The 71,854-nt window shown below is 41.6% G+C and overlaps 7 protein-coding genes and 1 pseudogene across 7 annotated transcripts in view; 7 read left to right on the top strand and 1 right to left on the bottom strand.

Moving 5' to 3' along the window:
- The window catches only part of LOC140594040 (olfactory receptor 9S13-like), a 963-nt gene extending 854 nt beyond the window's left edge, over window positions 1-109 (top strand). Inside the window, exon 1 of the mRNA XM_072722407.1 lies at window positions 1-109. This exon is cut by the window's left edge and continues 854 nt beyond it. Within this exon, the coding sequence (XP_072578508.1) occupies window positions 1-109 (109 nt within the window).
- Window positions 110-14,356: 14,247 nt separating this feature from the next.
- LOC140593801 (olfactory receptor 9S13-like) lies at window positions 14,357-15,318 on the top strand (annotated as a pseudogene).
- Window positions 15,319-21,114: 5,796 nt separating this feature from the next.
- LOC140594039 (olfactory receptor 9S13-like) lies at window positions 21,115-22,077 on the top strand. The gene has a single exon (XM_072722406.1). The coding sequence runs from the start codon at window positions 21,115-21,117 to the stop codon at window positions 22,075-22,077; it is 963 nt and encodes a 320-aa protein (XP_072578507.1).
- Window positions 22,078-33,471: 11,394 nt separating this feature from the next.
- Window positions 33,472-34,434, top strand: LOC140594038 (olfactory receptor 9S13-like). The gene has a single exon (XM_072722405.1). The coding sequence runs from the start codon at window positions 33,472-33,474 to the stop codon at window positions 34,432-34,434; it is 963 nt and encodes a 320-aa protein (XP_072578506.1).
- A 13,400-nt stretch (window positions 34,435-47,834) lies between these two features.
- On the top strand, window positions 47,835-48,797 carry LOC140594037 (olfactory receptor 9S13-like). The gene has a single exon (XM_072722404.1). It carries the CDS (start codon window positions 47,835-47,837, stop codon window positions 48,795-48,797), a length of 963 nt encoding a protein of 320 aa, XP_072578505.1.
- A 12,595-nt stretch (window positions 48,798-61,392) lies between these two features.
- Window positions 61,393-62,343, top strand: LOC140594036 (olfactory receptor 9S13-like). The gene has a single exon (XM_072722403.1). It carries the CDS (start codon window positions 61,393-61,395, stop codon window positions 62,341-62,343), a length of 951 nt encoding a protein of 316 aa, XP_072578504.1.
- A 6,080-nt stretch (window positions 62,344-68,423) lies between these two features.
- LOC140593809 (protein-L-isoaspartate O-methyltransferase domain-containing protein 1-like) lies at window positions 68,424-70,160 on the bottom strand. Its single transcript, XM_072718995.1, has one exon. It carries the CDS (start codon window positions 69,682-69,684, stop codon window positions 69,142-69,144), a length of 543 nt encoding a protein of 180 aa, XP_072575096.1. The 5' UTR covers window positions 69,685-70,160; the 3' UTR covers window positions 68,424-69,141.
- A 970-nt stretch (window positions 70,161-71,130) lies between these two features.
- Window positions 71,131-71,854, top strand: part of LOC140594035 (olfactory receptor 9S13-like) — a 963-nt gene continuing 239 nt past the window's right edge. Inside the window, exon 1 of the mRNA XM_072722402.1 lies at window positions 71,131-71,854. This exon is cut by the window's right edge and continues 239 nt beyond it. Within this exon, the coding sequence (XP_072578503.1) occupies window positions 71,131-71,854 (724 nt within the window).

The raw sequence follows: 71,854 nt of genomic DNA, 5'->3' as shown, positions 1-71,854 counted from the left end.
GGTCATCCCAATGCTCAATCCCCTCATCTACAGTCTGCGAAACAAGGATGTGAAGGAGGCCCTGCGGAGGCTGGGACAGAAACACATGGCCATGTGGAGGATGTGCTGAAGGGAGTCAATGTGTCCTGCAACCTTGATGGAGGATACGGAGATTGCCACAGGTGGGGTGATGGAGTTATTATGTAACAAACATGAACTGCTGTCATAAAAGTATAAGCTTTAGAGATGCGCTGTACCCTGTATCTACAACCAACAATGATTACTGTGCCCTGATAAAAGGATTAAGTGGTAGTTCCTACGTCAAGTGCTCTCTTTTGAATAAAATTGTTAAAAATGAGTCTTCCATATAGGAAAGAAATTAATGGTTGCTGCAGTGGAGGGGATGGGGAATGGGGTAACCGGATGACGGGCATTAAGGTGGGCACATGATGTCTATGATTCTCTTCTGCTCACACCTGAGGCCCAGAGAGACTTCTGGTCTTTGGAGCCTGGCCGTGTAGGGGCGGGTGGGTTCAGACAGAGCTTGATGACAGTGGTACCCAGGGGAACTGGGAGTCCCAGGGCACTCCAGAGGCCAGAAGACAAACAAGCTCACCTAATTGGCCATTCAAGCCTCCAAATCCCAGCAGTTCAGGAGGAGAGACCTTCCGAGCCCCATGACCCTAAGCTGCACGCCCTTGCACTACTGCCTGGATGAAGCAACAAGATGTGGCAGCTGAAGTGAGCTGAGGCCATTTCCTCCTCTGCTTCTACCAGAAACCAGGAGCTCCTGAAGCTTGAACATGGAGCACCCATCCTCACAGTTTCTGTGACCCCAAGACCCTCGCCTGCCCCTCCCAACACTCTCTGCATTGCATGGGAACCCAAAGCTAAGAAGGAGGGGTGACAGTTCTACAAGCCGACCTCATCATCATCTGCATAGACATGGGCTGTGTGACCTTCAGCAGTCATGACCCTCACCTGGAGGAGGTAAGGGTCAAGGCAGCCATCCCTCAGGGGTCCAGGGTATGAAGGACACCAAGTGTGTAAGGGAGGCATCAGAGCTATGGTAGGCAGGAAGCACTCAGCAGGGCTTGCCTCAGCAGCTGAAGGGGTGACCCCACTCCTGCCCTGGCCAGCACTATTTGGGCTCAGGGTCATTCCATCTGAAGGAACAGCTTTTCATTATAATCAGAGGATCACAGCACCAGGCTCCCTCGTGACCTGAAATGTATTTCTCAGGCTCAAATCAGCAGCTCACCAGAGAAGTGAGAACACACTTCTAAGGGACATGGCCACAGGGTGAGGGATGCAGAAATAGTGTAGTTCAAGGCCAGCCCTGGGGAGCTCATGGCTCTGCAGGAAGGCAGACATGACAACAAACATGTGCAATATGATGGGACACAGGCAGTGAGGGGGGGTGTGACCAGGTTACCTATGGCACAAACAGGAAACAGTCACTTCAGAGAGGTGACGGAGAGCCCGTGGGGAGACAGGACACATTTCAAATGTGTCCAGCACGTTTGGCTCCTCTCCTCTGCACATCACTTCTACCTGTCTCTCGCCTGTATTTCTACAGGGTTGTCTTATTCTTGCGGGTCAAGGATTATGTGTATATTGTGCAGACAAGTCCGTTTCCCTTCCCGTATTGCAGTGTGCCTTCCCAAGCTGTGCTCTGCCTTGGCACACTCTGCAGACTCACTTGATTTTCATGTAGCTCCATCCACAAGGTATTTCCTCCGTGCTTTACTCCTTTTTGCTCCCTGCACAGGACATTTGGGATGCACTTTCCTGCTTGAGGACCTGGAGGGTCTTCTCTATTCTCATCACTATTTTGCTTTGAAATCTAACTCGGCATTCAGCCTGGACTGTTTTGTGTGTCTAGTATGAGGTAAGAGCCAAATCTCAGTGGTTAGCCTATGACTCTTAATTGACCCAGATTTTTTACTTTTCCATAGACTACCCACCTGTTTGGTAAATGGGGTGTCTAGACAAGCACTGAGTTGACTTCCAGGCTCTCTGTTGTGTTCCATACTCAGATGGCCTATCCTCTGTCGCTATCATTGGTTCATCACACCTACTGTGCGTTGCTGATAGTGCAAATCCCCCTCGCTGTTTCTCAAAACTGTCTTGGAAACACTAGTGTTGCAAAATTCAACATGGTTTTAGGATCACCTCTTCAGATTCCACAATAAAAAATCACAGTGACTCACTTCACTGTGGGGAGAACTGGCATCTTTGTAATATTGAGTGTTCCAGTTTGGGGATCTGGAATCCCATCATGTTACTTAAGTCTACTTTGGTTTCTCTCTACAGTTTAGTATTTTAGTAATCTCTGCATTGCCAGGATACAGACACTTCGTGTTGGGCATACCATGACTTCTATATGGGACTTAATCAGATTTTGTTTGCTAAATATGCTTATATACTTGTGATTGAGATAGTGTAATTGTAAAAAATTTCCTATAATATCCTTGTTAGAGTTTGGCATTAATATTACATGGGCCTCATAAAATAACATGGAAATTTTCCTTCTATTGTTTTGAAGATTTCGTGTAAGATTCAGTTTTGGTAGACTTGGTCATAGTTAGTAAAGGTATTCACTTTCCACGGCAAAGCCATCTAGGCCTGGAACCTGTTCCATGGAAAGATTTTAAAATACATATCACATTTCTCAGTAATTACGAAACCTACAGATTTCAACCTCGTTCATTATTGGGACATTTGGATTGGGTGAAATCTTTCTAGTAGTTTTCAAATTCCACAACTTTTTAAGTTTATGAAAACACTCTGTCACAATCCACTCCGATTCAAGGGTCTCAGGGATAACCTCCTTTCCTTCCCGACCTCAGTAATTTCTGCCTTTTCTCCTTCGTCCCTCAAAAGTCTGGTTATTCGATCAGTCATCCCAAATTATCACCTTTTGTTATAACATCTCTCTGGTGTATGTCTGTTTTGTATTTAATAAATTTTCTTCTTTACTTTCTTCCCTTCCAATTTTTTGGGATTCATGCACTAATTTTTTATAATACTTTCAGACGAATACTATTTCCTGTTTTTCTACTTTTCTTACATATGGACTTAAGCCTATAAATTTGCCTTTAAACACAGACGATAATGCATCCAAACTGCCACTTTTGTTACTCGTCGTATGCAATTTCTATATTTCAAACCCTTGTTCTTCTCAGTCTTTAAAAATAATTGCAACCATCCTAACAAACAAAGTGGAATCTCATAGTGGTTTTGTTCCACAGTTCCCTCTTGACTAACGACATTGAATAATGTCTCTTGAACTTATTTACACCCAGGGCTTACTTAGAAGTATTTTTAAAATTAAAAATACACAAGGATTTTTAAATGATCTATTTGTGATTTACTTTTGGCTTGGTTTCATATAAATTGCACACAAATATATTTTTTACACCTTCAGTCCTTTGAAATTTGTTGAAAGCTGCAATGAATCCAGAATATAACCAATGTGTCAATATGTTCTTTATACTCTTGAAAATAATGTACATCCTCTGACTGATTGATAAAGAGGTGATATATACGTGCATTGCAGTATTACTCAGCCATAAAAACCCATGAAGCCTTGCCATTTACAATAACATGGGTGGATATAGAGGGTCCTATGCTAAGTGAATGAAGTCAGAGAAAAACAATTATCATATGATCTCACTCATGTGTGGAATTTCAGAAACAAAACAAATGAACATAGGGGAAGAAAGGAAACAAGCAAACCAGAAAACACTCTGAACTACAGAGAACACACTGAGGGTAAGAGAGGCAGGGGACGGGGATGGAGGGCTCGAGTTGATGGGGATGAAGGAGCGCACCTGTCATGATGAGCACCAGGTGCTGTATAGAAGAGCTGAATCACTATACTGTACACCTGAAAAAATATTATACTCTCTTAACTATACTAGACTTTAAACAAAACCTTTAGGAAAAAGAAAACAAAGAATATACATCCTGCTGTTGGATGCCGTGCTCCATTAGGTTATGGTCACTATGCTACAGCCTAAACGTTCCGTATCCAGGTTGGCACCTTGTGTGATTGTTCTATCAGTTCCAAGGGAGGGGGTTAAAATCTCTCACATAGTTGTGGATTTGTACTTTTCTCCCGTAAGGGCCCAGTTTTGCTTTGCATATCCTGAGTCTCTTCTGGCAGGTGCTAACACAGTTAACACGGTTGCCCGTCATAGGGGAACCAAATGTTTCTCATCAATGTGAAGTGTCCTCTTCTCAGCTGGTTTTTCCACTTTGAAGTTGGCTATCGGGCTAGTATAGCAACTGTGGTGGCGTGTGGTTTTGCTAAAATATTATTTTGCTGTGTATGTTCCCATCACGTTCATTTTCAACATTTTATGTTTCCTTTTTATATCTCTTAAGATTGCATATTATTTTTAATAATACATTTATTTTTATTGGTGTTCAATTTGCCAACCTACACAATAACACCCAGTGCTCATCCCGCCAAGTGCCCCCCTCAGTGCCCGTCACCCATGCACTCCCACCCTCCGCCCTCCTCCCCTTCCACCACCTCTAGTTCGTTTTACAGAGTTAGGAGTCTTTCATGTTCTGTCTCCCTTTCTGATATTTCCTACCCATTTCTTCTCCCTTCCCTTCTATTCCCTTTCACTATTATTTGTATTCCCCAAATGAATGAGAACACATAATGTTTGTCCTTCTCCGATTGCATATTTTTCAGTTTTGTTTCTTCAACCTGGCTACTAGCGCACAACTTTTCATTGGAAATTTCACTTAATCATGTTGTACACGAGACAGTTTAGTCCTTCACATGATACAGATAAATTTAGGCTTTATGTATACCATGTTCTTTAGTGCTCTTTATTTCTTTCTCCTTTTTTTAACATTCATTGAAAAGTATTATTCCACCTTTATGATATTAGCTCTAAGTTTTACTTCCATTTGCTCTTTTTTTCTTTTGTTAGGGGTGGCAAACAGATTACAACTTACATTATTGACCTAATACAACCTACGTTAGTATAGTTACTGACTCCCTGAACAATGAGGAAACCCTTTCAACTCTACGTATTTACTCCCAATTACCTGTCTTTGGTGTGGTGTACTTTACTTTCTGCATTTTCAACCTGATGAGCACTGCATAAAATCTGTATTTATTTAGGGGTATCCATATTGGGGCCCTTTTTTATAATCTTCATTCTTTCTGCCATCTCTGAGCTCCCCTCACCCCCAAGGTCAGTTTCCTGCTACCTAAAGGTCACGTCTACTTTTCCTCCAGTGTGAGAAAAATTCTCTTCACTTAGTTTTATTTTATTTATGTTTAGATGCATGCCTCTCTTTATTATGGCTGTTCTCAAACACACGGACATGAAACTAAAGCAGTAATGGATGACCTATCGCACCCACCAACTTCAATATTATCAACCTAGAGCCCATCGTAACTAATCCTTTTAAACAGTGAAGACGGTAAAGAAAGACAACTCTGATGTTTCTATTATCCTTTAAACAATTAATAATGAATTCTTAATATTATAGAATTGCCATTTAGTGTTTCAATTGTCCTGATTGACTCATTTATCCTTTCTGGTGTGTTTTGGAACAGGATTCATAACATCCTTACTCCATGTTCTCATGATGCCCCTAAAGCCACTCATTCCCTGGCTTCCTGTCCCTCTATTTTCATTTCAATATTATTACTCACCTTCTTTATTCAACAACTAGATGGTTTATCCTGCAAAGCTTCTCACACACGACAGATTTTGCTGACCTTGTCCCTGTAGGGTTGATTAGCATATTCTGTTGGTCCTTATACTTCCAGTAACTGGTAGGTCCTAGAGGCTCAGTCGGACTCATGATTGATTTTTCTGGCAGGAATATTTCATAAGTGTTGCGTGTACTTCCACTGAGAGGTCCACCTGGCTGCATCTCTTGTCCTGGAGTAACAGTAGCCATAAGTAATCTTAACTAAACTCGTTGTTTCATTATGGGTTTATCAGATGATAATACTCAAATTCTGTACTTCAATTTTCATTTATTAGTTGCAATATTCTGTAAAGGAAAAATCCCTCTAAACATTGATTTCCTCAGTATGAGGGTCACTGTGTGGCTTCCCTCTGCACCATACTCCAAAGAAGCCAATGAAGGGGGTTTTATTTTCAGTATTAGAAACTCATGAGTTTTTATCCATTTGATATGCTTCAATTAAATTCTCTCAGTTATAATGCTGATAAGATTTGCTTCGACGTGGATGGAACTGGAGGGTATTATTCTGAGTGAAATAAGTCAATCAGAGAAGGACAAACATTATATGGTCTCATTCATTTGGGTAATATAAAAAATAGTGAAAGGGAATAAAGAGTAAAGGAGAAAAAATGAGTGGGAAATATCAGAGAAGGGAGACAGAACATGAGAGACTCCTAACTCTGGGGAACGAACTAGGGGTGGTAGAAAGGGAGGTGGGTGGGGGGGTTGGGTGACTGCGTGACGGGCACTGAGGGGAGCACTTGATGGGAGGAGCCCTGGGTGTCCTTCTATATGTTGGCAAATTGAAGACCAATAAAAAATAAACAACACAAAAATTAAAAAATAAAATGCTGGTAAGTTGTTCTTATTTCACCTTAATTGTTTGTATTTTTAAATTTTTAAATTAGGGAATATAAAAAATCATGAAAGGGAATAAAGGGGAAAGGAGAAAAAATAAGTGGGAAATATCAGAAAGGGAAACAGAACATGAAAGACTCCTAACTCTGTAAAACGAACTAGGGGTGGTGGAAGGGGAGGAGGGCGGGGGGCGGGGGTGAGTGGGTGGTGGGCACTCGGGACACTTGACGGGATGAGCACTGGGTGTTATTCTGTATGTTGCCAAATTGAACACCAATAAAAAATAAATTTATTTTAAAAAATAAATAAATAAAATTTTAAATTGAGGAACAAAGCTCACATGACATTTTTACCAGTTCAAAGTGTACAAATAAGCATGGTCCTTAATTTTTTATTGTATCCACAGCGTTCATCTCTCTGGTTCCAGAAGAGTTTCATCATATTGGTCTTCAATTTCTCCCATCTAATTTTTAGAGTTTGAGGTGTACCTGTGTAAACCCTATTCCCATCAGCACTCTCCCTTCCCTCTCCCAACCATATTTTGGCAAATACAAATGCACTTCTGTCCCTCTTCTGCATATTTTATAAAATGAATTTACCGAATACTCAGGCTTTTGTGCCAAGCTTCATTTATTTAGCATAATTTTTTCAAGGGTCATCTAGTAGAAAGTACTAGAACTTTCTTTCTTTCTGGGAACTTGGGTGGTTCGGTCAGTTCAGCATCCGACTCTTGATTTGGGCTCAGCTCATGATCTCAGAGTTGTGAGTCAAGCCCCATATTGGGCTCCATGCTGGGCCCAGATTCTGCTTAAGATTCCCCCCTCCCCTTCTCTCCCTCTGCCCCTCCTCCTGCTCACCTGTGTGCTCCCTCCTTAACCCCACCACACACACACACACACACACACACACACACACACACACACACAAGAACTTTATTTCTTTTGTGGATGAATATTGTTTGCTTATGAATATTTCACATTTTGTTTATCTCTTCACCATTTGATGGACATTCGGCTTCCATTAGCTTTTTAGCTATTACGAATATTGCTCCTATGAACACTTGTGAACAGGCTTGTGTGTGAACGTATATTGTCAACTCTCCTGGGCATATCCCTATATGTGGATTAGGGTGGGTCGTAGGGAAACCCTGTGTCTAACTTTTTGAGGGATGGCAAGACCACTTTCTACAGAGGCTGTGCCACTCTTATATTTTTACCTGCCGGATATGAAGGTTCTATTTTCCAAATTCTCACCAACCCTTGTTCTTCTCAGTCTTTAAAAATAATTGTAACCATCCTAACAAACAAAGTGGAATCTCATAGTGGTTTTGTTCCACAGTTCCCTCTTGACTAACGACATTGAATTACGTCTCTTGAACTTATTGGCCAGTTGTATGTATCTTTCGAGAAATGCCCATGCAAACAAAACCTTTGCCCAGTTAAACATTTGACTGTGTTTTTGTTGCTGAGTTGGAGGAATTCTCTATATTCCATGGATATTTTATCCTTATTAGATATGTATCAATTGTCAAATGTATTTACCTTAATATAGATTTTTGTCTTCGTCTTGAGAGTGTCCTTTGATGCAAAGAGATTTTAATTTAGACGAAGTTCAATTTGTCTGTTTTATCATATTTTAGTTTTGATTCTCCTATTTTGTAGTCTGTACTCTGATGTCATATAGGAAATAGCTGACGAATCCCAAGTCACAATAATTGACACTGATGTCAATTCACCTCTGATAGTTTTATAGTTTTAGCACATGCATTTAGGTATTTGTCCATTTTGAGTTAATTTTTGTATGTGGTGTGAGGTAAAGCTCTTAATTCATTCTTTTGCATGTGGATTATAGACTTTTTTCCTCAACATTTATGAAAAATACTCTTTTCTCACTGTTGGATGGTGCCCTTGGGCCCCTCATTGAAAATCACAGGTGAGTTTATTTCTGTATTTTGATTCGTTTCCTTGGCTCTATGTCTATCCTCGTGCAAGCACAACACTGTTCTGCTTCAAAGTCAGTTTTGAAATCAGGAAGTGGCAGGCCTCTTACTTTGGTCTCTTCATATATTTTTCAGCCATTTAGGGTCAATTTTTGCCAAACAAAAAAAAAACGCCACGAAATATAAAACGGTAATTGGATTTTGATAGGATTACATTGAATCTATATGTAAACATGAGGAGTACTACATCTAGACATTAGTAAGTCCTCCGGTCCATGATCATGGGATATCTTCACATTGATGTGGGTCCTCTTCATCTTTCCACAATGATTTGTACTTTTTTGGATCTCCTAAGATGATCATGTAGTTTTTCCCCCTGAATTCCATGTCTATGGTGTATTATATGGAGTGATTTTTTTTTTTTTTTGTATATTGGTCTACTCTCGTATTCCTGGATAACTCTCACTTGGTTATGCTGTATAATCCCTGTGAAGTTCTGCTGCATTTAGCTTTTAGTATTTTGATAAGGATTTTTGTATCTATCTTCATATGAGATACTTGTCAGTAGCTTCGTTTTCTTGCACTATCTTTGTCTCCATTTTGCATGAGAATAATACAGGCCTTATGGAATGAATTAGGAAGTGTTTTCTCCCATCTAATTTTTAGAATTTGAGGTGTACCAGTGTTAATTCTTGTACACTGGTAAAAGTCACCACTGAAACCATCTGTTCCTAAATTTTTCTTTGTTAGAAATGTTACGTGACTTTTGACTCAATCTGTTTATTATATGTCTGCTCGGATTTTCTCTTTCTCTTTGAGTCAGTTATGTTAATCTATTTCTGGGAATTTGATCATTCTATCTATGTTAGCTAATGTGTTGGCATGCCATATTCCAATATGTTCTTATAATACTTTTTCATTCTATCAGGTCAGAAGTCATGTCTCTGTTTTCATTTCTGATCTTAGAAATTTAAGTATTCTGCTTTTTGCGGTGAATCTAGCAGACGGTTTGCCAAGTCGGTTAAACTTCTCAGAGAACTAAATTTTAGTGTCATCTATATTCTGAATTATTTTACTCTAATTCTTTTCCCTCTAATCTAAACTGTATTTGTTCTATTTGCTATGAGGTATTTTATTCTCTTTCTCCTTTCTTTCCTAAGATGGAAAGTTAAATTATTGATTTGAGATGTTTATTTTTAATGTTGGTGTTTATAGCTATAAATTTCTGAGTCCTTCTTTCATTGCACCATCTAAGTTTTGGGGTTAGGAAAGTTAAATTATTGATTTGAAATGTTTATTTTTTTAATAATAAATCTATTTTTTATTGGTGTTCAATCTACCAACATACAGAATAACACCCAGTGCTCATCCAGTCAAGTGCCCCCCACCCCAGTGTGAAATGTTTATTTTTAATGTTGGTGTTTATAGCTATAAATTTATGAGTCCTTCTTTCATTGCACCACCTGAGTTTTGGGGTGTTGTGTTCACAATACTTTATAATTTCCATCGTGATTTATGCGTTGACCCATTGGAGATTTAATAAGCTGTTATCTTCCACGTGTTTGAAAGCTTTCCAAATTGCCTTATGTTGTTGCTCATGATTTCTACCTTTTTGTTTAGAGAACATATTTCCTATTATTTGAATATTCTAACATTTATTGAGACTTGCTTTGTGAACTAGCATATGGTCTATCCTGGACGATGTTCCACGTGCACTGGAGAAGATTGTAGTCACCTATTGATGGATACAATGTGTTCTACATATGCCTGTTAGGTAATTGGTTTACAATACTCTTCACATCTATTATTTCCTTGCTGATACTTAGTTTTGTTGTTTTATTCATTATTGAAAATAGAGTATTGAGGCTTTTTTATATTTTTATTGGAGTTCAAGTTGCCAACAAATAGCATAACATCCAGCGCTCATCCCGTCCGATGCCCCCCTCAGTGCCCGTCACCCAGTCACCATTCCCCCCACCCACCTCCCTTTCCACCACCCTTTGTTCGTTTCCCAGAACCAGGAGCCTCCATGTTCTGTCACTTTCTCGGATATTTCCCATTGAGTTCCCCTCCTTTCCCTTTAATCCCGTTCACAATTTTTATATTCCCCGTATGAGTGAGACCATATGATGATTGTCCTTCTCTGATTGACTCATTTCACTCAGCATAATACCCTCCAGTTCCATCCACATTGAAGCAAATGGTGGGTATTTGTCATTTCTAATGGCTGAGGAATATTCCATTGTATACATAGACCACACCGTCTTTATCCATCATCTGTCAATGGGCACCGAGGCTCCTTCCACAGTGTGGCTACTGTGGACATTGCTGCTATAAACATTGGGGTGCAGGTGTCCCAGCGTTTCACTGCATCTGTATCTTTGGGGTAAATCCCCAGTAGTGCAATTGCTGGGTTGTAGGGCAGGTCTATTTTTCACTCTTTGAGGAACCTCCACACAGTTTTCCAGAGTCGCTGCATTCCCACCACACTGCAAGAGGGTTCCTCTTTCTCCACATCCCATCCTCTCCAACATTTGTGGTATCCCATCTTGTTCATTTTCCCCATTCTCACTGGTGTGAGGTAGGATCTCGTGGTGGTTTAGTTTTGTATTTCCCTGATGGCCAGTGATGTGGTGCATTTCCTCATGTGCTTGTTGGCCATGTCTATGTCTTCCTCTGTGAGATTTATGTTCATGTCTTTTGCCCATTTCATGATAGGATTGTTTGCTTCTTTGCTGTTGAGTTTAATAAGTTTTATATAGATCTTGGATACTAGCCCTTTAGCTGATAGGTCATTTGCAAATGTCTTCTCCCATCGGTAGGTTGTCTTTTAGTTTTGTTGACTGTTTCTTTGGTGTGCAAAAGCTTCTTATCTTGATTAAGTCCCAATAGTTCATTTTTGCTTTTGTTTCTCTTGCCTTCATAGATAGATCTTGCAAGAAGTTGCTGTGGCCAACTTCAAAAAGGGTGTTGCCTGTATTCTCCCCTAGGATTTTGATGGACTCTTGTCTCACGTTTAGATCTTTCATCCATTTTGACTTTATCTTTGTTTCTGGTGTCAGACAATAATCTAGATTCGTTCTGCTACACATGGCTGTCCAATTTTCCCAGCACCATTTATTGAAGAGACTGTCCTTTTTCAACTGGATAGTCTTTCCTGCTTTGTTGGATATTAGTCGGCCATAGAGTTGAGGGCCCATTTCTGGGTTCTCTATTCTGCTCCATTGATGTATGTGTCTGTTTTTGTGCCGGTACCACAGTGTCTTGATGGTCACAGCTTTGTAGTACAACTTGAAACTTGGCATTGTGATGCCCCCGGCTCTGGTTTTCTTTTTCAATATTCCCCTGGCTCTTTGGGGTCTTTTCTGACTCCACACAAATCTTAAGATTATTTGTTCCAACTCCCTAATGAACGTCCATGGGATATTTTTAAAAGATTTTATTTATTTATTCATAATATACAGAGAGAGAGAGAGAGAGAGATAGAGAGAGGCAGAGGGAAAAGCAGGCTCCATGCAGGGAGCCCAGCATGGGACTCAATCCCCTGTCTCCAGGATGATGTCCTAGGCTGAAGGCGGTGCGAAACCACTGAGCCACCGGTGCTGCCCCCAAGTCCCTGGGATTTGGATAGGGATTGCATTGAATGTGTGAATTGCCCTGGGTAGCAGAGACATTTTCACAATATTAATTCTTCCAATCCGTAAGCATGGAATATTTTTCCAACTCTTTGTGACTTCCTCAATTTCTTTCACAAGTGTTCTGTGGTTTTAGGGTATAGATCCTTTCCTTCTTTGGTTGGTTTATTCCTAGGTATCTTATGCTTTTGGGTACAATTGTAAATGGATTGACTCCTTAATTCTTACAGCTACATTCACTTTGAGTTCTGAAGGATATGTTCGGCTAGATGCAGAATAATAGTTGATAAGTATTTTCTGTGAAGAAAGGAAAATATATTTCCTTTTAATTTGGCTTCCATTATTTTTAATGTGGTAAGACAATGGTCAGTCTTATTTCTAACTTTAAACGTTGAAATGACTATGTCTTCTTTTTTGGTCTTCTTTGTAAAGAAAGGTTTTATTATTTATTTTAGAGGAGGGGCACTGGGAAAGGGAGCGAGGGTCTCAAACAGATTCTGTGCTGAATGTGAGGCTGCCATGGTAACCAATCTCACAACTCTGAGATCACAACCTGAGCAGAGGCCAGGAATCAGAGTCCTAACTGACTGTTCCACTTAGGTGCCCCTGAAGTGATTGTCTTCTTTCTCAGAATGCTTTTATACTTTTCTCTTTATTTTGACTCTAAATATTTTTACTATGATATGTCCAAGTGTGGCGTTCTTTGTATAAATGCTGCTTTGATTTTGTAGGTTAATGAATTTGTAGAAAAATATCTTTCATTGTAGGTTAATGAATCTGTAGAAAAATATCTTTCACTGTTTTGAGATAACACCTGGCCATTAACTCTTCAAGCACTGATTCAGCATATTATCTCTTTAATCATTTTTTGGAATTCATAATATGTATATCTCTATGTTATTTATCTCTAACACTCATTTCTGATTTTTTCTGTCCTTTTGTCTCTCAATACTTCACTCTGAGTATTTTCCACTTACTGTATTCTAGTTCACAAATTTTCTTCTTAGCTAATCTTTGAATTCATTCATTGAGTTCCTAATTTTAGCCATTGTACTTCCAAACTGTTACATATTATTCGCTTTATTGCTTGCAAATTTCAAATAAGATTGTAAGTCTCAACTTTCACTCTTTTGTTTTGTTTTGTTTTGTTATTTATTTATTTATTTTATAATAAATTTATTTTTTATTGGTGTTGAATTTGCCAACATACAGAATAACACCCAGTGCTCATCCCATCAAGTGCCCCCCTCAGTGCCCGTCACCCATTCACCCCCAACCCCCGCCCTCCTCCCCTTCCACCACCCCTAGTTCGTTTCCCAGAGTTAGGAGTCTATATGTTCTGTCTCCCTTTCTGATATTGTTTTTTAAAAAATTATTTATTCATGAGAGATACAGAGACAGACACACATACAGAGAGAGAGAGAGAGAGAGAGAGAGGCAGAGACACATGAAGAGGGAGAAGCAGGTTCCATGCAGGAAGCGAGACATGGGACTCGATCCCGGGATCCAGGATCACGCCCTGGGGCAAAGGCAGGCCCTAACCACTGAACCACCCAGGCATTCCTCATCTTTCATTCTTTAAAATAATAACTTTATATAAAATTTACATATGTGTTACACCAAAATCGGAAACCTCTTGGGGTAATTTTAATATTTATTGCAGGAACTCAATTTTTAATTCTGTCTGGCAGTAATTACAAAAAGCTTTTAGAGAAAACATCTGCAATCTAGGATAACATGTCTTCAACTCGATATATATTAATTTTTGCAGAGTTTTCGAGCATAGCGTGCAGATCGTGTCTTAATATACTTTCAGTGATTGAAATGGTCAGAAGCTCAGCTGCATACTTACTCCTGATTTAACTCACTCCCATGGTGCATCCTGGCTGGTTCGTAGTAACCAACCACTGTCAGCATGAGCTCTGCAAGACAGGCAAAATCTCACTGCTTAACCAATTGCCTTTCAGATTCTGCTTCACAGAGACTTAGGAATCAAGGGAAGAAGAAATGCTCAGTACTGATATCACTGGACCAACGCGTTTATCTTGAATATTGTTTATTAATTCTTTGCTAAACCATTAACTCCATTATACCTTTAACCAGATTTTTGACTGTTGTTGTTTATCTTTCTAAATAGTGTCCCGCAGGGAGTTTAGCTTGACCCACTTAATCTGCCAACACAAAGGGGTAATTCCCCTCTGGAGGACCGAGGCTCATGCCATTGCACAGTAATGGAAACCTCTCCAAGGTCTACGTTCAAGATTTTGTGCTGGAGGGATTTGTAGGAGGCCTTAGGACCCAGGTCCTGCTCTTTGCTGTATTCCTGGCCCTGTACATGGGGACTGTCCTGGGTAACCTCCTCATGATCATTGTTATCACCCTGGATGCCCGACTGCACTCCCCAATGTGCTTCTTCCTCAAGAACCTCTCCTTCGTGTACTTGTGCTACTCATCTGTGATCGCCCCCAATGCACTGGCCAACTTCTTCTCCTCGTCCAAGGTCATCACCTTTGCAGGATGTGCCACCCAGTTTTTCTTTTTATGCCTGATGGCCACAACTGAAGGCTTCCTCCTGGGTGTCATGGCCTACGACCGCTTCATGGCCATCTGTAGCCCCTTGCGCTACCCCAGCACCATGTGCCAGTCTGCCTGCACTCGCCTGGTGCTGGGCGCCTACTGTGGAGGCTGCTTCAACTCTGTTGTGCAGACCAGCTTCACATTCCACCTCCCATTCTGCAGCTCCAACCGCATCAACCACTTCTTCTGTGATGTGCCCCCTCTGCTCCAGATCGCCTGTGGCAACACGGCCATCAATGAACTTCTCTTGTTTGGCATCTGTGGGCTCCTCCTTGTGGCTGTGACGATTGTGATCCTCATCTCCTATGGCTACATCACAGTGACCATCCTGAGGATGGGATCAGGAGGTGGGAGACGCAAGATCTTCTCCACCTGTGGCTCCCACATGACTGCAGTGACCCTCTTTTTTCGACTCTCTTTGTCATGTATGCCCAGCCAGGAGCAATTGAGTCCATGGAGCAGGGCAAGGTGGTCTCTGTCTTCTACACGCTGGTCATCCCAATGCTCAATCCCCTCATCTACAGTCTGCGAAACAAGGATGTGAACGAGGCCCTGCGGAGGCTGGGCCAGAAACACTCGGCCATGTGGAGGATGTGCTGAAGGGAGTCAATGTGTCCTGCAACCTTGATGGAGGATACGGAGATTGTCACAGGTGGGGTGATGGAGTTATTATGTAACAAACATAAACTGCTGTCATAAAAGAATAAGCTTTAGAGATGCGCTGTGCCCTGTATCTACAACCAACAATGATTACTGTGCCCTGAAAAAAGGATTAAGTGGTAGTTCCTAGGTCAAGTTCTCTTTTCTGAATAAAGTTGTTAAAAATGAGTCTTCCATATAGGAAAGAAATTAATGGTTGCTGCAGTGGAGGGGATGGGGAATGGGGTAACCCGATGACGGGCATTAAGGTGGGCACATGATGTCTATGATTCTCTTCTGCTCACACCTGAGGCCCAGAGAGACTTTTGGGCTTTGGAGCCTTGCCGTGTAGGGTGGACGGGTTCAGACAGAGCTTGATGACAGTGGTACCCAGGGGAACCGGGAGTCCCAGTGCACTCCAGAGGCCAGAAGACAAACAAGCTCACCTAATTGGCCATTCAGGCCTCCAAATCCCAGCAGTTCAGGAAGAGAGACCTTCCTAACCCTATGCCCCTAAGGTGCACGTCCTTGCACTACTGCCTGGATGAAGCAACAAGATGTGGCAGCTGAAGTGAGCTGAGGTCATTTCCTCCTCTGCTTCTACCAGAAATCAGGAGCTCCTGAAGCTTGAACATGGAGCACCCATCCACACAGTTCCTGTGACCCCAAGACCCTCGCCTGCCCCTCCCAACACTCTCTGCATTGCATGGGAACCCAAAGCTAAGAAGGAGCGGTGACAGTTCTACAAGCTGACCTCATCATCATCTGCACAGACATGGGCTGTGTGACCTTCAACAGTCATGACCCTCACCTGGAGTAGGTAAGGGTCAAGGCAGCCATCCCTCAGGGGTCGAGGGTATGAAGGACACCAAGTGTGTAAGGGGGGCATCAGAGCTATGGTAGGCAGGAAGCACTCAGCAGGGCTTGCCTCAGCAGCTGAAGGGGTGACCCCACTCCTGCCCTGGCCAGCACTATTTGGGCTCAGGGTCATTCCATCTGAAGGAACAGCTTTTCATTATAATCAGAGGATCACAGCACCAGGCTCCCTCGTGACCTGAAATGTATTTCTCAGGCTCAAATCAGTAGCCTACCAGAGAAGTGAGAACACACTTCTAAGGGACATGGCCACAGGGTGTGGGATGCAGAAATAGTGTAGTTCAAGGCCAGCCCTGGGGAGCTCATGGCTCTGCAGGAAGGCAGACATGACAACAAACATGTGCAATATGATGGGACACAGGCAGTGAGGGGGGGTGTGACCAGGTTACCTATGGCACAAACAGGAAACAGTCACTTCAGAGAGGTGACGGAGAGCCCGTGGGGAGACAGGACACATTTCAAATGTGTCCAGCACGTTTGGCTCCTCTCCTCTGCACATCACTTCTACCTGTCTCTCGCCTGTATTTCTACAGGGTTGTCTTATTCTTGCGGGTCAAGGATTATGTGTATATTGTGCAGACAAGTCCTTTCCCTCCCGTATTGCAGTGTGCCGTCCCAAGCTGTGCTCTGCCTTGACACACTCTGCAGACTCTCTCGATTTTCATGTAGCTCCATCCACAAGGTATTTCCTCCGTGCTTTACTCCTTTTTGCTCCCTGCACAGGATATTTGGGAGGCACTTTCCTGCTTGAGGACCTGGAGGGTCTTCTCTATTCTCATCACTATTTTGCTTTCAAATCTAACTCGGCATTCAGCCTGGACTGTTTTGTGTGTCTAGTATGAGGTAAGAGCCAAATCTCACTGGTTAGCCTATGACTCTTAATTGACCCAGATTTTTTACTTTTCCATAGACTACCCACCTGTTTGGTAAATGGGGTGTCTAGACAAGCACTGAGTTGACTTCCAGGCTCTCTGTTGTGTTCCCTACTCAGATGGCCTATCCTCTGTCGCTATCATTGGTTCATCACACCTACTGTGAGTTGCTGATAGTGCAAATCCCCCTCGCTGTCTCTCAAAACTGTCTTGGAAACACTAGTGTTGCAAAATTCAACATGGTTTTAGGATCACCTCTTCAGATTCCACAATAAAAAATCACAGTGACTCACTTCACTGTGGGGAGAACTGGCATCTTTGCAATATTGAGTGTTCCAGTTTGGTGATCTGGAATCCCATCATGTTACTTAAGTCTACTTTGGTTTCTCTCTACAGTTTATGCATTCCCGGAATACAGACACTTGGTGTTGGGCATTCCATGACTTCTATATGGTACTTAATCAGATTTTGTTTCGTAAATTTGCTTATAGACTTGTGATTAAGATACTGTAATTGTTTTTTTTTAATTTTTTTTATTTATTTATGATAGTCACACAGAGAGAGAGAGAGAGGCAGAGACACAGGCAGAGGGAGAAGCAGGCTCCATGCACTGGTAGCCCGACGTGGGATTCGATCCCGGGTCTCCAGGATCGTGCCCTGGGCCAAAGGCAGGCGCCAAACCCCTGCACCACCCAGGGATCCCGAGATAGTGTAATTGTAAAAAAATTTCCTATAATATCCTTGTTAGAGTTTGGCATTAATATTACATGGGCCTCATAAAATAACATGGAAATTTTCCTTCTATTGTTTTGAAGATTTTGTGTAAGATTCAGTTTTGGTAGACTTGGTCAAAGAAAAGGTAATTACTTTCCACGGCAAAGCCATCTAGTCCTGGAACCTTTTCCATGGAAAGATTTTACAATACATATCACATTTCTCAATAAATATGAAACTTAAAGATCTTCAACCTCATTATTGGGGCATTTGGGTTGGGGGAAATCTTTCTAGTGGTTTGCAAATTCCACAACTTTTCAAGTTTATGAAAAACTCTGTCACGATCCACTCTGATTCAAGGATCTCAGTGATATCCTCCTTTCATTCCTGACCTCAGTAATTTCGCCTTTTCTCCATCATCCCTCAAAAGTCTTGATATTCGATCACTCACCCCAAATTATCACCTTTTGTTATAACATCTCTCTGGTGTATGTCTGTTTTGTATTTAATAAATTTTCTTCTTTACTTTCTTCCCTTCCATTTTCTTGGGATTTCCTTTCTTTCTTTTCTTTTCTTTTCTTTTCTTTTCTTTTCTTTTCTTTTCTTTTCTTTTCTTCTTTTCTTTTCTTTTCTTTTCTTCTTTTCTTTTCTTTTCTTTTCTTTTTTTTCTTTTCTTTTTTTCTTTTCTCTTTTCTTTTCTCTTTTTTAGATAAAAGACATTTCTTTTAAAAATAAATTTATTTTTTATTGGTGTTCAATTTGCCAACATACAGAATAACACCCAGTGCTCATCCCGTCAAGTGCCCACCTCAGTGCCTGCCACCCAGTCACTCCCATCCCCCGCCCTCCTCCCTTTCCCTTCCACCCGACCTCCTCACCTTCCACCACCCCTAGTTCATTTCCCAGAGTGACTAGTCTACTATGTTCTGTATCCCTTTCTGATATTTCCTACCCATTTCTTCTCCCTTCCCCTCTATTCCCTTTCACTATTATTTATATTCCCCAAATGAACGAGAACTTGGGATTTCATTAGCAATTATTTTTATAATATTTTCAAACGAATGCTATTTGTTGTTTTTCTACTTTTCTTACATATGGACTTAAGCCTATAAATTTGTCTTTAAACACAGACGATAATGCATCCAAACTGCTACTTTTGTTACTCGTCTTATGCAATTTCCATATTTCAAAACTCTTGTTTACACCCATGGCTTACTGAGAAGTACTTTTAAAATTAAAAATACATGAGGATTTTAAAATGCTCTATTTGTGATTTACCTTTGGCTTGGTTTCATATAAATTGCACACAAATATATTTTTTACACCTTCAGTCCTTTGAAATTTGTTGAAAGCTGCAATGAATCCAGAATATAACCAATGTGTTAATATGTTCTTTATACTCTTGAAAATAATGTACATCCTCTGATTGATAAAGAGGTGATATATACGTGCATTGCAGTATTACTCAGCCATAAAAACCCATGAAGCCTTGCCATTCACAATAACATGGGTGGATATATAGGGTCCTATGCTACGTGAATGAAGTCAGAGAAAAACAATTATCATATGATCTCACTCATGTGTGGAATTTCAGAAACAAAACAAATGAACCTAGGGGAAGAAAGGAAACAAGCAAACCAGAAAACACTCTGAACTACAGAGAACACACTGAGGGTAGAGAGGCGGGGACGGGGGGCTCCAGGCGATGGGGATGAAGGAGCGCACCTGTGTGATGAGCACCAGGTGCTGTATAGAAGGGCTGATTCACTATACTGTACACCTGAAACTAATATTATACTCTCTTAACTATACTGGACTTTAAACAAAAACTTTTAGGAAAAAGAAAACAAAGAATAAATATCCTGCCAGTTTGTGCCGTGCTCCATTAGGTTATGGTCACTATGCTACTGCCTAAACGTTCCGTATCCAGATTGGCACCTTGTGTGATTGTTCTATCAGTTCCAAGAGAGGGGGTTAAAATCTCTCACAGAGTTGTGGATTTGTACTTTTCTCCCGTAAGTGCCCAGTTTTGTTTTGTACATCCAGAGGCTCTTCTGGCAGGTGCTCACACATTTAACACGGTTGCCTGTCTTGGGGGAACCAAATGTTTCTCATCACTGTGAAGTGTCCTCTTCTCAGCTGGTTTTTCCACTGTGAAGTGGGCTATCGGGCTAGTATAGCAACTGTGGTGACGTGTGGTTTGTGCTAAAATATTATTTTCCTGTGTACGTTCCCATCACTTTCATTTTCAACATTTTATGTTTGCTTTTTATATCTCTTAAGATTGCATATTTTTACAAAAAAAGATTGCATATTTTTTAATAATAAATTTATTTTTTATTAGTGTTCAATTTGCCAACATACAGAATAACACCCAGCGCTCATCCAGGCAAGTGCCCCCCTCAGTGCCCGTCACCCAGTCACCCCCAGCCCCCGTCCTCCTCCCCTCCCAACACCCCTAGTTCGTTTCCCAGAGTTAGGAGTCTTTATGTTCTGTCTCCCTTCCTGATATTTCCCAACATTTCTTTTCCCTTCCTTTATATTCCCTTTCACTATTTTGTATATTCCCCAAATGAATGAGAACATACACTGTTTGTCCTTCTCCGATTGACTTATTTCACTCAGCATAATACCCTCCAGTTCCATCCACGTTGAAGCAAATGGTGGGTATTTGTCGTTTCTAATTGCTGAGTAATATTCCATTGTATACATAAACCACATCTTCTTTATCCATTCATCTTTCGATGGACACCAAGGCTCCTTCCACAGTTTGGCTATTGTGGCCATTGCTGATAGAAACATCGGGGTGCAGGTGTCCCGACGTTTCATTGCATCTGAATCTTTGGGGTAAATCCCCAACAGTGCAATTGCAGATCGTGTCTTAATATACTTTCAGTTATTGAAATGGTCAGAAGCTCAGCTGCATACTTACTCCTGATTTAACTCACTCCCATGGTGCATCCTGGCTGGTTCATAGTAACCAACCACTGTCAGCATGAACTCTGCAAGACAGGCAAAATCTCACTGCTTAACCAATTGCCTTTCAGATTCTGCTTCACAAAGACTTAGGAATCAAGGGAAGAAGAAATGCTCAGTACTGATATCACTGGTCCTATGCATTTATCTTGAATATTGTTTATTAATTCTTTGCTAAACCATTAACTCCATTATACCTTTAACCAGATTTTTGACTGTTGTTGTTTATCTTTCTAAATAGTGTCCTGCAGGGAGTTTAGCTTGACCCACTTAATCTGCCAACACAAAGGGGTAATTCCCCTCTGGAGGACCGAGGCTCATGCCATTGCAGAGTAATGGAAACCTCTCCAAGGTCTACGTTCAAGATTTTGTGCTGGAGGGATTTGCAGGTGGCCTTGAGACTCAGGCCCTGCTCTTTGCTGTATTCCTGGCCCTGTACATGGTGACTGTCCTGGGTAACCTCCTCATGATCATTGTTATCACCCTGGATGCCCAACTGCACTCCCCAATGTACTTCTTCCTCAAGAACCTCTCCTTTGTGGACTTGTGCTACTCATCTGTGATTGCCCCCAATGCACTGGCCAACTTCTTCTCCTCATCCAAGGTCATCACCTTTGCAGGATGTGCCACCCAGTTTTTCTTTTTATCCCTGATGGCCACAACTGAAGGCTTGCTCCTGGGTGTCATGGCCTATGACCGCTTCATGGCCATCTGTAGCCCCTTGCGCTACCCCAGCACCATGTGCCAGTCTGCCTGCACTCGCCTGGTGCTGGGCGCCTACTGTGGAGGCTGCTTCAACTCTGTTGTGCAGACCAGCTTCACATTCCACCTCCCATTCTGCAGCTCCAACCGCATCAACCACTTCTTCTGTGATGTGCCCCCTCTGCTCCAGATCGCCTGTGGCAACACGGCCATCAATGAACTTCTCTTGTTTGGCATCTGTGGGCTCCTCCTTGTGGCTGTGACGATTGTGATCCTCATCTCCTATGGCTACATCACAGTGACCATCCTGAGGATGGGATCAGGAGGTGGGAGACGCAAGATCTTCTCCACCTGTGGCTCCCACATGACTGCAGTGACCCTCTTTTTTGGGACTCTCTTTGTCATGTATGCCCAGCCAGGAGCAATTGAGTCCATGGAGCAGGGCAAGGTGGTCTCTGTCTTCTACACGCTGGTCATCCCAATGCTCAATCCCCTCATCTACAGTCTGCGAAACAAGGATGTGAAGGAGGCCCTGCGGAGGCTGGGACAGAAACACATGGCCATGTGGAGGATGTGCTGAAGGGAGTCAATGTGTCCTGCAACCTTGATGGAGGATACGGAGATTGTCACAGGTGGGGTGATGGAGTTATTATGTAACAAACATGAACTGCTGTCATAAAAGAATAAGCTTTAGAGATGCGCTGTACCCTGTATCTACAACCAACAATGATTACTGTGCCCTGATAAAAAGATTAAGTGGTAGTTCCTACGTCAAGTGCTCTCTTTTGAATAAAATTGTTAAAAATGAGTCTTCCATATAGGAAAGAAATTAATGGTTGCTGCAGTGGAGGGGATGGGGAATGGGGTAACCGGATGACGGGCATTAAGGTGGGCACATGATGTCTATGATTCTCTTCTGCTCACACCTGAGGCCCAGAGAGACTTCTGGTCTTTGGAGCCTGGCCATGTAGCGGCGGACTGGTTCAGACAGAGCTTGATGACAGTGGTACCCAGGGGAACTGGGAGTCCCAGGGCACTCCAGAGGCCAGAAGACAAACAAGCTCACCTAATTGGCCATTCAAGCCTCCAAATCCCAGCAGTTCAGGAGGAGAGACCTTCCGAGCCCCATGACCCTAAGCTGCACGCCCTTGCACTACTGCCTGGATGAAGCAACAAGATGTGGCAGCTGAAGTGAGCTGAGGCCATTTCCTCCTCTGCTTCTACCAGAAACCAGGAGCTCCTGAAGCTTGAACATGGAGCACCCATCCACACAGTTTCTGTGACCCCAAGACCCTCCCCTGCCCCTCCCAACACTCTCTGCATTGCATGGGAACCCAAAGCTAAGAAGGAGGGGTGACAGTTCTACAAGCCGACCTCATCATCATCTGCATAGACATGGGCTGTGTGACCTTCAGCAGTCATGACCCTCACCTGGAGGAGGTAAGGGTCAAGGCAGCCATCCCTCAGGGGTCCAGGGTATGAAGGACACCAAGTGTGTAAGGGAGGCATCAGAGCTATGGTAGGCAGGAAGCACTCAGCAGGGCTTGCCTCAGCAGCTGAAGGGGTGACCCCACTCCTGCCCTGGCCAGCACTATTTGGGCTCAGGGTCATTCCATCTGAAGGAACAGCTTTTCATTATAATCAGAGGATCACAGCACCAGGCTCCCTCGTGACCTGAAATGTATTTCTCAGGCTCAAATCAGCAGCTCACCAGAGAAGTGAGAACACACTTCTAAGGGACATGGCCACAGGGTGAGGGATGCAGAAATAGTGTAGTTCAAGGCCAGCCCTGGGGAGCTCATGGCTCTGCAGGAAGGCAGACATGACAACAAACATGTGCAATATGATGGGACACAGGCAGTGAGGGGGGTGTGTGACCAGGTTGCTGATGGCACAAACAGGAAACAGTCACTTCAGAGAGGTGACGGAGAGCCCGTGGGGAGACAGGACACATTTCAAATGTGTCCAGCACGTTTGGCTCCTCTCCTCTGCACATCACTTCTACCTGTCTCTCGCCTGTATTTCTACAGGGTTGTCTTATTCTTCGGGTCAAGGATTATGTGTATATTGTGCAGACAAGTCCGTTTCCCTTCCCGTATTGCAGTGTGCCTTCCCAAGCTGTGCTCTGCCTTGACACACTCTGCAGACTCACTTGATTTTCATGTAGCTCCATCCACAAGGTATTTCCTCCGTGCTTTACTCCTTTTTGCTCCCTGCACAGGACATTTGGGAGGCACTTTCCTGCTTGAGGACCTGGAGGGTCTTCTCTATTCTCATCACTATTTTGCTTTGAAATCTAACTCGGCATTCAGCCTGGACTGTTTTGTGTGTCTAGTATGAGGTAAGAGCCAAATCTCAGTGGTTAGCCTATGACTCTTAATTGACCCAGATTTTTTACTTTTCCATAGACTACCCACCTGTTTGGTAAATGGGGTGTCTAGACAAGCACTGAGTTGACTTCCAGGCTCTCTGTTGTGTTCCCTACTCAGATGGCCTATCCTCTGTCGCTATCATTGGTTCATCACACCTACTGTGCGTTGCTGATAGTGCAAATCCCCCTCGCTGTTTCTCAAAACTGTCTTGGAAACACTAGTGTTGCAAAATTCAACATGGTTTTAGGATCACCTCTTCAGATTCCACAATAAAAAATCACAGTGACTCACTTCACTGTGGGGAGAACTGGCATCTTTGTAATATTGAGTGTTCCAGTTTGGGGATCTGGAATCCCATCATGTTACTTAAGTCTACTTTGGTTTCTCTCTACAGTTTAGTATTTTAGTAATCTCTGCATTGCCAGGATACAGACACTTCGTGTTGGGCATACCATGACTTCTATATGGGACTTAATCAGATTTTGTTTGCTAAATATGCTTATATACTTGTGATTGAGATAGTGTAATTGTAAAAAATTTCCTATAATATCCTTGTTAGAGTTTGGCATTAATATTACATGGGTCTCATAAAATTTTTTATAATACTTTCAGACGAATACTATTTCCTGTTTTTCTACTTTTCTTACAATGGACTTCAGCCTATAAATTTGCCTTTAAACACAGACGATAATGCTTCCAAGCTGCCACTTTTGTTACTCGTCGTATGCAATTTCTATATTTCAAACCCTTGTTCTTCTCAGTCTTTAAAAATAATTGCAACCATCCTAACAAACAAAGTGGAATCTCATAGTGGTTTTGTTCCACAGTTCCCTCTTGACTAACGACATTGAATAATGTCTCTTGAACTTATTTACACCCAGGGCTTACTTAGAAGTATTTTTAAAATTAAAAATACACAAGGATTTTTAAATGATCTATTTGTGATTTACTTTTGGCTTGGTTTCATATAAATTGCACACAAATATATTTTTTACACCTTCAGTCCTTTGAAATTTGTTGAAAGCTGCAATGAATCCAGAATATAAACAATGTGTCAATATGTTCTTTATACTCTTGAAAATAATGTACATCCTCTGACTGATTGATAAAGAGGTGATATATACGTGCATTGCAGTATTACTCAGCCATAAAAACCCATGAAGCCTTGCCATTTACAATAACATGGGTGGATATAGAGGGTCCTATGCTAAGTGAATGAAGTCAGAGAAAAACAATTATCATATGATCTCACTCATGTGTGGAATTTCAGAAACAAAACAAATGAACATAGGGGAAGAAAGGAAAGAAGCAAACCAGAAAACACTCTGAACTACAGAGAACACACTGAGGGTAAGAGAGGCAGGGGACGGGGATGGAGGGCTCGAGTTGATGGGGATGAAGGAGCGCACCTGTCATGATGAGCACCAGGTGCTGTATAGAAGAGCTGAATCACTATACTGTACACCTGAAAAAATATTATACTCTCTTAACTATACTAGACTTTAAACAAAACCTTTAGGAAAAAGAAAACAAAGAATATACATCCTGCTGTTGGATGCCGTGCTCCATTAGGTTATGGTCACTATGCTACAGCCTAAACGTTCCGTATCCAGGTTGGCACCTTGTGTGATTGTTCTATCAGTTCCAAGGGAGGGGGTTAAAATCTCTCACATAGTTGTGGATTTGTACTTTTCTCCCGTAAGGGCCCAGTTTTGCTTTGCATATCCTGAGGCTCTTCTGGCAGGTGCTCACACAGTTAACACGGTTGCCCGTCATGGGGGAACCAAATGTTTCTCATCAATGTGAAGTGTCCTCTTCTCAGCTGGTTTTTCCACTTTGAAGTTGGCTATCGGGCTAGTATAGCAACTGTGGTGGCGTGTGGTTTGTGCTAAAATATTATTTTGCTGAGTATGTTCCCATCACGTTCATTTTCAACATTTTATGTTTCCTTTTTATATCTCTTAAGATTGCATATTATTTTTAATAATACATTTATTTTTATTGGTGTTCAATTTTCCAACCTACACAATAACACCCAGTGCTCATCCCGCCAAGTGCCCCCCTCAGTGCCCGTCACCCATGCACTCCCACCCTCCGCCCTCCTCCCCTTCCACCACCTCTAGTTCGTTTTACAGAGTTAGGAGTCTTTCATGTTCTGTCTCCCTTTCTGATATTTCCTACCCATTTCTTCTCCCTTCCCTTCTATTCCCTTTCACTATTATTTGTATTCCCCAAATGAATGAGAACACATAATGTTTGTCCTTCTCCGATTGCATATTTTTCAGTTTTGTTTCTTCAACCTGGCTACTAGCGCACAACTTTTCATTGGAAATTTCACTTTAATCATGTTGTACACGAGACAGTTTAGTCCTTCACATGATACAGATAAATTTAGGCTTTATGTATACCATGTTCTTTAGTGCTCTTTATTTCTTTCTCCTTTTTTTAACATTCATTTCAAAGTATTATTATTCCACATTTATTATAGTAACTCTAAGTTTTACTTCCATTTGCTCTTTTTTTCTTTTGTTAGGGGTGGCAAACAGATTACAACTTACATTATTGACCTAATACAACCTACGTTAGTATAGTTACTGACTCCCTGAACAATGAGGAAACCCTTTCAACTCTACGTATTTACTCCCAATTACCTGTCTTTGGTGTGGTGTACTTTACTTTCTGCATTTTCAACCTGATGTGCACTGCATAAAATCTGTATTTATTTAGGGGTATCCATATTGGGGCCCTTTTTTATAATCTTCATTCTTTCTGCCATCTCTGAGCTCCCCTCACTCCCAAAGTCAGTTTCCTGCTACCTAAAGGTCACGTCTACTTTTCCTCCTGTGTGAGACAAATTCTCTTCACTTCGTTTTTTTAAATTTATGTTTAGATGCATGCTTCTCTTTATTATGGCTGTTCTCAAACACACGGACATGAAACTAGAGCAGTAATGGATGACCTATCGCACCCACCAACTTCAATATTATCAATCTAGAGCCCATCATAACTACTCCCTTAAACAGTGAAGACTTTAAAGAAAGACAACTCTTATGTTACTATTATCCTTTAAACAATTAATAATGAATTCCTAATATTATAGAATTGCCATTTAGTGTTTCAATTGTCCTGATTGACTCATTTATCCTTTCTGGTGTGTTTTGGAACAGGATTCATAACATCCTTACTCCATGTTCTCATGATGCCCCTAAAGCCTCTCATTCACTGGCTTCCTGTCCCTCTATTTTCATTTCAATATTTTTACTCACCTTCTTTATTGAAAAAACAGATGGCTTATCCTGCAAAGATTCTACATTCTACAGAGGCTGTGCCACTCTTATATTTGTACCTGCCGGATATGAAGGTTCTATTTTCCAAATACTCACCAACCCTCGTTCTTCTCAGTCTTTAAAAATCATTGTAACCATCCTAACAAACAAAGTGGAATCTCATAGTGGTTTTGTTCCACAGTTCCCTCTTGACTAACGACATTGAATTACGTCTCCTGAACTTATTGGCCAGTTGTATGTATCTTTCGAGAAATGCCCATGCAACAAAACCTTTGCCCAGTTAAACATTTGACTGTGTTTTTGTTGCTGAGTTGGAGGAATTCTCTATATTCCATGGATATTTTATCCTTATTAGATATGTATCAATTGTCAAATGTATTTACCTTAATATAGATTTTTGTCTTCGTCTTCAGAGTGTCCTTTGATGCACAAGATTTTAATTTAGATGAAGTTCAATTTGTCTATTTTATCATATTTTAGTTCTGATTCTCCTATTTTGTAGTCTGTACTTTGATGTCATATAGGAAATTGCTGACGAATCCCAAGTCACAATAATTGACACTGATGTCTAGTTCAGCTCTGATAGTTTTATAGTTTTAGCACATGCATTTAGGTATTTGTCCATTTTTTTTTTTTTTAAATAAGAGCTTTTTTTTTTTTTTTAATTTTTTTTTTTTTTTTTTTATGATAGTCGGAGAGAGAGAGAGAGAGAGAGGCAGAGACACAGGCGGAGGGAGAAGCAGGCTCCATGCACCGGGAGCCCGATGTGGGATTCGATCCCGGGTCTCCAGGATCGCGCCTTGGGCCAAAGGCAGGCGCCAAACCGCTGCGCCACCCAGGGATCCCGGTATTTGTCCATTTTGAGTTAATTTTTGTATGTGGTGTGAGGTAAAGCTCTTAATTCATTCTTTTGCATGTGGATTATAGACTTTTTTCCTCAACATTTATGAAAAATACTCTTTTCTCACTGTTGGATGGTGCCCTTGGGCCCCTCGTTGAAAATCACAGGTGAGTTTATTTCTGTATTTTGATTCGTTTCCTTGACTCTATGTCTATCCTCGTGCAAGCACAACACTGTTCTGCTTCAAAGTCAGTTTTGAAATCAGGAAGTGTCAGGCCTCTTACTTTGCTCTCTTCATATATTTTTTCAGCCATTTAGGGTCAATTTTTGCCAAAAAAAAAAAAAACACCATGAAATATAAAACGGTAATCGGACTTTGATAGGATTACATTGAATCTATATGTAAACATGAGGAGTACTACATCTAGACATTAGTAAGTCCTCCGGTCCATGATCATGGGATATCTTCACATTGATGTGGGTCCTCTTCATCTTTCCACAATGATTTGTACTTTTTTGGATCTCCTAAGATGATCACGTAGTTTTTCCCCCTGAATTCCATGTCTATGGTGTATTATATGGAGGGATTTTTCTTTTTTGTATATTGGTCTACTCTCGTATTCCTGGATAACTCTCACTTGGTTATGCTGTATAATCCCTGTGAAGTTTATAATACTGTTCACATCTATTATTTCCTTGCTGATACTTAGTTTTGTTGTTTTATCCATTATTGAAAATAGAGTATTGAGGCTTTTTTATGTTTTTATTGGAGTTCAATTTGCCAACAAATAGCATAACATCCAGCGCTCAACCCGTCAGATGCCCCCCTCAGTGCCCGTCACCCAGTCACCATTCCCCCCACCCACCTCCCTTTCCACCACCCCTTGTTGGTTTCCCAGAACCAGGAGCCTCCATGTTCTGTCACTTTCTCGGATATTTCCCATTCAGTTCCCCTCCTTTCCCTTTAATCCCGTTCACAATTTTTATATTCCTCGTATGAGTGAGACCATATGATGATTGTCCTTCTCTGATTGACTTACTTCACTCACCATAATATCCTCCAGTTCCATCCACGTTGAAGCAAATGGTAGGTATTTGTCATTTCTAATGGCTGAGGAATATCCCATTGTATACATAGACCACAGCTTCTTTATCCACCATCTTTCGATGGGCATCAAGGCTCCTTCCACAGTTTGGCTACTGTGGACATTGCTGCTAGAAACTTTGGGGTGTAGGTGACCCAGCGTTTCACTGCATCTGTATCTTTGGGGTAAATCCCCAGCAGTGCAATTGCTGGGTCGTAGGGCAGGTCTATTTTTCACTCTTTGAGGAACCTCCACACAGTTTTCCAGAGTGGCTGCATTCCCACCACAGTGCAAGAGGGTTCCTCTCTCTCCACATCCTCTCCAACATTTGTGGTATCCCATCTTGTTAATTTTCACCATTCTCACTGGTGTGAGGTAGGATCTCCTGGTGGTTTTGTTTTGTATTTCCCTGATGGCCAGTGATGGGAGCAATTCCTCATGTGCTTGTTGCCCATGTCTATGTCTTCCTCTGTGAGATTTCTGTTCATGACTTTAGCCCATTTCATGATTGGATTGTTGCTTCTTTGCTGTTGAGTTTAATAAGTTCTACATAGATCTTGGATACTAGCCCTTTAGCTGATAGGTCATTTGCAAATGTCTTCTCCCATCTGTAGTTGTCTTTTAGTTTTGTTCACTGTTTCTTTGGTGTGCAGAAGCTTCTTATCTTGATTAAGTCCCAATAGTTCATTTTTGCTTTTGTTTCTCTTGCCTTCATAGATAGATCTTGCAAGAAGTTGCTGTGGCCAACTTCAAAAAGGGTGTTGCCTGTATTCTGCCCTAGGATTTTGATGGATTCTTGTCTCACGTTTAGATCTTTCATCCATTTTGACTTTATCTTTGTGTCTGGTGTCAGACAATAATCTAGTTTCGTTCTGCTACACATGGCTGTCCAATTTTCCCAGCACCATTTATTGAAGAGACTGTTCTTTTTCAACTGGATAGTCTTTCCTGCCTTGTTGGATATTAGTCGGCCATAGAGTTGAGGGCCCATTTCTGGGTTCTCTATTCTGCTCCATTGATGTATGTGTCTGTTTTTGTGCCGGTACCACAGTGTCTTGATGGTCACAGCTTTGTAGTACAACTTGAAACTTGGCATTGTGATGCCCCCGGCTCTGGTTTTCTTTTTCAATATTCCCCTGGCTATTTGGGGTCTTTTCTGACTCCACACAAATCTTAAGATTATTTTCCAACTCCCTAATGAACGTTCATGGGATATTTTTAAAAGATTTTATTTATTTATTCATAATATACAGAGAGAGAGAGAGAGAGAGAGAGGCAGAGGGAAAAGCAGGCTCCATGCAGGGAGCCGAGCATGGGACTCAATCCCCTGTCTCCAGGATCATGCCCTAGGCTGAAGGCGGTGCTAAACCACTGAGTCACCGGTGCAGCCCCCAAGTCCATGGGATTTGGATAGGGATTGCACTGAATGTGTAAATTGCCCTGGGTAGCAGAGACATTTTCACAATATTAATTCTTCCAATCCATAAGCATGGAATATTTTTCCATCTCTTTGTGAGTTCCTCAATTTCTTTCACAAGTGTTCTGTAGTTTGAGGGTATAGATCCTTTCCTTCTTTGGTTGCTTTATTCCTAGGTATCTTATGCTTTTGGGTACAATTGTAAATGGATGGACTCCTTAATTGTTACAGCTACATTCACTTTGAGTTCTGAAGGATATATTCGGCTAGATGCAGAATAATAGTTGATAAGTATTTTCTTTGAAGAAAAGAAAATATATTTCCTTTTAATTTGGCTTCCATTATTTTTAATCTGGTAAGACAATGGTCAGTCTTATTTCTAACTTTAAACGTTGAAATGACTATGTCTTCTTTTTTGGTCTTCTTTGTAAAGAAAGGTTTTATTATTTATTTTAGAGGAGGGGCACTGGGAAAGGGAGCGAGGGTCTCAAACAGATTCTGTGCTGAATGTGAGGCTGCCATGGTAACCAACCAATCTCACCACTCTGAGGTCACAACCTGAGCAGAAGGCAGGAATCAGAGTCCTAACTGACTGTTCCACTTAGGTGCCCCTGAAGTGATTGTCTTCTTTCTCAGAATGCTTTTATAGTTTTCTCTTTATTTTGACTCTAAATATTTTTACTATGATATGTCCAAGTGTGGCGTTCTTTGTATAAATGCTGCTTTGATTTTGTAGGTTAATGAATCTGTAGAAAAATATCTTTCATTGTTTTGAGATAACACCTGGCCATTAACTCCTCAAGCACTGATTCAGCATATTAATCTCTTTAATCATTTTTTGGAATTCAAATATGTATATCTCTATGCTATTGATCTCTAACACTCATTTCTGATTTTTTCTGTCCTTTTGTCTCTCAATACTTCACTCTGAGTATTTTCCACTGATCTGTATTCTACTTCACAAATTTTCTTCTTAGCTAATCTTTGAAATTCATTCATTGAGTTCCTAATTTTAGCCATTGTACTTCTAAACTGTTACATATTATTCGCTTTATTGCTTGCAAATTTCAAATAAGATTGTAAGTCTCAACTTCCATTCTTTTGTTTTGTTATTTATTTATTTATTTTATAAGAAATTTATTTTTTATTGGTGTTGAATTTGCCAACATACAGAATAACACCCAGTGCTCATCCCGTCAAGTGCCCCCCCTCAGTGCCCGTCACCCATTCACCCCCACCCCCCGCCCTCCTCCCCTTCCACCACCCCTAGTTCGTTTCCCAGAGTTAGGAGTCTTTATGTTCTGTCTCCCTTTCTGATATTCTTCTTTAAAAAATTATTTATTCATGAGAGATACAGAGACAGACACACACACACACAGAGAGAGAGAGAGAGAGGCAGAGACACATGCAGAGGGAGAAGCAGGTTCCATGCAGAAAGCCCGACGTGGGACTCGATCCTGGGACTCCAGGATCATGCCCTGGGGCAAAGGCAGGCCCTAACCACTGAACCACCCAGGCATTCCTCATCTTTCATTCTTTAAAATAATAACTTTATTAAAATTTACATATGTGTTACACCAAAATCGGAAACCTCTTGGGGTTTCTCTATGGTTAGGTAATTTTAATTTTTATTGCAGGAATTCAATTTTTTAATTCTGTCTGGAAGTAATTACAAAAAGCTTTTAGAGGGGATCCCTGGGTGGCGCAGCAGTTTGGCGCCTGCCTTTGGCCCAGGGCGCGATCCTGGAGACCCGGGATCGAATCCCACATCGGGCTCCCGGTGCATGTAGCCTGCTTCTCCCTCTGCCTGTGTCTCTGCCTCTCTCTCTATCTCTCTGTGACTATCATAAATAAAAAAAAAAAAAAAAAAGCTTTTAGAGAAAACATCTGCAGTCTAGGATAACATGTCTTCAACTCGATATATATTAATTTCTGCAGAGTTTTCGAGCATAGCATGCAGATCGTGTCTTTTTTTTTTCCCCTGGGCTTTATGAATATTTTTTTTAATTAATTTTTATTGGTGTTCAATTTACCAACATACAGAAAAACACCCAGTGCTCATCCCGTCAAGTGTCCACCTCAGTGCCCGTCACCCATTCCCCTCCAACACCCGCTTTCCTCCCCTTCCACCACCCCTAGTTCGTTTTCCCGAGGTAGGAGTCTTTATGTTCTGTCTCCCGTCCTGATATTTCCCAACATTTCTTTTCCCTTCCTTTATATTCCCTTTCACTATTTTGTATATTCCCCAAATGAATGAGAACATACACTGTTTGTCCTTCTCCGATTGACTTATTTCACTCAGCATAATACCCTCCAGTTCCATCCACGTTGAAGCAAATGGTGGGTATTTGTCGTTTCTAATTGCTGAGTAATATTCCATTGTATACATAAACCACATCTTCTTTATCCATTCATCTTTCGATGGACACCGAGGCTCCTTCCACAGTTTGGCTATTGTGGCCATTGCTGATAGAAACATCGGGGTGCAGGTATCCCGACGTTTCATTGCATCTGAATCTTTGGGGCAAATCCCCAACAGTGCAATTGCAGATCGTGTCTTAATATACTTTCAGTTATTGAAATGGTCAGAAGCTCAGCTGCATACTTACTCCTGATTTAACTCACTCCCATGGTGCATCCTGGCTGGTTCGTAGTAACCAACCACTGTCAGCATGAACTCTGCAAGACAGGCAAAATCTCACTGCTTAACCAATTGCCTTTCAGATTCTGCTTCACAAAGACTTAGGAATCAAGGGAAGAAGAAATGCTCAGTACTGATATCACTGGACCAACGCGTTTATCTTGAATATTGTTTATTAATTCTTTGCTAAACCATTAACTCCATTATACCTTTAACCAGATTTTTGACTGTTGTTGTTTATCTTTCTAAATAGTGTCCCGCAGGGAGTTTAGCTTGACCCACTTAATCTGCCAACACAAAGGGGTAATTCCCCTCTGGAGGACCGAGGCTCATGCCATTTCAGAGTAATGGAAACCTCTCCAAGGTCTACGTTCAAGATTTTGTGCTGGAGGGATTTGCAGGTGGCCTTGAGACTCAGGCCCTGCTCTTTGCTGTATTCCTGGCCCTGTACATGGTGACTGTCCTGGGTAACCTCCTCATGATCATTGTTATCACCCTGGATGCCCAACTGCACTCCCCAATGTACTTCTTCCTCAAGAACCTCTCCTTTGTGGACTTGTGCTACTCATCTGTGATCGCCCCCAATGCACTGGCCAACTTCTTCTCCTCATCCAAGGTCATCACCTTTGCAGGATGTGCCACCCAGTTTTTCTTTTTATCCCTGATGGCCACAACTGAAGGCTTCCTCCTGGGTGTCATGGCCTACGACCGCTTCATGGCCATCTGTAGCCCCTTGCGCTACCCCAGCACCATGTGCCAGTCTGCCTGCACTCGCCTGGTGCTGGGCGCCTACTGTGGAGGCTGCTTCAACTCTGTTGTGCAGACCAGCTTCACATTCCACCTCCCATTCTGCAGCTCCAACCGCATCAACCACTTCTTCTGTGATGTGCCCCCTCTGCTCCAGATCGCCTGTGGCAACACGGCCATCAATGAACTTCTCATGTTTGGCATCTGTGGGCTCCTCCTTGTGGCTGTGACGATTGTGATCCTCATCTCCTATGGCTACATCACAGTGACCATCCTGAGGATGGGATCAGGAGCTGGGAGACGCAAGATCTTCTCCACCTGTGGCTCCCACATGACTGCAGTGACCCTCTTTTTTGGGACTCTCTTTGTCATGTATGCCCAGCCAGGAGCAATTGAGTCCATGGAGCAGGGCAAGGTGGTCTCTGTCTTCTACACGCTGGTCATCCCAATGCTCAATCCCCTCATCTACAGTCTGCGAAACAAGGATGTGAAGGAGGCCCTGTGGAGGCTGGGACAGAAACACATGGCCATGTGGAGGATGTGCTGAAGGGAGTCAATGTGTCCTGCAACCTTGATGGAGGATACGGAGATTGTCACAGGTGGGGTGATGGAGTTATTATGTAACAAACATGAACTGCTGTCATAAAAGAATAGGCTTTAGAGATGCGCTGTACCCTGTATCTACAACCAACAATGATTACTGTGCCCTGATAAAAGGATTAAGTGGTAGTTCCTACGTCAAGTGCTCTCTTTTGAATAAAATTGTTAAAAATGAGTCTTCCATATAGGAAAGAAATTAATGGTTGCTGCAGTGGAGGGGATGGGGAATGGGGTAACCGGATGACGAGCATAAAGGTGGGCACATGATGTCTATGATTCTCTTCTGCTCACACCTGAGGCCCAGAGAGACTTCTGGTCTTTGGAGCCTGGCCGTGTAGGGGCGGGTGGGTTCATACAGAGCTTGATGACAGTGGTACCCAGGGGAACTGGGAGTCCCAGGGCACTCCAGAGGCCAGAAGACAAACAAGCTCACCTAATTGGCCATTCAAGCCTCCAAATCCCAGCAGTTCAGGAGGAGAGACCTTCCGAGCCCCATGACCCTAAGCTGCACGCCCTTGCACTACTGCCTGGATGAAGCAACAAGATGTGGCAGCTGAAGTGAGCTGAGGCCATTTCCTCCTCTGCTTCTACCAGAAACCAGGAGCTCCTGAAGCTTGAACATGGAGCACCCATCCACACAGTTTCTGTGACCCCAAGACCCTCCCCTGCCCCTCCCAACACTCTCTGCATTGCATGGGAACCCAAAGCTAAGAAGGAGGGGTGACAGTTCTACAAGCCGACCTCATCATCATCTGCATAGACATGGGCTGTGTGACCTTCAGCAGTCATGACCCTCACCTGGAGGAGGTAAGGGTCAAGGCAGCCATCCCTCAGGGGTCCAGGGTATGAAGGACACCAAGTGTGTAAGGGAGGCATCAGAGCTATGGTAGGCAGGAAGCACTCAGCAGGGCTTGCCTCAGCAGCTGAAGGGGTGACCCCACTCCTGCCCTGGCCAGCACTATTTGGGCTCAGGGTCATTCCATCTGAAGGAACAGCTTTTCATTATAATCAGAGGATCACAGCACCAGGCTCCCTCGTGACCTGAAATGTATTTCTCAGGCTCAAATCAGCAGCTCACCAGAGAAGTGAGAACACACTTCTAAGGGACATGGCCACAGGGTGAGGGATGCAGAAATAGTGTAGTTCAAGGCCAGCCCTGGGGAGCTCATGGCTCTGCAGGAAGGCAGACATGACAACAAACATGTGCAATATGATGGGACACAGGCAGTGAGGGGGGTGTGTGACCAGGTTGCTGATGGCACAAACAGGAAACAGTCACTTCAGAGAGGTGACGGAGAGCCCGTGGGGAGACAGGACACATTTCAAATGTGTCCAGCACGTTTGGCTCCTCTCCTCTGCACATCACTTCTACCTGTCTCTCGCCTGTATTTCTACAGGGTTGTCTTATTCTTGCGGGTCAAGGATTATGTGTATATTGTGCAGACAAGTCCGTTTCCCTTCCCGTATTGCAGTGTGCCTTCCCAAGCTGTGCTCTGCCTTGACACACTCTGCAGACTCACTGGATTTTCATGTAGCTCCATCCACAAGGTATTTCCTCCGTGCTTTACTCCTTTTTGCTCCCTGCACAGGACATTTGGGAGGCACTTTCCTGCTTGAGGACCTGGAGGGTCTTCTCTATTCTCATCACTATTTTGCTTTCAAATCTAACTCGGCATTCAGCCTGGACTGTTTTGTGTGTCTAGTATGAGGTAAGAGCCAAATCTCAGTGGTTAGCCTATGACTCTTAATTGACCCAGATTTTTTACTTTTCCATAGACTACCCACCTGTTTGGTAAATGGGGTGTCTAGACAAGCACTGAGTTGACTTCCAGGCTCTCTGTTGTGTTCCATACTCAGATGGCCTATCCTCTGTCGCTATCATTGGTTCATCACACCTACTGTGCGTTGCTGATAGTGCAAATCCCCCTCGCTGTTTCTCAAAACTGTCTTGGAAACACTAGTGTTGCAAAATTCAACATGGTTTTAGGATCACCTCTTCAGATTGCACAATAAAAAATCACAGTGACTCACTTCACTGTGGGGAGAACTGGCATCTTTGTAATATTGAGTGTTCCAGTTTGGGGATCTGGAATCCCATCATGTTACTTAAGTCTACTTTGGTTTCTCTCTACAGGTTAGTATTTTAGTAATCTCTGCATTCCCAGGATACAGACACTTCGTGTTGGGCATACCATGACTTCTATATGGGACTTAATCAGATTTTGTTTGCTAAATTTGCTTATATACTTGTGATTGAGATAGTGTAATTGTAAAAAATTTCCTATAATATCCTTGTTAGAGTTTGGCATTAATATTACATGGGCCTCATAAAATAACATGGAAATTTTCCTTCTATTGTTTTGAAGATTTTGTGTAAGATTCAGTCTTGGTAGACTTGGTCATAGTTAGTAAAGGTATTCACTTTCCACGGCAAAGCCATCTAGGCCTGGAACCTGTTCCATGGAAAGATTTTACAATACATATCACATTTCTCAATAATTACGAAACTTAGAGATCTTCAACCTCGTTCATTATTGGGACATTTGGATTGGGTGAAATCTTTCTAGTAGTTTTCAAATTCCACAACTTTTTAAGTTTATGAAAACACTCTGTCACAATCCACTCCGATTCAAGGGTCTCAGGGATAACCTCCTTTCCTTCCCGACCTCAGTAATTTCTGCCTTTTCTCCTTCGTCCCTCAAAAGTCTGGTTATTCGATCAGTCATCCCAAATTATCACCTTTTGTTATAACGTCTCTCTGGTGTATGTCTGTTTTGTATTTAATAAATTTTCTTCTTTACTTTCTTCCCTTCCAATTTTTTGGGACTCATGCACTAATTTTTTATAATACTTTCAGACGAATACTATTTCCTGTTTTTCTACTTTTCTTACATATGGACTTAAGCCTATACATTTGCCTTTAAACACAGACGATAGGGATCCCTGGGTGGCGCAGCGGTTTGGCGCCTGCCTTTGGCCCAGGGCGCGATCATGGAGACCCGGGATCGAATCCCACGTCGGGCTCCCGGTGCATGAGCCTGCTTCTCCCTCTGCCTGTGTCTCTGCCTCTCTCTCTCTCTGTGTGTGACTATCATAAATAAATTTAAAAAAAAAATTTAAAAAAAAATAAAAAAAATAAACACAGACGATAATGCATCCAAGCTGCCGCTTTTGTTACTCGTCTTATGCAATTTCTATATTTCAAACCCTTGTTCTTCTCAGTCTTTAAAAATAATTGCAACCATCCTAACAAACAAAGTGGAATCTCATAGTGGTTTTGTTCCACAGTTCCCTCTTGACTAACGACATTGAATAACGTCTCTTGAACTTATTTACACCCATGGCTTACTTAGACGTATTTTTAAAATTAAAAATACACAAGGATTTTTAAATGATCTATTTGTGATTTACTTTTGGCTTGGTTTCATATAAATTGCACACAAATATATTTTTTACACCTTCAGTCCTTTGAAATTTGTTGAAAGCTGCAATGAATCCAGAATATAACCAATGTGTTAATATGTTCTTTATATTCTTGAAAATAATGTACATCCTCTGACTGATTGATAAAGAGGTGATATATACGTGCAATGCAGTATTACTCAGCCATAAAAACCCATGAAGCCTTGCCATTTACAATAACATGGGTGGATATAGAGGGTCCTATGCTAAGTGAATGAAGTCAGAGAAAAACAATTATCATATGATCTCACTCAAGTGTGGAATTTCAGAAACAAAACAAATGAACATAGGGGAAGAAAGGAAACAAGCACACCAGGAAACACTCTGAACTACAGAGAACACACTGAGGGTAAGAGAGGGGAGGTAGCGGGGGATGGGGGGCTCCAGGCGATGGGGATGAAGGAGTGCACCTGTCGTGATGAGCATCAGGTGCTGTATAGAAGGGCAGAATCACTATACTGTACACCTGAAACTAATATTATACTCTCTGAACTATACTGGACTTTAAACAAAACCTTTAGGGAAAAGAAAACAAAGAATATACATCCTGCTGTTGGATGCTGTGCTCCATTAGGTTATCGTCTCTATGTTACTGCCTAAGCGTTCCGTATCCAGGTTGGCACCTTGTGTGATTGTTCTGTAAGTTCCAAGGGAGGGGGTTAAAATCTCTCACATAGTTGTGGTTTTATACTTTTCTCCCATAAGTGCCCAGTTTTATTTTGTACATCCTGAGGCTCCTCTGGCAGGTGCTCACACGTTTAACACGGTTGCCTGTCTTGGGGGAACCAAATGTTTCTCATCACTGTGAAGTGTCCTCTTCTCAGGGGATTTTCCAATTTGAAGTCTGCTATTGGGCTAGTATAGCAACTGTGGTGGCGTGTGGGTTTTGCTAAAATATTATTTTGCTGTGTATGTTCCCATCACTTTCATTTTCAACATTTTATGTTTGCTTTTTATATGTCTTATGATTGCATATTATTTTTCATAATAAATTTATTTTTTATTGGTGTTCAATTTGCCAACATACAGAATAACACCCAGCACTCATTCCGCCAAGTGCCCCCCTCAGTGCCCGTCATCCAGTCACCCCCACCCCCCGCCCTCCTCCCCTCCCACCACCCCTAGTTCGTTTCCCAGAGTTAGGAGTCTTTATGTTCTGTCTCCCTTTCTGATATTTCTCACACATTTCTTCTCCCTTCCCTTCTATTCCCTTTCACTATTATTTATATTCCCCAAATGAATTTGAAGACATAATGTTTGTCCTTCTCCTTTTCATTGGAAATTTCACTTTAATCATGTTGTACACGAGACAGTTTAGTCCTTCATATGATACAGATAAATTTAGGCTTTATGTATACCATGTTCTTTAGTGCTCTTTATTTTTTTTATTTATTTTTTATTTTTTTTTAAATTTTTTATTTATTTATGATAGTCACAGAGAGAGAGAGAGACAGAGACAGAGACATAGACAGAGGGAGATGCAGGTTCCATGCACTGGAAGCCCAACGTGGGATTCGATCCCGGGTCTCCAGGATCGCGCCCTGGGCCAAAGGCAGGCGCCAAACCGCTGCGCCACCCAGGTATCCCTCTTTATTTTTTTTAAATTAATTTTTATTGGTGTTCAATTTACCAACATACAGAGAAACACCCAGTGCTCTTTAATGCTCTTTATTTCTTTCTCCTTTTTTTAACATTCATTGAAAAGTATTATTCCACCTTTATTATATTAGCTCTAAGTTTTACTTCCATTTGCTCTTTTTTTCTTTTGTTAGGGGTGGCAAACAGATTACAACTTACATTATTGACCTAATACAACCTACGTTAGTATAGTGTCTGACTCCCTGAACAATGAGGAAACCCTTTCAACTCTACGTATTTACTCCCAATTACCTGTCTTTGGTGTGGTGTACTTTACTTTCTGCATTTTCAACCTGATGTGCACTGCATAAAATCTGTATTTATTTAGGGGTATCCATATTGGGGCCCTTTTTTATAATCTTCATTCTTTCTGCCATCTCTGAGCTCCCCTCACCCCCAAGGTCACTTTCCTGCCACCTAAAGGTCACGTCTACATTTCCTCCTGTGTGAGACAAATTCTCTTCACTTAGTTTTATTTTATTTATGTTTAAATTCATGCCTCTCTTTATTATGGCTGTTCTCAAACACACAGACATGAAACTAGAGCAGTAATGGATGACCTATCGCACCCACCAATTTCAATATTATCAATCTAGAGCCCATCATAACTACTCCCTTTAAACAGTGAAGACTTTAAAGAAAGACAACTCTGATGTTACTATTATCCTTTAAATAATTAATCATGAATTCCTAATATTATAGAATTGCCATTTAGTGTTTCAATTGTCCTGATTGACTCATTTGTCCTTTCTGGTGTGTTTTGGAACAGGATTCATAACATCCTTACTCCATGTTCTCATGATGCCCGTAAAGCCTCTCATTCCCTGGCTTCCTGTCCCTCTATTTTCATTCAATATTATTACTCACCTTCTTTATTGAACAAACACATGGTTTATCCTGCAAAGTTTCTCACACACGACAGATTTTGCTGACCTTGTCCCTGTAGGGTTGATTAGCATATTCTGTTGGTCCTTATATTTCCAGTAACTGGTAGGTCCCAGAGGCTCAGTCGGACTCATGATTGATTTTTCTGGCAGGAATATTTCATAAGTGTTGCGTGTACTTCCACTGAGAGGTCCACCTGGCTGCATCTCTTGTCCTGGAGTAACAGTAGCCATAGGTAATCTTACCTAAACTCGTTGTTTCATTATGGGTTTATCAGATGATAATATTCAAATTCTGTACTTCAATTTTCATTTATTAGTTGCAATATTCTGTAAAGGAAAAATCCCTCTAAACATTGATTTCCTCTGTATGAGGGTCACTGTGTGGCTTCCCTCTGCACCATACTCCAAAGAAGCCAATGAAGGGGGTTTTATTTTCAGTATTAGAAACTCATGAGTTTTTATCCATTTGATATGCTTCAATTAAATTCTCTCAGTTTAAAAGGCTGACAAGATTTTTTCGACGTGGATGGAACTGGGGGGTATTATTCTGAGTGAAATAAGTCAATCAGAGAAGGACAAACATTATATGGTCTCATTCATTTGGGTAATATAAAAAATAGTGAAAGGGAATAAAGAGTAAAGGAGAAAAAATGAGTGGAAAATAGCAGAGAAGGGAGACAGAACATGAGAGACTCCTAACTCTGGGAAACGAACTAGGGGTGGTAGAAAGGGAGGTGGGTGGGGGGTTGGGTGACTGCGTGACAGGCACTGAGGGGAGCACTTGATGGGAGGAGCCCTGGGTGTTCTTCTATATGTTGGAAAATTGAAGACCAATAAAAAATAAATCTACACAAACATTAAAAAATAAAATGCTGGTAAGTGTTCTTATTTCACCTTCATTGTTTCTTTTTTTTTTTTTTTTAATTAATTTTTATTGGTGTTCAATTTACCAACATACAAAAAAACACCCAGTGCTCATCGACCTTCATTGTTTCTTTTTCTAAATTTTTAAATTTGGGGAATATAAAAAATAGTGAAAGGGAATAAAGGGGAAAGGAGAAAAAATAAGTGGGAAATATCAGAAAGGGAGAGAGAACATGAAAGACTCCTAACACTGTAAAACGAACTAGGGGTGGTGGAAGGGGAGGAGGGCAGAGGGAGGGGGTGACTGGGTGGTGGGCACTCACAGGGGCACTTGACGGGATGAGCACTGGGTGTTATTCTGTATGTTGGCAAATTGAACACCAATAAAAAATAAATTTATTTTAAAAAATAAATAAATAAAATTTTGAATTGAGGAACAAAGATCACACGACATTTTTACCAGTTCAAAGTGTACCATTAAGCATGGTCCTTAATTTTTAAAGTATCCACAGTGCTCATCTCTCTGGTTCCAGAAGAGTTTCATCACCCAAAGAAACCCTATTCCCATCAGCACTCTCCCTTCCCTCTCCCAACCATATTTTGGCAAATACAAATGCACTTCTGTCCCTCTTCTGCATATTTTATAAAATGAATTTACAGAATATTCAGGCTTTTGTGCCAAGCTTCATTTATTTAGTATAATTTTTTCAAGGGTCATCCATGGTGTATCTTGTACTAGAACTTTCTTTCTTTCAGGGAACTTGGGTGGTTCGGTCAGTTCAGCATCCGACTCTTGATTTCGGCTCAGCTCATGATCTCAGAGTTGTGAGTCAAGCCCCATATTGGGCTCCATGCTGGGCCCAGATTCTGCTTAAGATTCCCCCCTCCCCTTCTCTCCCTCTGCCCCTCCTCTTGCTCACCTGTGTGCTCCCTCCCTAACCCCCCCCCCACACACACACAAGAACTTTATTTCTTTTGTGGATGAATATTGTTTTGCTGTATGAATATTTCACATTTTGTTTATCTCTTCACCATTTGATGGACATTCGGCTTCCATTAGCTTTTTAGCTATTACGAATATTGCTCCTATGAACACTTGTGAACAGGCTTGTGTGTGAACGTATATTGTCAACTCTCCTGGGCATATCCCTATGTGTGGATTAGGGTGGGTCGTAGGGAAACCCTGTGTCTAACTTTTTGAGGGATGGCAAGACCACTTTCTACAGAGGCTGTGCCACTCTTATATTTTTACCTGCCGGATATGAAGGTTCTATTTTCCAAATTCTCACCAACCCTTGTTCTTCTCAGTCTTTAAAAATAATTGTAACCATCCTAACAGACAAAGTGGAATCTCATAGTGGTTTTGTTCCACAGTTCCCTCTTGACTAACGACATTGAATTATGTCTCTTGAACTTATTGGGCAGTTGTATGTATCTTTCGAGAAATGCCCATGCAAACAAAACCTTTGCCCAGTTAAACATTTGACTGTGTTTTTGTTGCTGAGTTGGAGGAATTCTCTATATTCCATGGATATTTTATCCTTATTAGATATGTATCAATTGTCAAAAGTATTTACCTTAATATAGATTTTTGTCTTCGTCTTGAGAGTGTCCTTTGATGCACAAGATTTTAATTTACACGAAGTTTAATTTGTCTATTTTATCATATTTTAGTTTTGATTCTCCTATTTTGTAGTCTCTACTTTGATGTCATATAGGAATTTGCTGACGAATCCAAAGTCACAATAATTAACACTGATGTCTAGTTCACCCCTGATAGTTTTATAGTTTTAGCACATGCATTTAGGTATTTGTCCATTTTGAGTTAATTTTTGTATGTGGTGTGAGGTAAAGCTCTTAATTCATTCTTTTGCATGTGGATTATAGACTTTTTTCCTCAACATTTATGAAAAATACTCTTTTCTCACTGTTGGATGGTGCCCTTGGGCCCCTCGTTGAAAATCACAGGTGAGTTTATTTCTGTATTTTGATTCGTTTCCTTGGCTCTATGTCTATCCTCATGCAAGCACAACACTGTTCTGCTTCAAAGTCAGTTTTGAAATCAGGAAGTGTCAGGCCTCTTACTTTGGTCTCTTCATATATTTTTTCAGCCATTTAGGGTCAATTTTTGCCAAAAAAAAAAAAAAACACCACGAAATATAAAACGGTAATTGGACTTTGACAGGATTACATTGAATCTATATGTAAACATGAGGAGTACTACATCTAGACATTAGTAAGTCCTCCGGTCCATGATCATGGGATATCTTCACATTGATGTGGGTCCTCTTCATCTTTCCACAATGATTTGTACTTTTTTGGATCTCCTAAGATGATCATGTAGATTTTCCCCCTGAATTCCATGTCTATGGTGTATTATATGGAGGGATTTTTTTTCTTTTTGTATATTGGCCTACTCTCGTATTCCTGGATAACTCTCACTTGGTTATGCTGTATAATCCCTGTGAAGTTTATAATACTGTTCACATCTATTATTTCCTTGCTGATACTTAGTTTTGTTGTTCTATCCATTATTGAAAATAGAGTATTGAGGCTTTTTTATGTTTTTATTGGAGTTCAATTTGCCAACAAATAGCATAACATCCAGCGCTCATCCTGTCAGATGCCCCCCTCAGTGCCAGTCACCCAGTCACCATTCCCTCCACCCACCTCCCTTTCCATCACCCCTTGTTGGTTTCCCAGAACCAGGAGCCTCCATGTTCTGTCACTTTCTCGGTTATTTCCCATTCAGTTCCCCTCCTTTCCCTTTAATCCCGTTCACAATTTTTATATTCCCCGTATGAGTGAGACCATATGATGATTGTCCTTCTCTGATTGACTTACTTCACTCACCATAATACCCTCCAGTTCCATCCACATTGAAGCAAATGGTAGGTATTTGTCATTTCTAATGGCTGAGGAATATCCCATTGTATACATAGACCACAGCTTCTTTATCCACCATCTTTCGATGGGCATCAAGGCTCCTTCCACAGTTTGGCTACTGTGGACATTGCTGCTAGAAACATTGGGGTGTAGGTGACCCACCGTTTCACTGCATCTGTATCTTTGGGGTAAATCCCCAGCAGTGCAATTGCTGGGTTGTAGGGCAGGTCTATTTTTCTCTCTTTGAGGAACCTCCACACAGTTTTCCAGAGTGGCTGCATTCCCACCACAGTTCAAGAGGGTTCCTCTCTCTCCACATCCTCTCCAACATTTGTGGTATCCCATCTTGTTCATTTTCACCATTCTCACTGGTGAGAGTTAGGATCTCCTGGTGGTTTTGTTTTGTATTTCCCTGATGGCCAGTGATGCGGTGCATTTCCTCATGTGCTTGTTGGCCATGTCTATGTCTTCCTCTGTGAGATTTATGTTCATGACTTTTGCCCATTTCATGATTGGATTGTTGCTTCTTTGATGTTGAGTTTAATAAGTTCTACATAGATCTTGGATACTAGCCCTTTAGCTGATAGGTCATTTGCAAATGTCTTCTCCCATCTGTAGTTGTCTTTTAGTTTTGTTCACTGTTTCTGTGGTGTGCAGAAGCTTCTTATCTTGATTAAGTCCCAATAGTTCATTTTTGCTTTTGTTTCTCTTGCCTTCATAGATAGATCTTGCAAGAATTTGCTGTGGCCAACTTCAAAAAGGCTGTTGCCTGTATTCTGCCCGAGGATTTTGATGGATTCTTGTCTCACGTTTAGATCTTTCATCCATTTTGACTTTATCTTTGTGTCTGGTGTCAGACAATAATCTAGTTTCGTTCTGCTACACATGGCTGTCCAATTTTCCCAGCACCATTTATTGAAGAGACTGTCCTTTTTCACCTGGATAGTCTTTCCTGCCTTGTTGGATATTAGTCGGCCATAGAGTTGAGGGCCCATTTCTGGGTTCTCTATTCTGCTCCATTGATGTATGTGTCTGTTTTTGTGCCGGCACCACCGTGTCTTGATGGTCACAGCTTTGTAGTACAACTTGAAACTTGGCATTGTGATGCCCCCGGCTCTGGTTTTCTTTTTCAATATTCCCCTGGCTATTTGGGGTCTTTTCTGACTCCACACAAATCTTAAGATTATTTCTTCCAACTCCCTAATGAACGTTCATGGGATATTTTTAAAAGATTTTATTTATTTATTCATAATACACAGAGAGAGAGAGAGAGAGGCAGAGGGAAAAGCAGGCTCCATGCAGGGAGCCGAGCATGGGACTCAATCCCCTGTCTCCAGGATCATGCCCTAAGCTGAAGGCGGTGCTAAACCACTGAGTCACCGGTGCTGCCCCCAAGTCCATGGGATTTGGATAGGGATTGCACTGAATGTGTAAATTGCCCTGGGTAGCAGAGACATTTTCACAATATTAATTCTTCCAATCCGGAAGCATGGAATATTTTTCCATCTCTTTGTGACTTCCTCAATTTCTTTCACAAGTGTTCTGTAGTTTTAGGGTATAGATCCTTTCCTTCTTTGGTTGGTTTATTCCTAGGTATCTTATGCTTTTGGGTACAATTGTAAATGGATTGACTCCTTAATTGTTACAGCTACATTCACTTTGAGTTCTGAAGGATATGTTCGGCTAGATGCAGAATAATAGTTGATAAGTATTTTCTTTAGAGAAAGGAAAATATATTTCCTTTTAATTTGGCTTCCATTATTTTTAATGTGGTAAGACAATGGTCAGTCTTATTTCTAACTTTAAACGTTGAAATGACTATGTCTTCTTTTTTGGTCTTTTTTGTAAAGAAAGGTTTTATTATTTATTTTAGAGGAGGGGCACTGGGAAAGGGAGCGAGGGTCTCAAACAGATTCTGTGCTGAATGTGAGGCTGCCATGGTAACCAACCAATCTCACCACTCTGAGGTCACAACCTGAGCAGAAGCCAGGAATCAGAGTCCTAACTGACTGTTCCACTTAGGTGCCCCTGAAGTGATTGTCTTCTTTCTCAGAATGCTTTTATACTTTTCTCTTTATTTTGACTCTAAATATTTTTACTATGATATGTCCAAGTGTGGCGTTCTTTGTATAAATGCTGCTTTGATTTTGTAGGTTAATGAATCTGTAGAAAAATATCTTTCATTGTTTTGAGATAACACCTGGCCATTAACTCCTCAAGCACTGATTCAGCATATTAATCTCTTTAATCATTTTTTGGAATTCAAATATGTATCTCTCTATGCTCTTGATCTCTAACACTCATTTCTGATTTTTTCTGTCCTTTTGTCTCTCAATACTTCACTCTGAGTATTTTCCAATGATCTGTATTCTACTTCACAAATTTTCTTCTTAGGTAATCTTTGAAATTCATTCATTGAGTTCCTAACTTTAGCCATTGTACTTCTAAACTGTTACATATTATTTGCTTTATTGCTTGCAAATTTCAAATAAGATTGTAAGTCTCAACTTCCATTCTTTTGTTTTGTTATTTATTTATTTATTTTCTACTAAATTTATTTTTTATTGGTGTTGAATTTGCCAACATACAGAATAACACCCAGTGCTCATCCCGTCAAGTGCCCCCCCTCAGTGCCCGTCACCCATTCACCCCCACCCCCCGCCCTCCTCCCCTTCCACCACCCCTAGTTCGTTCCCCAGAGTTAGGAGTCTTTATGTTCTGTCTCCCTTTCTGATATTCTTCTTTAAAAAATTATTTATTCATGAGAGATACAGAGACAGACACACACACACACAGAGAGAGAGAGAGAGAGAGAGGCACAGACACATGCAGAGGCAGAAGCAAGTTCCATGCAGAAAGCCCGACGTGGGACTCGATCCTGGGACTCCAGGATCATGCCCTGGGGCAAAGGCAGGCCCTAACCACTGAACCACCCAGGCATTCTTCATCTTCATTCTTTAAAATAATAACTTTATTAAAATTTACATATGTGTTACACCAAAATCGGAAACCTCTTGGGGTTTCTCTATGGTTAGGTAATTTTAATTTTTATTGCAGGAATTCAATTTTTTAATTCTGTCTGGCAGTAATTACAAAAAGCTTTTAGAGAAAACATCTGTAGTCTAGGATAACATGTCTTCAACTCGATATATATTAATTTTTGCAGAGTTTTCGAGCATAGCATGCAGATCGTGTCTTAATATACTTTCAGTGATTGAAATGGTCAGAAGCTCAGCTGCATACTTACTCCTGATTTAACTCACTCCCATGGTGCATCCTGGCTGGTTCGTAGTAACCAACCACTGTCAGCATGAGCTCTGCAAGACAGGCAAAATCTCACTGCTTAACCAATTGCCTTTCAGATTCTGCTTCACAGAGACTTAGGAATCAAGGGAAGAAGAAATGCTCAGTACTGATATCACTGGACCAACGCGTTTATCTTGAATATTGTTTATTAATTCTTTGCTAAACCATTAACTCCATTATACCTTTAACCAGATTTTTGACTGTTGTTGTTTATCTTTCTAAATAGTGTCCCGCAGGGAGTTTAGCTTGACCCACTTAATCTGCCAACACCAAGGGGTAATTCCCCTCTGGAGGACCGAGGCTCATGCCATTGCAGAGTAATGGAAACCTCTCCAAGGTCTACGTTCAAGATTTTGTGCTGGAGGGATTTGCAGGTGGCCTTGAGACTCAGGCCCTGCTCTTTGCTGTATTCCTGGCCCTGTACATGGTGACTGTCCTGGGTAACCTCCTCATGATCATTGTTATCACCCTGGATGCCCGACTGCACTCCCCAATGTACTTCTTCCTCAAGAACCTCTCCTTCGTGGACTTGTGCTACTCATCTGTGATCGCCCCCAATGCACTGGCCAACTTCTTCTCCTCGTCCAAGGTCATCACCTTTGCAGGATGTGCCACCCAGTTTTTCTTTTTATGCCTGATGGCCACAACTGAAGGCTTCCTCCTGGGTGTCATGGCCTACGACCGCTTCATGGCCATCTGTAGCCCCTTGCGCTACCCCAGCACCATGTGCCAGTCTGCCTGCACTCGCCTGGTGCTGGGCGCCTACTGTGGAGGCTGCTTCAACTCTGTTGTGCAGACCAGCTTCACATTCCACCTCCCATTCTGCAGCTCCAACCGCATCAACCACTTCTTCTGTGATGTGCCCCCTCTGCTCCAGATCGCCTGTGGCAACACGGCCATCAATGAACTTCTCTTGTTTGGCATCTGTGGGCTCCTCATTGTGGCTGTGACGATTGTGATCCTCATCTCCTATGGCTACTTCACAGTGACCATCCTGAGGATGGGATCAGGAGGTGGGAGACGCAAGATCTTCTCCACCTGTGGCTCCCACATGACTGCAGTGACCCTCTTTTTTGGGACTCTCTTTGTCATGTATGCCCAGCCAGGAGCAATTGAGTCCATGGAGCAGGGCAAGGTGATCTCTGTCTTCTACACGCTGGTCATCCCAATGCTCAATCCCCTCATCTACAGTCTGCGAAACAAGGATGTGAAGGAGGCCCTGCGGAGGCTGGGCCAGAAACACTCGGCCATGTGGAGGATGTGCTGAAGGGAGCCAATGTGTCCTGCAACCTTGATGGAGGATACGGAGATTGCCACAGGTGGGGTGATGGAGTTATTATGTAACAAACATAAACTGCTGTCATAAAAGAATAAGCTTTAGAGATGCGCTGTGCCCTGTATCTACAACCAACAATGATTACTGTGCCCTGAAAAAAGGATTAAGTGGTAGTTCCTAGGTCAAGTGCTCTCTTCTGAATAAAGTTGTTAAAAATGAGTCTTCCATATAGGAAAGAAATTAATGGTTGCTGCAGTGGAGGGGATGGGGAATGGGGTAACCCGATGACGGGCATTAAGGTGGGCACATGATGTCTACGATTCTCTTCTGCTCACACCTGAGGCCCAGAGAGACTTCTGGGCTTTGGAGCCTGGCCGTGTAGGGTGGACGGGTTCATACAGAGCTTGATGACAGTGGTACCCAGGGGAACCGGGAGTCCCAGTGCACTCCAGAGGCCAGAAGACAAACAAGCTCACCTAATTGGCCATTCAGGCCTCCAAATCCCAGCAGTTCAGGAGGAGAGACCTTCCCAACCCTATGCCCCTAAGGTGCACGTCCTTGCACTACTGCCTGGATGAAGCAACAAGATGTGGCAGCTGAAGTGAGCTAAGGTCATTTTCTCCTCTGCTTCTACCAGAAATCAGGAGCTCCTGAAGCTTGAACATGGAGCACCCATCCACACAGTTCCTGTGACGCCAAGACCCTCGCCTGCCCCTCCCAACACTCTCTGCATTGCATGGGAACCCAAAGCTAAGAAGGAGCGGTGACAGTTCTACAAGCTGACCTCATCATCATCTGCACAGACATGGGCTGTGTGACCTTCAACAGTCATGACCCTCACCTGGAGTAGGTAATGGTCAAGGCAGCCATCCCTCAGGGGTCCAGGGTATGAAGGACACCAAGTGTGTAAGGGGGGCATCAGAGCTATGGTAGGCAGGAAGCACTCAGCAGGGCTTGCCTCAGCAGCTGAAGGGGTGACCCCACTCCTGCCCTGACCAGCACTATTTGGGCTCAGGGTCATTCCATCTGAAGGAACAGCTTTTCATTATAATCAGAGGATCACAGCACCAGGCTCCCTCGTGACCTGAAATGTATTTCTCAGGTTCAAATCAGTAGCCTACCAGAGAAGTGAGAACACACTTCTAAGGGACATGGCCACAGGGGGAGGGATGCAGAAATAGTGTAGTTCAAGGCCAGCCCTGGGGAGCTCATGGCTCTGCAGGAAGGCAGACATGACAACAAACATGTGCAATATGATGGGACACAGGCAGTGAGGGGGGGTGTGACCAGGTTACCTATGGCACAAACAGGAAACAGTCACTTCAGAGAGGTGACGGAGAGCCCGTGGGGAGACAGGACACATTTCAAATGTGTCCAGCACGTTTGGCTCCTCTCCTCTGCACATCACTTCTACCTGTCTCTCGCCTGTATTTCTACAGGGTTGTCTTATTCTTGCGGGTCAAGGATTATGTGTATATTGTGCAGACAAGTCCTTTTCCCTCCCGTACTGCAGTGTGCCTTCCCAAGCTGTGCTCTGCCTTGGCACACTCTGCAGACTCTCTCGATTTTCATGTAGCTCCATCCACAAGGTATTTCCTCCGTGCTTTACTCCTTTTTGCTTCCTGCACAGGATATTTGGGAGGCACTTTCCTGCTTGAGGACCTGGAGGGTCTTCTCTATTCTCATCACTATTTTGCTTTCAAATCTAACTCGGCATTCAGCCTGGACTGTTTTGTGTGTCTAGTATGAGGTAAGAGCCAAATCTCACTGGTTAGCCTATGACTCTTAATTGACCCAGATTTTTTACTTTTCCATAGACTACCCACCTCTTTGGTAAATGGGGTGTCTAGACAAGCACTGAATTGACTTCCAGGCTCTCTGTTGTGTTCCGTACTCAGATGGCCTATCCTCTGTCGCTATCTTTGGTTCATCACACCTACTGTGAGGTGCTGATAGTGCAAATCCCCCTCGCTGTCTCTCAAAACTGTCTTGGAAACACTAGTGTTGCAAAATTCAACATTTTATGTTTATGTAAACACTCTGTCACGATCCACTCCGATTCAAGGATCTCAGTGATATCCTCCTTTCATTCCTGACCTCAGTAATTTCGCCTTTTCTCCGTCATCCCTCAAAAGTCTTGATATTCGATCAGTCACCCCAAATTATCACCTTTTGTTATAACATCTCTCTAGTGTATGTCTGTTTTGTATTTAATAAATTTTCTTCTTTACTTTCTTCCCTTCCATTTTCTTGGGATTTCTTTTCTTTTCTTTTCTTTTCTTTTCTTTTCTTTTCTTTTTTTTTGTATAAAAGACATTTCTTTTTAAAAATAAATTTATTTTTTATTGGTGTTCAATTTGCCAACATACAGAATAACACCCAGTGCTCATCCCGTCAAGTGCCCACCTCAGTGCCCGCCACCCAGTCACTCCCATCCCCCGCCCTCCTCCCTTTCCCTTCCACCCGCCCTCCTCACCTTCCACCACCCCTAGTTCATTTCCCAGAGTGAGGAGTCTTCTATGTTCTGTCTCCCTTTCTGATATTTCCTACCCATTTCTTCTCCCTTCCCCTCTATTCCATTTCACTATTATTTATATTCCCCAAATGAATGAGACCTTGGAATTTCATTGGCAATTATTTTTATAATATTTTCAGACAAATGCTATTTCCTGTTTTTCTAGTTTTCTTACATATGGACTTAGCCTATAAATTTGTCTTTAAACACAGACGATAATGCATCCAAACTGCTACTTTTGTTACTCGTCTTACGCAATTTCTATATTTCAAAATTCTTGTTTACACCCATGGCTTACTTAGTAGTCCTTTTAAAATTAAAAATACATGAGGATTTTAAAATGCTCTATTTGTGATTTACCTTTGCCTTGGTTTCATATAAATTGCACACAAATATATTTTTTACACCTTCAGTCCTTTGAAATTTGTTGAAAGCTGCAATGAATCCAGAATATAACCAATGTGTTAATATATTCTTTATACTCTTGAAAATAATGTACATCCTCTGACTGATTGATAAAGAGGTGATATATACGTGCAATGCAGTATTACTCAGCCATAAAAACCCATGAAGCCTTGCCATTTACAATAACATGGGTGGATATATATGGTCCTATGCTAAGTGAATGAAGTCAGAGAAAAACAATTATCATATGATCTCACTCAAGTGTGGAATTTCAGAAACAAAACAAATGAACATAGGGGAAGAAAGGAAACAAGCAAACCAGAAAACACTCTGAACTACAGAGAACACACTGAGGGTAAGTGAGGCGCGGGACGGGGGGCTCCAGGCGATGGGGATGAAGGAGCGCACCTGTCGTGATGAGCATCAGGTGCTGTATAGAAGGGCTGAATCACTATACTGTACACCTGAAAAAAATATTATACTCTCTGAACTATACTAGACTTTAAACAAAACCTATTAGAAAAAGAAAACAAAGAATATACATCCTGCTGTTGGATGCCGTGCTCCATTAGGTTATGGTCACTATGCTACTGCCTAATTGTTCCGTATCCAGGTTGGCACCTTGTGTGATTGTTCTATCAGTTCCAAGGGAGAGGGTTAAAATCTCTCACATAGTTGTGGATTTGTACTTTTCTCCCGTAAGTGCCCAGTTTTGTTTTGTACATCCTGAGGCTCTTCTGGCAGGTGCTCACACATTTAAGACGGTTGCCTGTCTTGGGGGAACCAAATGTTTCTCATCACTGTGAAGTGTCCTCTTCTCAGCTGATTTTTCCACTTTGAAGTCTGCTATCGGGCTAGTATAGGAACTGTGGTGGCGTGTGCTTTTTGCTAAAATATTATTTTGCTGAGTATGTTCCCATCACTTTCATTTTCAACATTTTATTTTTGCTTTTTATATCTCTTAAGATTGCATATTATTTTTAATAATAAATTTATTTTTTATTGGTGTTCAATTTGCCAACATACAGAATAACACCCAGTGCTCATCCCACCAAGTGCCCCCCTCAGTGCCCGTCACCCAGTCACCCCCAGCCCCTGTCCGCCTCCCCTCCCACCACCCCTAGTTCGTTTCCCAGAGTTAGGAGTCTTTATGTTCTGTCTCCCTTTCTGATATTTCCCACCCATTTCTTCTCCCTTCCCTTCTATTCCCTTTCACTATTATTTATATTCCCCAAATGAATGAGACCATATAATGTTTGTCCTTCTCCGATCGCATATTTTTCAGTTTTGTTTCTTCAACCTGGCTACTAGCGCACAACTTTTCATTGGAAATTTCACTTTAATCATGTTGTACACAAGACTGTTTAGTCCTTCACATGATACAGATAAATTTAGGCTTTATGTATACCATGTGCTTTAGTGCTCTTTATTTTTTTTAAATTAATTTTTATTGGTGTTCAATTTACCAACATACAGAGAAACACCCAGTGCTCTTTAGTGCTCTGTATTTCTTTCTCCTTTTTTTAACGTTCATTGAAAAGTATTATTCCACCTTTATTATATTAGCTCTAAGTTTTACTTCCATTTGCTCTTTTTTTCTTTTGTTAGGGGTGGCAAACAGATTACAACTTACATTATTGACTTAATACAACCTACGTTAGTATAGTTACTGACTCCCTGAAAAATGAGGAAACCCTTTCAACTCTACGTATTTACTCCCAATTACCTGTCTTTGGTGTGGTGTACTTTACTTTCTGCATTTTCAACCTGATGTGCACTGCATAAAATCTGTATTTATTTAGGGGTATCCATATTGGGGCCCTTTTTTTATAATCTTCATTCTTTCTGCCATCTCTGAGCTCCCCTCACCCCCAAGGTCAGTTTCCTGCTACCTAAAGGTCACGTCTACTTTTCCTCCTGTGTGAGACAAATTCTCTTCACTTAGTTTTATTTTATTTATGTTTAAATTCATGCCTCTCTTTATTATGGCTGTTCTCAAACACACGGACATGAAACTAGAGCAGTAATGGATGACCTATCGCACCCACCAACTTCAATACTATCATTCTAGAGCCCATGATAACTACCTCTTTAAACAGTGAAGACTTTAAGGAAAGACAACTCTTATGTTACTATTATCCTGTAAACAATTAATAATGAATTCCTAATATTATAGAATTCCCATTTAGTGCTTCAATTGCCCTGATTGACTCATTTGTCCTTTCTGGTGTGTTTTGGAACAGGATTCATAACATCCTTACTCCATGTTCTCATGATGCCCCTAAAGCCTCTCATTCCCTGGCTTCCTGTCCCTCTATTTTCATTTCAATATTATTACTCACCTTCTTTATTGAACAAACACATGGTTTATCCTGCAAAGTTTCTCACACACGACAGATTTTGCCGACCTTGTCCCTGTAGGGTTGATTAGCATATTCTATTGGTCCTTATATTTCCAGTAACTGGTAGGTCCCAGAGGCTCAGTCGGACTCATGATTGATTTTTCTGGCAGGAATATTTCATAAGTGTTGCGTGTACTTCCACTGAGAGGTCCACCTGGCTGCATCTCTTGTCCTGGAGTAACAGTAGCCATAGGTAATCTTACCTAAACTCGTTGTTTCATTATGGGTTTATCAGATGATAATATTCAAATTCTGTACTTCAATTTTCATTTATTAGTTGCAATATTCTGTAAACGAAAAATCCCTCTAAACATTGATTTCCTCAGTATGAGGGTCACTGTGTGGCTTCCCTCTGCACCATACTCCAAAGAAGCCAATGAAGGGGGTTTTATTTTCAGTATTAGAAACTCATGAGTTTTTATCCATTTGATATGCTTCAATTAAATTCTCTCAGTTTAAAAGGCTGACAAGATTTTTTCGACATGGATGGAACTGGGGGGTATTATTCTGAGTGAAATAAGTCAATCAGAGAAGGACAAACATTATATGGTCTCATTCATTTGGGTAATATAAAAAATAGTGAAAGGGAATAAAGGGTAAAGGAGAAAAAAATGAGTGGAAAATAGCAGAGAAGGGAGACAGAACATGAGAGACTCCTAACTCTGGGAAACGAACTAGGTGTGGTAGAAAGGGAGGTGGGTTGGGGGTTGGGTGACTGCGTGACGGGCACTGAGGGGAGCACTTGATGGGAGGAGCCCTGGGTGTTCTTCTATATGTTGGAAAATTGAAGACCAATAAAAAATAAATCTACACAAACATTAAAAAATAAAATGCTGGTAAGTGTTCTTATTTCACCTTCATTGTTTCTTTTTCTAAATTTTTAAATTTGGGGAATATAAAAAATAGTGAAAGGGAATAAAGGGGAAAGGAGAAAAAATAAGTGGGAAATATCAGAAAGGGAGAGAGAACATGAAAGACTCCTAACACTGTAAAACGAACTAGGGGTGGTGGAAGGGGAGGAGGGCAGAGGGAGGGGGTGACTGGGTGGTGGGCACTCACAGGGGCACTTGACGGGATGAGCACTGGGTGTTATTCTGTATGTTGGCAAATTGAACACCAATAAAAAATAAATTTATTTTAAAAAATAAATAAATAAAATTTTGAATTGAGGAACAAAGATCACATGACATTTTTACCAGTTCAAAGTATACCATTAAGCATGGTCCTTAATTTTTAATGTATCCACAGCGTTCATCTCTCTGGTTCCAGAAGAGTTTCATCACCCAAAGAAACCCTATTCCCATCAGCACTCTCCCTTCCCTCTCCCAACCATATTTTGGCAAATACAAATGCACTTCTGTCCCTCTTCTGCATATTTTATAAAATGAATTTACAGAATATTCAGGCTTTTGTGCCAAGCTTCATTTATTTAGCATAATTTTTTCAAGGGTCATCCATGGTGTATCTTGTACTAGAACTTTCTTTCTTTCAGGGAACTTGGGTGGTTCGGTCAGTTCAGCATCCGACTCTTGATTTGGGCTCAGCTCATGTTCTCAGAGTTGTGAGTCAAGCCCCATATTGGGCTCCATGCTGGGCCTGGATTCTGCTTAAGATTCCCCCCTCCCCTTCTCTCCCTCTGCCCCTCCTCCTGCTCACCTGTGTGCTCCCTCCCTAACCCCCACCCCCCCACACACACACAAGAACTTTATTTCTTTTGTGGATGAATATTGTTTTGCTGTATGAATATTTCACATTTTGTTTATCTCTTCACCATTTGATGGACATTCGGCTTCCATTAGCTTTTTAGCTATTACGAATATTGCTCCTATGAACACTTGTGAACAGGCTTGTGTGTGAACGTATATTGTCAACTCTCCTGGGCATATCCCTATATGTGGATTAGGGTGGGTCGTAGGGAAACCCTGTGTCTAACTTTTTGAGGGATGGCAAGACCACTTTCTACAGAGGCTGTGCCACTCTTATATTTGTACCTACCGGATATGAAGGTTCTATTTTCCAAATTCTCACCAACCCTTGTTCTTCTCAGTCTTTAAAAATAATTGTAACCATCCTAACAAACAAAGTGGAATCTCATAGTGGTTTTGTTCCACAGTTCCCTCTTGACTAACAACATTGAATAACGTCTCTTGAACTTATTGGCCAGTTGTCTGTATGTTTCGAGAAATGCCCATGCAAACAAAACCTTTGCCCAGTTAAACATTTGACTGTGTTTTTGTTGCTGAGTTGGAGGAATTCTCCATATTCCATGGATATTTTATCCTTATTAGATATGTATCAATTGTCAAATGTATTTACCTTAATATAGATTTTTGTCTTCATCTTGAGACTGTCCTTTGACGCACAAGATTTTAATTTAGACGAAGTTCAATTTGTCTATTTTATCATATTTCAGTTCTGATTCTCCTATTTTGTAGTCTGTACTTTGATGTCATATAGGAAATTGCTGACGAATCCCAAGTCACAATAATGGACACTGATGTCTAGTTCACCTCTGATAGTTTTATAGTTTTAGCACATGCATTTAGGTATTTGTCCATTTTGAGTTAATTTTTGTATGTGGTGTGAGGTAAAGCTCTTAATTCATTCTTTTGCATGTGGATTATAGACTTTTTTCCTCAACATTTATGAAAAATACTCTTTTTTCACTGTTGGATGGTGCTCTGGGGCCCCTCATTGAAAATCACAGGTGAGTTTATTTCTGTATTTTGAGTCGTTTCCTGGACTCTATGTCTATCCTCGTGCAAGCACAACACTGTTCTGCATCAAAGTCAGTTTTGAAATCAGGAAGTGTCAGGCCTCTTACTTTGGTCTCTTCATATATTTTTTCAGCCATTTAGGGTCAATTTTTGCCAAAAAAAAAAAACACCACGAAATATAAAACGGTAATCGGACTTTGATAGGATTACATTGAATCTATATGTAAACATGAGGAGTACTACATCTTGACATTAGTAAGTCCTCCAGTCCATGATCATGGGATACCTTCACATTGATGTGGGTCCTCTTCATCTTTCCACAATGATTTGTACTTTTTTGGATCTCCTAAGATGATCATGTAGATTTTCCCCCTGAATTCCATGTCTATGGTGTATTATATGGAGGGATTTTTCTTTTTTGTATATTGGTCTACTCTCGTATTCCTGGATAACTCTCACTTGGTTATGCTGTATAATCCCTGTGAAGTTTATAATACTGTTCACATCTATTATTTCCTTGCTGATACTTAGTTTTGTTGTTCTATCCATTATTGAAAATAGAGTATTGAGGCTATTTTATGTTTTTATTGGAGTTCAATTTGCCAACAAATAGCATAACATCCAGCGCTCAACCCGTCAGATGCCCCCCTCAGTGCCCGTCACCCAGTCACCATTCCCCCCACCCACCTCCCTTTCCACCACCCCTTGTTGGTTTCCCAGAACCAGGAGCCTCCATGTTCTGTCACTTTCTCAGATATTTCCCATTCAGTTCCCCTCTTTTCCCTTTAATCCCGTTCACAATTTTTATATTCCCCATATGAGTGAGACCATATGATGATTGTCCTTCTCTGATTGACTTACTTCACTCACCATAATATCCTCCAGTTCCATCCATGTTGAAGCAAATGGTAGGTATTTGTCATTTCTAATGGCTGAGGAATATCCCATTGTATACATAAACCACAGCTTCTTTATCCATCATCTTTCGATGGGCACCGAGGCTCCTTCCACAGTGTGGCTACTGTGGACATTGCTGCTAGAAACATTGGGGTGCAGGTGTCCCAGCGTTTCACTGCATCTGTATCTTTGGGGTAAATCCCCAGCAGTGCAATTGCTGGGTCATAGGGCAGGTCTATTTTTCACTCTTTGAGGAACCTCCACACAGTTTTCCAGAGTGGCTACATTCCCACCACAGTGCAAGAGGGTTCCTCTTTCTCCACATCCTCTCCAACATTTGTGGTATCCCATCTTGTTCATTTTCACCATTCTCACTGGTGTGAGGTAGGATCTCCTGGTGGTTTTGTTTTGTATTTCCCTGATGGCCAGTGATGGGAGCAATTCCTCATGTGCTTGTTGGCCATGTCTATGTCTTCCTCTGTGAGATTTATGTTCATGACTTTTGCCCATTTCATGATTGGATTGTTGCTTCTTTGCTGTTGAGTTTAATGAGTTCTACATAGATCTTGGATACTAGCCCTTTAGCTGATAGATCATTTGCAAATGTCTTCTCCCATCTGTAGTTGTCTTTTAGTTTTGTTCACTGTTTCTTTGGTGTGCAGAAGCTTCTTATCTTGATTAAGTCCCAATAGTTCATTTTTACTTTCGTTTCTCTTGCCTTCATAGATAGATCTTGCAAGAATTTGCTGTGGCCAACTTCAAAAAGGGTGTTGCCTGTATTCTGCCCGAGGATTTTGATGGATTCTTGTCTCACGTTTAGATCTTTCATCCATTTTGACTTTATCTTTGTGTCTGGTGTCAGACAATAATCTAGTTTCGTTCTGCTACACATGGCTGTCCAATTTTCCCAGCACCGTTTATTGAAGAGACTGTCCTTTTTCAACTGGATAGTCTTTCCTGCCTTGTTGGATATTAGTCGGCCATAGAGTTGAGGGCCCATTTCTGGGTTCTCTATTCTGCTCCATTGATGTATGTGTCTGTTTTTGTGCCGGTACCACAGTGTCTTGATGGTCACAGCTTTGTAGTACAACTTGAAACTTGGCATTGTGATGCCCCCGGCTCTGGTTTTCTTTTTCAATATTCCCCTGGCTATTTGGGGTCTTTTCTGACTCCACACAAATCTTAAGATTATTTCTTCCAACTCCCTAATGAACGTCCATGGGATATTTTTAAAAGATTTTATTTATTTATTCATAATATACAGAGAGAGAGAGAGAGAGAGAGAGAGAGAGAGAGAGGCAGAGGGAAAAGCAGGCTCCATGCAGGGAGCCCAGCATGGGACTCAATCCCCTGTCTCCAGGATGATGTCCTAGGCTGAAGGCGGTGCGAAACCACTGAGCCACCGGTGCTGCCCCCAAGTCCCTGGGATTTGGATAGGGATTGCATTGAATGTGTGAATTGCCCTGGGTAGCAGAGACATTTTCACAATATTAATTCTTCCAATCCGTAAGCATGGAATATTTTTCCATCTCTTTGTGACTTCCTCAATTTCTTTCACAAGTGTTCTGTAGTTTGAGGGTATAGATCCTTTCCTTCTTTGGTTGGTTTATTCCTAGGTATCTTATGCTTTTGGGTACAATTGTAAATGGATTGACTCCTTAAGTGTTACAGCTACATTCACTTTGAGTTCTGAAGGATATGTTCGGCTAGATGCAGAATAATAGTTGATAAGTATTTTCTGTGAAGAAAGGAAAATATATTTCCTTTTAATTTGGCTTCCATTATTTTTAATGTGGTAAGACAATGGTCAGTCTTATTTCTAACTTTAAACGTTGAAATGACTATGTCTTCTTTTTTGGTCTTCTTTGTAAAGAAAGGTTTTATTATTTATTTTAGAGGAGGGGCACTGGGAAAGGGAGCGAGGGTCTCAAACAGATTCTGTGCTGAATGTGAGGCTGCCATGGTAACCAATCTCACAACTCTGAGATCACAACCTGAGCAGAGGCCAGGAATCAGAGTCCTAACTGACTGTTCCACTTAGGTGCCCCTGAAGTGATTGTCTTCTTTCTCAGAATGCTTTTATACTTTTCTCTTTATTTTGACTCTAAATATTTTTACTATGATATGTCCAAGTGTGGCGTTCTTTGTATAAATGCTGCTTTGATTTTGTAGGTTAATGAATTTGTAGAAAAATATCTTTCATTGTAGGTTAATGAATCTGTAGAAAAATATCTTTCACTGTTTTGAGATAACACCTGGCCATTAACTCTTCAAGCACTGATTCAGCATATTATCTCTTTAATCATTTTTTGGAATTCATAATATGTATATCTCTATGTTATTTATCTCTAACACTCATTTCTGATTTTTTCTGTCCTTTTGTCTCTCAATACTTCACTCTGAGTATTTTCCACTTACTGTATTCTAGTTCACAAATTTTCTTCTTAGCTAATCTTTGAATTCATTCATTGAGTTCCTAATTTTAGCCATTGTACTTCTAAACTGTTACATATTATTCGCTTTATTGCTTGCAAATTTCAAATAAGATTGTAAGTCTCAACTTTCACTCTTTTGTTTTGTTTTGTTTTGTTATTTATTTATTTATTTTATAATAAATTTATTTTTTATTGGTGTTGAATTTGCCAACATACAGAATAACACCCGGTGCTCATCCCGTCAAGTGCCCCCCTCAGTGCCCGTCACCCATTCACCCCCACCCCCCGCCCTCCTCCCCTTCCACCACCCCTAGTTCGTTTCCCAGAGTTAGGAGTCTATATGTTCTGTCTCCCTTTCTGATATTGTTTTTTAAAAAATTATTTATTCATGAGAGATACAGAGACAGACACACATACAGAGAGAGAGAGAGAGAGAGAGGCAGAGACACATGAAGAGGGAGAAGCAGGTTCCATGCAGGAAGCCAGACATGGGACTCGATCCCGGGATCCAGGATCATTCCCTGGGGCAAAGGCAGGCCCTAACCACTGAACCACCCAGGCATTCCTCATCTTTCATTCTTTAAAATAATAACTTTATATAAAATTTACATATGTGTTACACCAAAATCGGAAACCTCTTGGGGTAATTTTAATATTTATTGCAGGAACCCAATTTTTAATTCTGTCTGGCAGTAATTACAAAAAACTTTTAGAGAAAACATCTGCAGTCTAGGATAACATGTCTTCACCTTGATATATTTTAATTTTTGCAGGGTTTTCAAGCATAGCATGCAGATCGTGTCTTAATATACTTTCAGTGATTGAAATGGTCAGAAGCTCAGCTGCATACTTACTCCTGATTTAACTCACTCCCATGGTACATCCTGGCTGGTCCGTAGTAACCAATCACTATCACATTAGCTCTGGAAGACAGGCAAAATCTCACTGCTTAACCACCTGGCTATCAGATTCCTCTTCACAATTGGCTTAGGAATCAAGGGAAGAAGAAATCTTCAATATTGAAATCCCTGGACCTATGCGTTTATCTTGAATATTGTTTACTAATTCTTTGCTAAACCATTAACTCCATTATATCTTCAACCAGATTTTTTGTTGTTGTTTATATCTTCTAAATAGTCTTCAGCAGGGAGTTTAGCTTGACCCGCTTAATTTGCCAACACGGAAGGGTAATTCCCTTCGGGAGGACCGAGGCTCATGCCATTGCACAGTAATGGAAACCTCTCCAAGCTCTACTTTCAAGATTTTGTTCTGGAGGGATTTGCAGGAGGCCTTAGGACCCAGGTCCTGCTCTTTGCTGTGTTCCTGGCCCTGTACATGGTGACTGTCCTGGGCAACCTCCTCATGATCATCGTTATCACCCTGAATGCCCGGCTGCACTCCCCAATGTACTTCTTCCTCAAGAACCTCTCCTTTGTGGACTTGTGTTACTCATCTGTCATTGCCCCCAATGCACTGGCCAACTTCTTCTCCTCGTCCAAGGTCATCACTTTTGCAGGATGTGCCACCCAGTTTTTCTTTTTCTCCTTGCTGGCCACAACTGAAGGTTTCCTCCTGGGTGTCATGGTCTACGACCGCTTCATGCCCATCTGTAGCCCCTTGCGCTACCCCAGCACCATGTGCCAGTCTGCCTGCACTCGCCTGGTGCTGGGCGCCTACTGTGGAGGCTGCTTCAACTCTGTTGTGCAGACCAGCTTCACATTCCACCTCCCATTCTGCAGCTCCAACCGCATCAACCACTTCTTCTGTGATGTGCCCCCTCTGCTCCAGATCGCCTGTGGCAACACGGCCATCAATGAACTTCTCTTTTTTGGCATCTGTGGGCTCATCATTGTGGGAATGACATTTGTGATCCTCATCTCCTATGGCTACATCACAGTGACCATCCTGAGGATGCGCTCAGGAACTGGGAGACGCAAGATCTTCTCCACCTGTGGCTCCCACATGACTGCAGTGACCCTCTTTTTTGGGACTCTCATTGTCATGTATGCCCAGCCAGGAGCAATTGAGTCCATGGAGCAGGGCAAGGTGGTCTCCGTCTTCTACACACTGGTCATCCCAATGCTCAATCCCCTCATCTACAGTCTGCGAAACAAGGATGTGAAGGAGGCCCTGCGGAGGCTGGGCCAGAAACACTCGGCCATGTGAAGGATGTGCCGAAGGGAGTCAATGTGTCCTGCAACCTTGATGGAGGATACAATCTCCTTGATGGAGATTGCCACAGGTGGGGTGATGGAGTTATTATGTAACAAACGTAAACTGCTGTCATAAAAGAATAAGCCTTAGAGATGTGCTGTACCCTGTATCTGCAACCAACATGATTACTGTGTTCTGAAAAATATATTAAGTGGTAGATCATAGGTCAAGTGCTCTCTTCTGAATAAAATTGTTAAAAATGATTCTTCCATATAGGAAAGAAATTAATGGTTGCTGCAGTGGAGGGGATGGGGAATGGGGTAACTGGATGACGGGCATTAAAGTGGGCACATGATGTCTATGATTCTCTTCTGCTCACACCTGAGGCCCAGGGAGACTTCTGGGCTTTGGAGCCTGGCCGTGTAGGGGGCGGACGGGTTCAGACAGAGCTTGATGACAGTGGTACCCAGGGGATCTGGGAGTCCCAGTGCACTCCAGAGGCCAGAAGACAAACAAGCTCACCTAATTGGCCATTCAAGGCTCAAATCCCAGCAGTTCAGGAGGAGAGACCTTCCCAGCACCATGACCCCAAGGTGCACGTCCTTGCACTACTTACTGCCTGGATGAAGCAACAAGATGTGGCAGGTGAAGTGAGCTGAGGCCATTTCCTCCTCTGCTTCTACCAGAAACCAGGAGCTCCTGAAGCTTTAACATGGAGCACCCTTCCACACAGTTCCTGTAACCCCAAAATCCTTGCCTGCCCTTCTCAACACTCCCTTCATTGCATGGGAACCCAAAGCTAAGAAGGAGGGGTGACAGTTCTACAAGCCGACCTCATCATCATCTGCACAGACAAGGGCTGTGTGACCTTCAACAGTCATGACCCTCACCTGGAGGAGGTAAGGGTCAAGGCAGCCATCCCTTAGGGGTCGAGGGTATGAAGGACACCAAGTGTGTAAGGGAGGCATCAGAGCTATGGTAGGCAGGAAGCACTCAGCAGGGCTTGCCTCAGCAGCTGAAGGGGTGACCCCACTCCTGCCCTGGCCAGCACTATTTGGGCTCAGGGTCATTCCATCTGAAGGAACAGCTTTTCATTATAATCAGAGGATCACAGCACCAGGCTCCCTCGTGACCTGAAATGTATTTCTCAGGCTCAAATCAGTAGCCAACCAGAGAAGTGAGAACACACTTCTAAGGGACCCGGCCACAGGGTGGGGGATGCAGAAATAGCATAGATCGAGGCCAGCCCAGGGGAGCTCATGGCTCTGCAGGAAGGCAGACATGACAACAAACATGTGCAATATGATGGGACACAGGCAGTGAGGGGGGGTGTGACCAGGTTGCTGATGGCACAAACAGGAAACAGTCACATCAGAGAGGTGATGGAGAGCCCGTGGGGAGACAGGACACCTTTCAAATGTGTCCAGCACTATTGGCTGAATCACTATACTGTACACCTGAAAAAATATTATACTCTCTGAACTATACTAGACTTTAAACAAAACCTTTTAGAAAAAGAAAACAAAGAATATACATCCTGCTGTTGGATGCCGTGCTCCATTAGGTTATGGTCACTATGCTACTGCCTAAACGTTCCATATCCAGGTTGGCACCTTGTGTGATTGTTCTATCAGTTCCAAGGGAGGGGGTTAAAATCTCTCACATAGTTGTGGATTTGTACTTTTCTCCCGTAAGTGCACAGTTTTGTTTTGTACATCCTAAGGCTCTCTGGCAGGTGCTCACACATTTAACACGGTTGCCTGTCTTGGGGGAACCAAATGTTTCTCATCACTGTGAAGTGTCCTCTTCTCAGCTGGTTTTTCCACTTTGAAGTTGGCTATCGGGCTAGTATAGCAACTGTGGTGGCGTGTGCTTTTTGCTAAAATATTATTTTGCTGAGTATGTTCCCATCACTTTCATTTTCAACATTTTATGTTTGCTTTTTATATCTCTTAAGATTGCATATTATTTTTAATAATAAATTTATTTTTTATTGGTGTTCAATTTGCCTATATACACAATAACACCCAGCGCTCATTCCGCCAAGTGCCCCCCTCTGTGCCTGTCACCCATTCACCCCCAGCTCCTGTCCGCCTCCCCTCCCACCACCCCTAGTTCTTTTCCCAGAGTTAGGAGACTTTATGTTCTGTCTCCCTTTCTCATATTTCTCACACATTTCTTCTCCCTTCCCTTCTATTCCCTTTCACTATTATTTATATTCCCCAAATGAATGAGAACACAAAATGTTTGTCCTTCTCCGATTGCATATTTTTCAGTTTTGTTTCTTCAACCTGGCTACTAGCGCACAACTTTTCATTGGAAATTTCACTTTAATCATGTTGTACACGAGACAGTTTAGTCCTTCACATGATACAAATAAATTTAGGCTTTATGTATACGATGTTCTTTAGTGCTCTTTATTTTTTTAAATTAATTTTTATTGGTGTTCAATTTACCAACATACAGAGAAACCCAGTGCTCTTTAGTGCTCTTTATTTCTTTCTCCTTTTTTTAACATTCATTGAAAATTATTCTTCCACCTTTATTATATTAGCTCTAAGTTTTACTTCCATTCGCTCTTTTTTTCTTTTGTTAGGGGTGGCAAACAGATTACAACTTACATTATTGACCTAATACAACCTACGTTAGTATAGTTACTGACTCCCTGAACAATGAGGAAACCCTTTCAACTCTACGTATTTACTCCCAATTACCTGTCTTTGGTGTGGTGTACTTTACTTTCTGCATTTTCAACCTGATGAGCACTGCATAAAATCTGTATTTATTTAGGGGTATCCATATTGGGGCCCTTTTTTATAATCTTCATTCTTTCTGCCATCTCTGAGCTCCCCTCACCCCCAAAGTCAGTTTCCTGCTACCTAAAGGTCACGTCTTTTCCTCCTGTGTGAGACAAATTCTCTTCACTTAGTTTTATTTTATTTATGTTTAGATGCATGCTTCTCTTTATTATGGCTGTTCTCAAACACACGGACATGAAACTAGAGCAGTAATGGATGACATATCGCACTCGCCAACTTCAATATTATCAATCCAGAGCCAATCATAACTACTGCCTTTAAACAGTGACTAATTTAAAGAAAGACAACTCTGATGTTACTATTATCCTTTAAACAATTAATAATGAATTCCTAATATTATAGAATTGCCATTTAGTGTTTCAATTGTCCTGATTGGCTCATTTGTCCTTTCAGGTGTGTTTTGGAACAGGATTCATAACATCCTTACTCCATGTTCTCATGATGCCCCTAAAGCCTCTCATTCCCTGGCTTCCTGTCCCTCTATTTTCATTTCAATATTATTACTCACCTTCTTTATTGAACAAACAGATGGTTTATCCTGCAAAGCTTCTCACACATGACAGATTTTGCTGACCTTGTCCCTGTAGGGTTGATTAGCATATTCTGTTGGTCCTGTAACTGGTAGGTCCTAGAGGCTCAGTCGGACTCATGATTGATTTTTCTGGCAGGAATATTTCATAAGTGTTGAGTGTACTTCCACTGAGAGGTCCACCTGGCTGCATCTCTTGTCCTGGAGTAACAGTAGCCATAAGTAATCTTACCTAAACTCGTTGTTTCATTATGGGTTTATCAGATGATAATATTCAAATTCTGTACTTCAATTTTCATTTATTAGTTGCAATATTCTGTAAAGGAAAAATCCCTCTAAACATTGATTTCCTCACTATGAGGGTCACTGTGTGGCTTCCCTCTGCACCATACTCCAAAGAAGCCAATGAACGGGGTTGTATTTTCAGTATTAGAAATTCATGAGTTTTTATCCATTTGATATGCTTCAATTAAATTCTCTCAGTTTATTTTTTTAATTTTTATTTATTTATGATAGTCACACAGAGAGAGAGAGGCAGAGACACAGGCAGAGGGAGAAGCAGGCTCCATGCACCAGGAGCCCGATGTGGGATTCGATCCTGGGGCTCCAGGATCGCGCCCTGGGCCAAAGGCAGGCGCCAAACCACTGCGCCACCCAGGGATCCCACCTTCATTGACAGATCTTGCAAGAAGTTGCTGTGTCCAACTTCAAAAAGGGTGTTGCCTGTATTCTACCCTAGGATTTTGATGGATTCTTCTCACGTTTAGATCTTTCATCCATTTTGACTTTATCTTTGTCTCTGGTGTCAGACAATAATCTAGTTTCGTTCTGCTACACATGGCTGTCCAATTTTCCCAGCACCATTTATTGAAGAGACTGTCCTTTTTCAACTGGATAGTCTTTCCTGCCTTGTTGGATATTAGTCGGCCATAGAGTTGAGGGCCCATTTCTGGGTTCTCTATTCTGCTCCATTGATGTATGTGTCTGTTTTTGTGCCGGTACCACAGTGTCTTGATGGTCACAGCTTTGTAATACAACTTGAAACTTGGCATTGTGATGCCCCCGGCTCTGGTTTTCTTTTTCAATATTCCCCTGGCTCTTTGGGGTCTTTTCTGACTCCACACAAATCTTAAGATTATTTGTTCCAACTCCCTAATGAACGTCCATGGGATATTTTTAAAAGATTTTATTTATTTATTCATAATATACAGAGAGAGAGAGAGAGAGGCAGAGGGAAAAGCAGGCTCCATGCAGGGAGCCCAGCATGGGACTCAATCCCCTGTCTCCAGGATCATGCCCTAGGCTGAAGGCGGTGCTAAACCACTGAGCCACCGGTGCTGCCCCCAAGTCCATGGGATTTGGATAGGGATTGCACTGAATGTGTAAATTGCCCTGGGTAGCAGAGACATTTTCACAATATTAATTCTTCCAATCCGTAAGCATGGAATATTTTTCCATCTCTTTGTGACTTCCTCAATTTCTTTCACAAGTGTTCTGTAGTTTTAGGGTATAGATCCTTTCCTTCTTTGGTTGGTTTATTCCTAGGTATCTTATGCTTTTGGGTACAATTGTAAATGGATTGACTCCTTAATTCTTACAGCTACATTCACTTTGAGTTCTGAAGGATATGTTCGGCCTGATGCAGAATAATAGTTGATAAGTATTTTCTTTGAAGAAAGGAAAATATATTTCCTTTTATTTATTTTTTTTTAATTAACTTTTATTGGTGTTCAATTTACCAACATACAGAAAAACACCCAGTGCTCATCCTGTCAAGTGTCCACCTCAGTTGGCTTCCATTATTTTTAATGTGGTAAGACAATGGTCAGTCTTATTTCTAACTTTAAACGTTGAAATGACTATGTCTTCTTTTTTGGTCTTCTTTGTAAAGAAAGGTTTTATTATTTATTTTAGAGGAGGGGCACTGGGAAAGGGAGCGAGGGTCTCAAACAGATTCTTTGCTGAATGTGAGGCTGCAATGGTAACCAATCTCACCACTCTGAGGTCACAACCTGAGCAGAAGGCAGGAATCAGAGTCCTAACTGACTGTTCCATTTAGGGGCCCCTGAAGTGATTGTCTTCTTTCTCAGAATGCTTTTATACTTTTCTCTTTATTTTGACTCTAAATATTTTTACTATGATATGTCCAAGTGTGGCGTTCTTTGTATAAATGCTGCTTTGATTTTGTAGGTTAATGAATCTGTAGAAAAATATCTTTCATTGTTTTGAGATAACACCTGGCCATTAACTCCTCAAGCACTGATTCAGCATATTAATCTCTTTAATCATTTTTTGGAATTCAAATATGTATATCTCTATGTTATTGATCTCTAACACTCATTTCTGATTTTTTCTGTCCTTTTGTCTCTCAATACTTCACTCTGAGTATTTTCCACTGATCTGTATTCTACTTCACAAATTTTCTTCTTAGCTAATCTTTGAAATTCATTCATTGAGTTCCTAATTTTAGCCATTGTACTTCTAAACTGTTACATATTATTCGCTTTATTGCTTCCAAATTTCAAATAAGATTGTAAGTCTCAACATCCATTCTTTTGTTTTGTTATTTATTTATTTATTTTATAATAAATTTATTTTTTATTGGTGTTGAATTTGCCAACATACAGAATAACACCCAGTGCTCATCCCGTCAAGTGCCCCCCCTCAGTGCCCGCCACCCATTCACCCCCACCCCCCGCCCAACTCCCCTTCCACCACCCCTAGTTCGTTTCCCAGAGTTAGGAGTCTTTTTTTTTTTTTTTTTTTTTTTAGGTTTATACTTTTTATTTAATACTCACTTGATGTGCTCTTAAAATCTCTATGAGAGAAGCAGATAGTTTCCTGTATCTTTTGGCAATAGATTCAAAAGCAAAAGTAGCAGTGCTGTTGAATTTCACGAAACGTTTTTTGTTTGTTTTTTTTTAAAGCTAAATTATTCATATCTGTATTGTTATTGCACTCATGTATTGCCCGGAATACTACAGCGACTCAGCAATAGTGATTGCAACAAAGTAAGGTCAGTGGTCTATACGGCATTTGATTTCCTGATTGAAAAGAAAGTTTTCATAGAGGAAATGCAAACAACTGCAATTCAAAAATCAGTATATGCTTAACAATTATTTAACCTTATACAAAATTAAATGTAAGCCTCAACACTACAAATCTGTAAGGAACCAGAAAAGGATTTACAGTACACAAATCTTGAGTATTGTTGCATTCCACTCTTGAAGTCACTCTGAGATAAAACAGCATTTTTTTCCAAGATTTAAAGAAAAATATATTTTATAAAAGGGATTCTTTTTATTTACTGAATACATCATTTTTATTACTAAGACAAAAACAAATTATACTTTTATCACTATAATTCGCACTGATGAAAGAATTCTCTTTTAACTCCTAACAAATGCTACATTTTCAAGACCAAAGGAATTATCAGTAGGCATTCTTTCTTCTTGATCTAAGTTATTTTTCTCTAAAATATGTCAAGTAAGCCTTTAAAGATTCAGGGAGGGGAAGTTTCATGATTTTTTCTCTCAGTAAATTCTGAGGTGGCTCCTCGGGCTTCATGGCTTCACTGTGATCTTTCTCTTCCTCTTCTTTATCTTCTTCCATTTTTTCATCCTCCTGACTGTCTAGAGGCTGAGGAATAAGCTGATTACCCACAAATACGTAAGTATTAATTCTTTGTTTCACCCTCTTTCTTTTTCTTTTGGGTGGAGCCCTCTGAGGAATCCCCTTGGCCTGCATCTCATCATTTATGAAATTTCTAAGTGTACGTCGAATATAAATACGAGCCAAGTCCTGTAGATTCCGGACAGCACAGGGGGGGAGTCCTACAGAATCTGGTTTGCCATTATCATTCTTACTTGGTTGTACAAGTGGAGCAAATGAAACAGCAAGGATGTTTTTACTTTCCCAAGTGTTTTGTCCAGTTCGCATAATTTGTGTTAACTGATCTTCTATAGGCATGACTAGAATGCCTCCAACTTTCAGTAAAATTTTCATGTAGTTTTCATGGTCTTTCTGGACACCAGCCCCACAATAAATTCGATCATACTGATGACTGTCAGATGCTATCTGGAGGCAATTACCAACCACAAATGCAGGTTCACAGAACTCAAATCTTAGCAGTGGTTTTCTTTATAGGTGCATGTTGGAATATCTTCGTCTGGAGACGGACAGATGATTTCCTTCACAGCAGGGACCTTGCCAACTTGCCCATATAATTCTTTTGATAAGCTGCTAGGAGATCAGGGTGACCTAGCCTTGCCCTGCAGCTTCCCTCTTAGACGGATAGTCTAGGTCTAGGAGCTGATTATCAAAGCTATCACTATTTTTGATGAAGCTCTCCAATTTTTCCTTGGCATATTCCACCACATCTGAATGAAGCTCAATCCCATGATTTATTCCAAAAGGACCCCAGCACGCGGGACACGCCGACCCGCACCACGCGAGGCCGCGGCAGCAGCGTCACCCGCTGCGAGGCGCTCGGGCGGCCCGGGCTCCAGCACTCGGCGGGCTCCTCGGCTGCCCGCCGCCCCCACCGCCACAACCGAGTTAGGAGTCTTTATGTTCTGTCTCCCTTTCTGATATTCTTCTTTAAAAAATTATTTATTCATGAGAGATACAGAGACTGACACAGAGAGAGAGAGAGAGGCAGAGACACATGCAGAGGGAGAAGCAAGTTCCATGCAGAAAGCCCGACGTGGGACTGGATCCTGGGACTCCAGGATCATGCCCTGGGGCCAAGGCAGGCCCTAACCACTGAACCACCCAGGCATCCCTCATCTCTCATTCTTTCCAATAATAACTTTATTAAAATTTACATATGTGTTTCACCAAAATCGGAAACCTCTTGGGGTTTCTCTATGGTTAGGTAATTTTAATTTTTATTGCAGGAATTCAATTTTTTAATTCTGTCTGGCAGTAATTACAAAAAGCTTTTAGAGAAAACATCTGCAGTCTAGGATAACATGTCTTCAACTCGATATATATTAATTTTTGCAGAGTTTTCGAGCATAGCATGCAGATCGTGTCTTAATATACTTTCAGTGATTGAAATGGCCAGAATCTCAGCTGCATACTTACTCCTGATTTAACTCACTCCCATGGTGCATCCTGGCTGGTTCGTAGTAACCAACCACTGTCAGCATGAGCTCTGCAAGACAGGCAAAATCTCACTGCTTAACCAATTGCCTTTCAGATTCTGCTTCACAGAGACTTAGGAATCAAGGGAAGAAGAAATGCTCAGTACTGATATCACTGGACCAACGCGTTTATCTTGAATATTGTTTATTAATTCTTTGCTAAACCATTAACTCCATTATACCTTTAACCAGATTTTTGACTGTTGTTGTTTATCTTTCTAAATAGTGTCCTGCAGGGAGTTTAGCTTGACCCACTTAATCTGCCAACACAAAGGGGTAATTCCCCTCTGGAGGACCGAGGCTCATGCCATTTCAGAGTAATGGAAACCTCTCCAAGGTCTACGTTCAAGATTTTGTGCTGGAGGGATTTGCAGGTGGCCTTGAGACTCAGGCCCTGCTCTTTGCTGTATTCCTGGCCCTGTACATGGTGACTGTCCTGGGTAACCTCCTCATGATCATTGTTATCACCCTGGATGCCCAACTGCACTCCCCAATGTACTTCTTCCTCAAGAACCTCTCCTTCGTGGACTTGTGCTACTCATCTGTCATCGCCCCCAATGCACTGGCCAACTTCTTCTCCTCATCCAAGGTCATCACCTTTGCAGGATGTGCCACCCAGTTTTTCTTTTTATCCCTGATGGCCACAACTGAAGGCTTCCTCCTGGGTGTCATGGCCTACGACCGCTTCATGGCCATCTGTAGCCCCTTGCGCTACCCCAGCACCATGTGCCAGTCTGCCTGCACTCGCCTGGTGCTGGACGCCTACTGTGGAGGCTGCTTCAACTCTGTTGTGCAGACCAGCTTCACATTCCACCTCCCATTCTGCAGCTCCAACCGCATCAACCACTTCTTCTGTGATGTGCCCCCTCTGCTCCAGATCGCCTGTGGCAACACGGCCATCAATGAACTTCTCTTGTTTGGCATCTGTGGGCTCCTCCTTGTGGCTGTGACAATTGTGATCGTCATCTCCTATGGCTACATCACAGTGACCATCCTGAGGATGGGATCAGGAGCTGGGAGACGCAAGA

Source organism: Vulpes vulpes, chromosome 9 (genome assembly GCF_048418805.1).
Source record: "Vulpes vulpes isolate BD-2025 chromosome 9, VulVul3, whole genome shotgun sequence".
In the NCBI taxonomy this organism is placed as follows: Eukaryota; Metazoa; Chordata; class Mammalia; order Carnivora; family Canidae; genus Vulpes; species Vulpes vulpes.
Note: the sequence above shows the minus strand (reverse complement) of the source record. Positions and strands in the feature narration are given on the sequence as shown.

Excerpts from the sequence above, each read along its gene's own strand:
- LOC140594039 (XM_072722406.1), top strand. The coding sequence starts at position 21,115 with ATGCCATTGCAGAGTAATGGAAACCTCTCCAAGGTCTACGTTCAAGAT.
- LOC140594038 (XM_072722405.1), top strand. The coding sequence starts at position 33,472 with ATGCCATTTCAGAGTAATGGAAACCTCTCCAAGGTCTACGTTCAAGAT.
- LOC140594037 (XM_072722404.1), top strand. The coding sequence starts at position 47,835 with ATGCCATTGCAGAGTAATGGAAACCTCTCCAAGGTCTACGTTCAAGAT.
- LOC140594036 (XM_072722403.1), top strand. The coding sequence starts at position 61,393 with ATGCCATTGCACAGTAATGGAAACCTCTCCAAGCTCTACTTTCAAGAT.
- LOC140593809 (XM_072718995.1), bottom strand. The coding sequence starts at position 69,684 with ATGAAAATTTTACTGAAAGTTGGAGGCATTCTAGTCATGCCTATAGAA.